Source organism: Canis lupus, chromosome 7 (assembly GCF_003254725.2).
Source record: "Canis lupus dingo isolate Sandy chromosome 7, ASM325472v2, whole genome shotgun sequence".
Taxonomy (NCBI): domain Eukaryota; kingdom Metazoa; phylum Chordata; class Mammalia; order Carnivora; family Canidae; genus Canis; species Canis lupus.
Window position 1 is genome coordinate 67,827,779 of NC_064249.1, and position 72,089 is coordinate 67,899,867.

Consider the following 72,089-nt stretch of genomic DNA (forward strand, 5'->3'; position numbering starts at 1 on the left):
ATAGAGTATCATGTAGTCTGTGAAAAGTGATAGTTTGATGTCTTCCTTGCTGATTTGGATGCTTTTTATTTCTTTTTGTTGTCTGATTTCTGAGGCTAGGACTTCCAGTACTATGTTGAACAACAGTGGTGAGAGTGGGCATCCTTGTCCTGTTTCTGACTGTAGAGGAAAAGCTCTCTGTTTTTCCCCAGTAAGGGTGATATTAGCTATGGATCTTTTTTTTAAGGCCTTTATAATGTTGCATATGTTCCTTCAATTCCTACTTTCTTGAGCGTTTTCATCAAGAATGGATGCAATTTTGTCAAATATTTTTCTGCATCTATTGAGAGGATCATGTAGATCTTATCCTTTCTTTTACTAATGTGGTGTATCATGTTGATTGGTTTTTGAATATTTTTTTTAATTTTTTATTTTTTTTTTATTTATGATAGTCACACAGAGAGAGAGAGAGGCAGAGACACAGGCAGAGGGAGAAGCAGGCTCCATGCACCGGGAGCCCGACGTGGGACTCGATCCGGGGTCTCCAGGATCACGCCCTGGGCCAAAGGCAGGCGCCAAACTGCTGTGCCACCCAGGGATCCCAGTTTTTGAATATTGAACCACTTTGTGGCCTGGGAATAATCCCTCTTGATCATGATGAATATTCCTTTTAATGTACTGTTGAATTCAATTTGCTGGTATCTTGTTGAGAATTTTTGCATCCATGTTCACCAGGAATACTGGTCTATAATTCTCCATTTTAGTGGGGTCTTTGTCTGGTTTTGGAATTGAGGTCATACCTGGCCTCATTGGGTGAGTTTGGAGGTTTTCCATCCATTTCTGTTTTTTGGAACAGTTTGAGAAGGATAGATAGTCACTCTTCTTTAAATATCTGGTAGAGAGACACCTGATGGCTCAGTGGTTGAGCATCTGCCTTTGGCTCAGGGCATGATCCCGGAGTTCCAGGATCGAGTCCCACATCGGGCTTCCTGTGTGGAGCCTGCTTCTCCCTCTGCCTATGTCTCTGTCTCTCTCTCTGTGTCTCATGAATAAATAAATAAAATCTTTAAAATAAATAAATAAACAAACAAACAAATAAATAAATAACTGACTGAGAATTCCTCTGGGAAATCATCTGGCCCTGGACTTTTGTTTGTTGGGAGATTTTTGATTACTAATTCAATTTCTGGTTTTGAGTCTGTTCAAACTTTTTATTTCTTCCTGTTTCAATTTTGGTAGTTCATATGTTTCTAGGAATTTATCCATTTATTCCAGATTGCCCAATTTGTTGGCATATAATTGCTCATAATATTCTTCTCTAATTATTTATATTTTTGCGGTGTTGGCTGTGATCTCTCTTCTTTCGTTAGTGATTTTATTTATTTGGGTCCTTTCTCTTTTCTTTTTGATAAGTCTGGGCAGGGGTTTATCAATTTTACTAATTCTTTCAAAGAACCAGCTTCTAATTTCATTGGTATGTTCACCTGGTTTTTTGTTTGTTGGTTTCTATATCATTGATTTCTGCTCTACTCTTTAGTATTTCCCTTCTTCCGCTGGATTTAGGCTTTATTTGCTGTTATTTTTTCAGCTCCTTCAGGTGTAAAGTTAGGTTGTATATTTGAGACTTATCTTGCTTCTTAAGATACACCTGTATCACTATGTACTTTCTTATAAATGCTTTTGCTGCATCCCAAAAGTTTTGGACTGTTGTGTTTTCATTTTCATTTGTTTCCATGCATTATTTTTATTTCTTCTTTAATTTCCTGGTTAACCCTGTCACTCTCTCTTTTTAAAAAAATTATTTATTTATTTGAGAGAGAGAGATAGAGAGAGAGCATGAGTGGGGGAGCGGGCAGAGTGAGAGGGACAAACAGACTGAGCCTAATGGAGGGCTTGGTCCCAGGACCAACTGAAGTCAGACACTCAACCAACTGAGCATCCCTGGTGCCCCTAACTCATTCATTTTTAGTGGGATATTCTTTAACCTCCATGTATTTGTGGTGTTTTCAAAATTTTCTTGTGGTTGAGTTCAAGTTTCATAGGATTGTGGTCTGAAATACGATCACCATATTTTTCTATTGATTGAGGCCTGATTTATGACTCATTATGTGATCTGTTCTGGAGAATGTTCCATGTGAACTAGAAAAGAATGTGTATTTTGCTGCTTTAGGATGAAATGTTTTAAATATATCTGTGAAGTCCATCTGGTCCAGTGTGTCATTCAAGCTATTGTTTCCTTGTTGATTTTCTGCTTAGATGATCTATTTCTATGAGAGGGGTTGTAAAGTCTCCTATCATCGTATTATTGTCAATGAGTGTCTTTATGTCTGTTATTAACTGATTTATATATTTGAGTGGTCCCAAGATGGGGACACAATTATTTACCATTGTTAGGTCTAATGAGAATGTCTTGGACATTGCTTATAGGCAAACTCCTACCTCCTTCCCAGAAAAGTAAATGAAATCCAACGAATGATTGTATCAAAATTGTCTGGTTCATTCATTTTATTAGTCATGGTTGAGAAAACTTTACTGAATCTTTCTACCCTTAACAAAGTAAACTTTCCCCCTCAAGATGGCTCCATTTTGTAAATCCATGTAGGTTGTATTTTTTCCCTTCTAAAATTTTAACCTTTTGATATTTTTGTTGTTGCTCATTTATGCATATTAAGAAAGAATCTCAGATTCTGTGTTTCCATGACAAGGGCAACATAGAACCTTACCAAAACCAACTAAATTAATGTTTCATATGATTTTTATATTTTTATATTTTACATACATAAAATGATTGATTCATTAGCACTTGTTCTTAATGCATCAATTCAATGAAACTTATCTTAAAAGGATTTTATTTTTCTTCTTCATAGCTTCCTTTCCTGAAAGGGAATATAAATGTTTGAGCCAGACACCAGCTCCAAAAATGCTTCTGAAAATTTACTTTTAATACCCATTAGTATATCAACTAATTTTAACTCAGAGATGATATTAGAGGAAAGCAATATGGATTCATTTATAATAATTCCCTTGCTTTAGGATATAATTAATTTTAGAAACTATACAATTATTGTGGATACATTTCTTTTTAAAATAGCACAAGTTAGGGAGACTTATGGGCTGGTTAAAAGTACTAGTTCTAAAGTGTAGAGGACACAAGTGGTTTAATATATTCATGATTAGACCATAAACCAGGAAGGGACTAAAATCTAGTCATTTGCGGCTTTTCTGAGGTACCACACTATATTTTACTTGCACAAACACACAAACCTAAAAATCTTGAGTTCTCACACTTTCTTCTGGTTCTCTTGATTATGACATATTTGTAGTTTTTTCATTGGCTTTTTGCTGTGCTTTGTTTACCACATCACCTTCGTAGGAGATATCACCTATGAGTTGTCCTGGCCACCTGCTTATTATATAAGCAGGAATTCTTTTCTAAATTCTAGTTGTCTTGTAAGCCTTGATGAGTTGGGCTGGATAAAATATAAAGCTTTAAGGTGGCACCTCCACTCAGCTCCTTTAATGAGAGGAAGTCTAAGTAAGTTGTCTGGCTTCTCTGTGCCAATTCTGGCTTCTGCAGCCACACTTGACCCTGGTCACTTAACATTAGTCACCCAGGGGATCAAAAGGCTCCCAAATACTTGAAGCACTTCATAGGATATTCCCCTACAATAAAGGGTTGTTTCCCCTTGAATTATGGAGCCACCCTGAACTCTGAGAAATAATGTTTTTTGGGCAGTGCAGGCAGGAGAGTCCATTGTTTGCCAATTCTGTTCTATCTTTTTCCTACCTTCCAATGTCAGTTGTGACTAAACTGTATGTTTTTTATTATTTCTCTTGTTCTTTCATGAGTAGTCTGAGATGAGAGTAAGTGCATTTATTTGTTAGGTGCCCATGTCAGAAGGGGGACAGCAGAACTTGAGATTTTCTGAGTAGCCATACAGAACTGATGCAGAAGATCATTATAATAAGGACTCCTGAACATGTGGCTTTGCAATGTGAAATTGTTGCTTTTCTGAGCTAGAGGTAGAGTTTGTCTACTACTTTGAATCTGGCCAACTTTAGTACTTGGTTTAGACAATAGAAAGTAGTAGAAATGACATCGTATAAGATCTAAAGCTTAGGCTGTAAGAAGCCTTACAGCTTCTGCTCTCATTCCCTCTTGGAACTTCACCATTATTGGAAAGTGTGGGTACACTACTGAATGATGGGACTTGTGGAGAGAGGTCCCTAACCAAGACCCCAAGGTCCCAGATGTGAAAGTGAGGGTATTTTAGAACCTCTAGTCTCAGTCAAGTAAGCAATAATTAATGATGCTTAAGTAACCAGGTGAGACCAACAGAAGAACAAGCCACCTGAGGCCAACCAACCCATAGACTCAAGAGCCATAATACATTGTTGTTGTAAGCCCTTGGCTATGAGGGTTATGTGTGCTAAACATCAATAGATAGCTGACACACCAGACCAGAGGTGACTGGGCTTAAAACAGAAGTGGCAGACAATGCCTTGAAAGCCTGGATATATTTAGCAGGGACCTCATTTAGACATGAAGATTTTGGAGCAGGAATTTAGTTCCAGGAGTGAGTTGGAGGCTGAATAGGGCAGATATGGAAACAGAAAAGGTGGTTAAATACTGTGGCGGTAATAAAGACCTGGCTTTTTAAATTGATGTATAAGGTGAGGATAAGAACATTACTAGTGTGAATTACTATTGATTTGCAGACATGCTGCATACTGGACTGGGCTCTTAATTTTCCAGGCCAATATTACAACTGGTTCCAGACTAAGGTAACAGGCAGAGTGGCAAAAATATCCAGTTACTCTAAGACAGTGAACTCTTTTTTTTTTTTTTTTTTTTTTTTTAGTGAACTCTTTTTTTTTTTTTTTTTTAGTGAACTCTTTTTAAAATACTATTTTAGGGGATCCCTGGATGGCTCAGTAGTTTAGCGCTGCCTTCAGCCCAGGGCATGATTCTGGAGTCCTGGGATCAAGTTTCCCATCAGGCTCCCTGCATGGAGCCTGCTTCTTTCTCTGCCTTTGTCTCTGCCTCTCCCTCTCTCTCTGTGTCTCTCATGAATAAATAAATAAATAAATAAATAAATAAATAAATAAATAAATAAAATCTTTAAAAAATAAAATACTATTTTAGGCAAGATTTAATCACATCATTTTTTAAAGAAAAATAAGGTTAGGTAGTCATAATTTTCTGGCAGCTTGTCTTCATGTATTAATTTATCAAATGGTCACCCAGAACAGACACAGGAGAAGTCCCCTGCTCTCCAGTAGCTTATGGTGTGGTTGCAGGGATAACAGGTAGTTATGGGGTAGGAAAGGTGAGATGCAGTTAAGAGATAAATGTGTGACAGGATAGGAGCTGAGTAGATTTGTGCATCTGGAACTTAGTGAGAGGGACTTAGAAGAGAAGCAGTAATGTGGGGAAGACTATCTGATGAGCAAGTCTGGGAGACTGGGGACAAGCCTTGGTTGGTCCAGGGCAAGAGAAGATCCTGGCTGGAAGCATGGGGTTAGTGTGGGGAGGAGGAAGTAATTAGATCAGGTTATGTAAGTCCAATTCTCACTCTAAACCAACCCATAGTATGTCCCAGGGTGACAATGCTAGCACTAAGTAAAATAAAGTTAGTTGCAAGCCACAGTCGGCCAGGGGGAGGAAGTGGATGCTAGCTATCTCAGGTGGTATGTGCCCTCTGACATTCTGGGAGGACATATTTGTGATTATGGTTCTATGAAGTTTCAATCACTTTGGTGGGTTTTAAATTGTGCCATGACACAATTCCCTGTTGCATATCTGAGTTTAGCGAAATGCCACAGGGAGGTGAGTTGTCTGACATGTAAGGGCATATTCAATAGATTTTCAGTTATGGTTAAGAAGATAGTGTTAAGAATATGCCTGATGGGTGGACTCCCATTTTCATTGGCTACTCTAAGCAGAGACTTGGAACATTTGACATTAAAAGCCATTGAAGTTTTTTTTTTTAAAAGCATGTTCAAAGATCATATGTATGTTTGCTGCACACCATTTTATTTTGCTTCCTCTGTCAGTGCTAAAGTTTTTACTGACTTTGCTCTGGCCCCTTTGGAAGCTGCTAAGGTGAGATCTCAAACCAAGCAAGGATACGCTAATGTTCTAAGAGATGCTGCTTCCAAAAGGCACAAAGCAGGAGTAAGGTGATTCCTCATGAGTGACACAGATAAAGAGACCATGATAAAATTGCCTGCTTAGGATATGCTGTCCATGTACACACTTGCTGACCCCACAGATTCTGTAGCATCTTCGGTGAATGAAGACAGCACCATCCAAGTGCTCCACCATCCAAGATGTAAAAGATGGACAGGGCTTATGAGGTACCATCATAATTGGGAATCTGACTAAGCTATAGCAGTTTTTCCAGAAATTCAGCTCTCCAGCTTCTTTGTATTCTACCACTTGAGATTAAAGCCTTTAAAGAGAAGCATGCTTTCCCTCAGGAAATAAAATTAAGACAAATATGGGCTGAGTTGCTTGCTGGCTTGTGTTGGCAAAATACAAAAATAATATTTATGCATTTGACAGTGTTGGACTGTTCCTATTAATGGTATCATCTTTGCCTGAGGTGAGGGCTCTACATTATTTGTTGAAAGACACCAGCTATCTGTGACTTATCTGTAATATGAAAATTATTTTAAGTTCACTATATAAAGATGATATATTGAGTCTGAAAATATTTGTAAAGAACCAAGTTTGCTATTTAAAACCTGCTAAAGAGACAATGAAAGGGAACCACTTTTAGAGTTGAACATTGAGATTTCTACTCATTAATTGTCAGATGTGCAAGTATTGCCACTTAACTAACTTTTTATGCCCTTTTAAAGGTTGCTAAAACTTACCAGTTACTTTATGAAATTTTTTTAATAGGAGTGTTTGGTATAAGGTTTTTTACAAGAAGAGTAAAATATAAATAAACCTGGCCTTTGGTAGAATAAAACAATTAATAAAATGGGGGTATTTTAAAGTGTTTTAATGAGTTAGTAAGAATCACCAGATACTTACCGGTAGGTAGAGTCAACTAAAAAGTTTCAGATGAATGATTAGTAGTCCTAAACATAAAATGCAATGGGAGCCATGTGCAAACCATACAAAAGAATCTGGCCCACATCAAATAAGTCTTCTGGTGTGTCTGTGAAAGGGTATTTTCAATATTACGAACATAATAAAGAATTCACCTCTGAGAAACCAAAAGAAAACAATATATCTAAACCTATTTAACAAGTGGGACCAAATATTATTTGGAACATATAGGTAATTAAGTTGGCACCAAATCAAAAGGCATTTTATTTTCAAATAGTTGATGGAGAATTAAAATGATTTAACCTATATTGTAACTTTATCAGTTATAAATGTTTAGAAACAATAATTAGGAGATAATACAAAAGTAATAAGAAAGGATAAAGATTATTGCACTAATTTCTTCTGCTTCAAAGAAAGTCATGGGTGAGAGCTTTTATATCAGTTTAAAATAAAATATGAAAGAGTAGTATAAGACAGAAACTAATGCTATGTTGTACATCGTGGTTAAAATATAGCCTAAGGGTTTGTAGGGAGATAATGGGGGGAATGATGGTGCTGAGAGAATTATGATTAATCGTACTGCAGCAGCTTACTGGCTACATCATTTCAGGCTAATCTATTGATTTTTTTTTTTTTGAGCCCCATATGTTCATCTTCTAGATGATAAAAGTAACGACACCTATCTGGGTGTTTTATGAGTGTTACGGAGGATGGAATATCTAAAATTCACTGCACAAGAAATGGCAGTGAATACTCAAAATTATTGAAGAAAAATACAGTATGATTCTGAAAACATGGCCTGTGGAGGCTAGCCTAATTTCCATACAAGATAAACCCACAATTTTGATGAATTTGAACAAATGTATACACATTGACCACAAATCCAATCAAGATAAACATTTCAATCACCACCCAATTTCTTTCGTGCTCTTTTGCATTTAATTTAGTTCCCCAACCCTTTCCTTGCCCATGGCACCTGCTGATTTATTTCCTGACAGTGTAGTTTCAATTTGCCTTTTTAAAAGCATTTCATATAAGTGGAATCATACACTGTAGACTCTTGTCTGGTTTCTTTCAACTCCCCATATCTTTGTGATCCATGTATTTTGTGTATCGGTTTTGTTGCCTTTATTGCCAAATTGTATTCTCATTTATGAATATACCACCGTTTTTCTCTTTCCAATTAAATGTCAGTGGGCATTTTAGTTGTTTCTATATGTTTTGTAAACATATGTTTTCCCTTCCCTTGGTAAAGGTTAAAAAAGATCAAGTGGCAGGATCACTGGATTTCACTTTATGAGAGTGCTTCACTTGATAAGACAAGTTTCATTTTTGACCAAATTCTCTTTTTCCCTTAGTGTTTAATACCATTTTTCACTGCCACTATCAGTGTACGGAAGCCCCAGCAGCTCACATCCAGTCTTTGGTATGGTTTGTTATTTTGATTCTAGTCATTTAACTAGGTGTAGAGTGGTATCTCATTATGATCTTAATTTTATTTCCCCGATGACTAATGATATTTAGTATATTTTACATGTACTGATTAACCAGTCATATCTCTTTTTTAGTACAGTGTATATTTAAATATTTTGTGCAGGATCCAAACCATATAACCTAGGGTCTGTAGGTTGGCTTGATAGTTTGGCTTCATTTGGCTCCCAGGTGAAACCATCTGTAGTGTTCCAAGATGGGGGGAATTTCTATAAAGAGTGACATGGAGCAAAGATAAATCTAAAGTTCCATCAATCAAGTGAGAGCTTATCAAATTTTACTGATGCTGATAACAATGATTAAAAACTTTATAATAGTATCTGGGAAAGATTTGACATGGATTCTTTTATGATATCATGTTTGACTAATCTACACAAAATACATACTTGGTGACTGCTTCATAAACACATTCTGTTATAAATTTTTGTGATTTTCTATATGAGACCCATGTGAAATCTAGTTCATAGGAAGTGTCAGGATCAAATAGAACAAAGCTTATGAGGAAAAGGAATCCATGGTGTAATTCTCTCCTCCCTCCATTCCTTCCATCTCCTTCCATGTCCTTGGCAGCTCCTCCCCTTCAACCTCCTCCCTCTTCAGGCTGTGGTTGGGGAAAAATCTATTAGAGCAACTGCAGTTAATAATTGACCTTACTGCTTTTCTCAACTGTGATTAACATAATCATTTTTGTTTTTGTTTTTGTTTGATTTTTGGTTAGCTTTACATCTAAAGAGAATATTTTTCAGTAGACAGTACTGTTTCCCGTGTGTGATAAAATTGACAAATTACACCTGTGCAAGCACGATATTGGCTGTTCTATTTCTGTGAAGGCACTAAAGCAAGTTCACGTATTTTCCTGGGAATGTTAAAATGTCAGTGCTGAGTGCTTTCTGCAGTATTTATGCTTACCCAGGTGTATCTGTGCCACAAAAAATGTGAGAAGAGATGCATGCATTGTTTTTAGTTTGATCATTATGACTGCTTTTTTGCATCTGAGGGAAAATATATTCTTTAAGTAGAAACTGCTACTTCTCACCCATGATGGGCTGAATTGTGATAAAGCGTAAAGTTAGAGCTAAAGGAGAACTAATTCTCATTATGCTACAGCTGTGCAGCCAAGTCAGAGACTGCTGATGAGATTGTATACCACAGGGGGCTTTGTTACTTCTGCTCGGGCTGGGGGAGTTTGAGAACCACTGACCCATTTGGAAACTTTAATTATGCAGCAGTTACCTGGCCTAAAAATTATATCAACTAATTCTATCCCCAGAGCAAAATATTCTGTATAAACCACTTTTAACTGAGTCAAACCCTATTCTCATCCTCCTCCCTAACAAATTATAGTGGCTCACTCCTGTGTTTGTTTTACTTGATATAAAAAAATATACTTATACAGGTAAATGAGTTAAAGCATTTGGCTCTTAACTCTGACACAGTATTAGTCTAAGATCCCACTTGAAGGCTGATTTATAACATTTATATTCAAGGATATAAAGAGAACACAAAGAGAATAACTACACAATCTTCCATGTCATTTTCCATTTTCATGTCTTATTTTTTTCAGAAAAATTGTTTCCCAGTTGAAATTACCAATGCACAAACTGATTTTTAAAAATGGCTTTGGATGCACATTGGTTATATTTTAAATAGTTACAAAATATGAATAGAGGAATTATAATACTTTATGAAAATAGAACCACAAAATATTCTAGGTTGAGTATGACTTAAAAACAAAGGGTCTTAAATTTTTTTATTGCCAATTTTATTTTGAATTCTTTTCCCTAAGAATTCAAGGTTCATTCTACTTGAGAGAGAAAGATCTGAGGCATGCCAGAGAGCACATATTGACAGCTCTCCTGAAATATTTTGCTATTAAAGATTTATAGGTGAGAAAAAAACCCTCACTCTGCCAGAAATTGGTGTTATAATGTTGGAGAAGTAGGGGCTCATCTCCTTGTGAACTGCATGTCCTAGATTTTCAGGTTTTCTGGGTTTGCAGTTAGAAAGAGGAAAGCTTCTTATTCATCTTACTCAGTATGTCACTCATGTGTCTAAGTGTGGGTTTCCTTTATTTTGACCCCTGATTCCTGACTCTTATCTGTCTTTTTTTTTTAGATTTTATTTAAGTTCAAGTTAGTTCCCATATAGTTATTATTAGTTTCAGGGGTAGAATTTAGTGATTTATCAGTTGCATATAATACCCAGTGCTCATTACACCACTTGCCTTCCTTAATGACCATCACCCAATTGCCCCTCTCACCCCTACCACATCTTGCCTCTAGCAACGCTCAGTTTGTTTCCTATAGTTAAGAATTCCTTATGGCTTGTATTACTTTCTGATTATGTCTTATTTTATTTTTCCTTCCCTTCCCCTATGTTCATCTGTTTTTGATCTGTGTCTTATAATCTCAATCAAGATATGGACAGGACAGTGGCTGGCTCTTTACTCATTCATACCAATAATTGGAGTTATGTGACATGAATTATATTTTGGGAATTAATAATTTCAAATGCTAGCCATTCCTACAGTTCTGGCAAATGTCAAACTTTTAGACAATTGATGCTATTTGTCGTTTTATGTAGGCTTTCATTTTTGAGCACACTTTAAAATTTTCAAGAGCAGTACTTATAGGCAAAATGTTAGATGTCTGGGATTTACTTCAGAATACTTCCATGTGCCAGCAAATACTTGTTTGATTCATATCTATTTTCCTACCTTCTCCTGATTTTCTCTCTATTAAGAAAGCACATTTCCCTGGCTCTCTTTCACCCTGGCTTCCAGGGAGGTTTGTTCAATGTGGGGTACTGGTGGAAGATTGGAAGGTGAAAGGATGGGATAAGCCAGGTTATTCTGCTCCAAATCACTCTGCCTCTTCTTGCAACATCTCTGGCTGTGAATAATCTTGTCTGTAGCTCCAAGCCTGGTGGAACTACTCCCACCTTAGTCCCAGTGGTGCATCTTCTGATGTTCTAGCTCTTACCAGAGAGCCCTGACATCTGGGATCTGGTAACATTTCTTTCTATCATCTTTCCAGTCCCAGGGTTGGCATCAGTTTTTAGCTGTTGTCAATATCTTTATTTTCTCAGATCTTCCATCACCTGTGGAGCCAATCCACTTATACTTAAAGTCCTTGTGTTTGAAAAAACAAAAGTGGTTCTCGTTTCTTGGCCAGGCCTTTCTGACATTTCCACAAAGAAACAGAAAGGTGGGAGGAGCATCCTATTCTGGTATGGTGGTGGTATCCCACTACAGCCTGATGACACTTAGAAACTTAGAACAAAATAAACAAATGACAACATGAAAACTGAAAAATAAACTAAAGCACAGGATTGTGGAAGGGGATCACGACTTGGAGAAGTCAAATGCTTGGGAGAGGGGCTTTACTACTTTTTTTCCCTCTCACAGTTTTATCTCAAGGGCAGGCCCCATCTGTGCAGTTGTGCAGTGGCATACACTGCTAAAACTGATAGAAATTTCATCTTTCTAGACAGAGAAATCAGAAAAGGGAGCCTCATTTGGTCAGGAAGTTTGAGGAAAATATTGTAAGAGAAAGAAAGCCAGAAGAGGGTTCTTCTAATTCTACGTATTAACTTGAACTGGTTTCTGACTAACCGCTGAAAAATCCATGCATGAGACACAACAAAAAAACTAAAACCAAGGTTTAAGGAGCTTAGCTGAAATTTGAACACCTCAACAAGTCTCCTGACTAACACATCCATGGAATGGATTGAAAACAATGTAGCAAAGGTCTAAAGAGCTAAATGGAAATTTGAACTACCCCAACAGAGGGTAAAACATACTTTAAGTTATGAGCCGTATCAGGTTAAATGTCTTCTAAAATAAAAATTTTATTTTTTATATAATAAAAACTGATGTTTCAGTCAGTTCAGTCAGTCAGTTAAGCATCTGACTCTCGATCTCAGCTCAGGTGTTGATCTCAGGGTTGTGAGTTCAAGCCCTGCATTGGGTTCCATGTTGGGTGTGGAGCCTACTTAAAAACAAACAAATAAATAAAAATAAGATAGAAATATCACCATTCTCTAGAATATTATAATTGGACCTAGAACCTATGGAGGATAAAATTCATAAAATATAGAATGCAATCCAAAATACTCAAAATACAAAGAATTAGAGAAAAATATGACCAATTCCCAGGGGAAAAGCAAGCTTTGCACACACATACACACACACACCAACCATGAGAGGACTCAATGTTGCAAGTATCAGATAATGAACATAAAGGTAAAGGAAAGTACACTTGGTACCACATAGTTGTTGCACGTAATTGGTATGGGAGCAGGATAATTATGAGGATTATAGTTTTGGATTGTTGCTTTTTTATTGTGATAAAATATACATCATGGGAAATTTATCATTTTAAATATGTTTAAATGTATACAACTGTGTCATTAAGTACCTTTACACTGCTGTGCAACAATTACCACTATCCATCTCCCAAACATTTTCATCAACCCAAACTGAAACTGTATATATTAAACAATTACTCCCCATTTCCATCTTCCTCTGTCTTATGAAATTGTAGAAGCCAGGTGGGGGTACATAACTATAAAAGGAAAGGTAAACATAACAGCCATAATAGGTGATAAGGCTGGAAAGAAGAAAAAGGTGCCTTGAACTACAGAGAGCTATGATACTAGCTAATCAATCATGGAGTTTTTAGCAAGAAAGCTGACAAGTGGGAAGTTGGTGTCAACTACTGCAATGGAAAATTCATTCAATTTTCAAATCTAAGTTCATGGACCTCAAGCCCATTCCTTTCAGGTGAGCTCTGGAAAAATAATCCTTAATGTTGTTAGAAATATCTCTAATAAATACTCTTTTGATCCTTTATTAAAAGACCTGATGCCATTTGCCAAGATGATTTTGCAATGAATAAACAGGATTGCCGGTAATGAAGTATGAACTGACATTGATACTTAGGGCACCTAAAACACAATTTCACATTTTCACATTTCAAAAGCATACTCTACTGGTCTCTGGATCCATTTGCAGTTGTTTCTTTGGATCTTGAATGTGTAATGAGATAGATATAATTAGCAACTGGCAAGAACTTCTGACTTGTACATGTTTGTTTGTGGAGTAATGATGGGTTAGTCGAAGCCCCTGAAAATGTTCTCCCCTGTCTGACCATGATGGATAATGTGAAGGGCTTTGGGAAAGGATTAGTCCTCTAAGCAGAGTAAACAGCCAATCCGAAGGCTCTGAGATGGGAATAAGGTCAATATCTTTAGGAGAAAGAAAGGAGGACATTGTGCCTGAAGGGTAAGGAGAGAAGAAAGTAGTAGAAAAAAGGTAAAGTTGTAAAAGAATAAATGATGCAAGGGGCTCTTAGGCCCTAATAGATAATGTGTGTTTTATTTTCAGTATTATTTATTAGTAGAGGAAGAAGTGCTAGGTACAGGTAGCTAATAGGTGCAGCAGGGTAGTGACACAGTCAAGAAATATGTAAGGAGCTGGTAAAATGCAAAAGCCTTGGATATTCATTGAATCTGGTCATGAAGGGGGAGGATTCTGGGATAATTATTGGATTTCTGATTTGGACTACTATGCTTTCATTATGCTAATATTATCTTAAAAGAAAAAATAGGAGTAAGAACAAGTTTGAGGGGACAGAGTAATAGCAAGATTTGAACATGCTGCATTTGAAGTAATGTACAGGTGATATATGTCTATATTAGAATATTTGTAAATATGAATATGTAAATATTTAGCTAAGTATTTGACTGAAAATAATAGTGATTTAAATAGAATAGGGGTTATGTCTTCTTTTCTAAAACGTTTTTATTTAAATTCCAGTTAGTTAACATACAATATTAGTTAGTAATATTAGTTTCAGGTGTACAATATAGTGATTCAACACTTCCATAAAAATACCTGATGCTCATCAGGACAAGTTCACTCCTTAGTCCACATCACCAATTTAACCCCCACCCTCACCCACCTCCCTTCTGGTAAGCATCAGTTTATTGTCTAGAGTTAAGAGTCTGTTTCTTGGTTTCTCTCTCTCTCTCTCTCTCTTATTTTTTTCCCTTTGCTCATTTATTTTGTTTCTTAATTTTCACATGTGAGTAAAATCATATGGTATTTTCCTTTCTCTGACTTATTTCACTTAGTATAGTACTCTTTAGCTCCATCCATGTTGTTGCAAATGGCAAGATTTCATTCTTTTTATGGCTGAGTAATATTCCACCGTGTGTGTGTGTGTGTGTGTGTGTGTGTGTGTATAATTATAATAATATAATGCACTTAGAAATAATAGAGACTTATTGGTAAATAAAAGCAGAAACATTTAAACATTAAACATTTATACACACACACACACCACATCTTCCTTATCTATTCGTCACTTGATGGACATTTGGGTTGTTTTCATAATTTGCTATTGTAGTTAGTGGTGCTATATACATCAGGGTGTATGTATCCTTTTGAGTTACTATTTTTGTATTCTTTGGATAAATACCTGGTAGTGCCCTTACATGTCTTCTTATATTAATAAAGTTCAGAGATAAGAGTACAGGGCTGATTTGTATGGGGGTCTTAATTTACAAAGGTGATTTAATGATGACAGGGAGAGGTCAATGCCATTGAAAGAAAAGTTTATTGTTACTTGCAGTTCCAATAGAGGTGAGAGGCTTGGCATGATGTTCAGGGCCACATGGAAGCACCAGAGTTGGTCAGGAGGTGGGAGCAGAAGTGAGAGGAAAGCATAGGTCACAGCCTTTTTGGGGTTTCTGTGGAGAAGGCAAAGCAGGGCTGGGTTAACAGTTTAGAATCAGCTAATTTGAATTATCTGGTACCTGGTCCTGGGTTGATTTAGGGCAGGAGAAAAATTGGCTTGGTGTGTAGTTGGGGATGTGGGCTCTGCATTGGTTGGTTTTCATATGAAATGCATATTAGCATGTTGTTTATTTTCTCTAGGAATTAGTTAGCCTTGGGAGGTGTGGTCTCCTCAGCCATCCAGTACCCTGGATCATAAGATATCATAAGAAGTCAAAATATCATAAGATAATGTGATTAATACAAGGACCGGCAAGAAGCTACATTATTGTTAACATCCCCTTCTATCTTATTTATCCTCTTTCCTCAACAGATGGACCAAGATGGCTTATTCATCTCCAGAAATCACACCTAGCTGGTGGCAAGGAGGTGGTGATGAGCACATTCCAATCCTTTTAGGATGGTCTTGGAAGTATCATAAACCAATTCTTTATATCCTATTGATGAACATCTGAGAGTGTGAAAGAAAGTGGAAGAACTAAGGAATAAAAGCACAAGAGCAGGGGCATGGAAGCCAAGCAAGTGGATACTTTAAGAAAGGAACAAGGGGGATGCCTTGTGGCTCAGCGGTTGAGTGTCTGCCTTTGGCTCAGGGCATGATCCCAGGTCCGGGAATCAAGTCCTGCGTTGGGCTTCCTGTGAGGAGCTTACTTCGCTCTGTCGATGTCTCTGCTTCTCTGTCTGTATCTCTCATGAATAAATTAATAAAATCTTTAAAAAAAAGAAAGGAACAAGGGGTCAATGGTGCATAATGTAGCAGAGAGTGCAAAGTGTTCTTTGGGTAGTCCAAGTGAGGAGTGACCACTATGATTACAGCAGTTTTAAGGGAAGTGTAAGAAGTGAATAAAAGAGAAGTGAGGAAATACACAAGGTAGCAAGTGTGGATTGCTCTTTCCAGAGGGTTGGCTGACACAGAAAAGTAGGAAATTGGAGTACACATAGGATTTAAGGGATTTGTGTTGTAGATATTAGGTTGACAGTTGTGAATGTGATATACCTAAGTGCAAAGGTAATGCATTTATTGGTAGACTTATTGGGAGACTTATTGGTAAATAAGACTTAAAGAGACTTATTGGTAAATAAAAGCAGAAACATTTAAATAATAGGTGAAAGCTATTCTCATGGAGATGTATTGAAATGTATAGTAACTTATAACGTACTAGAATTAGCTAAAATAGTGAATGGTTTAGGTGCAAGTAATTGAAGACTAACTTTTATTTCTGCAGGCTCGGCTGGCTGGGTTGATATAAACAGAAAAGGAAGGCTATGTGATTTGCCTCTAATTTGGTCATATAAACAAGTACTTTTCTTTCGTAATGAGGTGGCTTTATAAATATCAATTTAGTGGGATGTTTCCTGTACTTTGTATATTCTCCCAGAGGAAATACTTAACATGAGATTTTATTTAGAAAGATAGTGAAAAATCAGAGTGATATATTATGGAAGAGAATGTGAGTGCCATATCTAAATAAAAAGTTTTTAAGGGAGGGTTCTTTGGGACTACTTTACTATGTAAGCTGTCAGAGAGTCTCAGTGCCAAAAAGGCAGAGTTTAAAGACCGTTAAGAGACTTAAATATTAATGTGACTTGTACTTTCATGGATGACCAAATTATTGGTATTCAACTAGCATTTCTTACTCCTTATCAGGTAAAAAAAAAAAAAACAAACCCTTTAGTTTTCATCCTAATACTCAGCAGTTTTCTTAATTATGTCACTGATCTTGCTACAACTGCTACACTTGACATCTAATAAATCTGATTTTAAATAGGTTTGTAGTAGAATTATGAAAAGGATCAATAGATTCATTTATGCTGCTTCTTGCTGTGTTACCAAACGTGCCTGTACATGCAAAGAATGAGATTATCAGATCTAATTCACAACCTCTTGGCTCTCTCAGAAACAGAAGTACACCTGGAATACTGTATAGCAAATGAAGAATTAAATTAGGAGTACTGGTTGATCCTGACACTGTCATTTGTGCCTAATCTACAGCAGCAAGTAGATAAGATGTTGATTTATCCTAGCAATAGAAAATGTCTTGTTTGGATATTTAAGCTGCAAAAATAAGCCGTTAACCACCACCATTGTCAATAATGGTAATAATGATGATCATGATAGAATCAAATGCCATGTTATTTACAATTATAACTTCAAATAGGAAAACCTATATCAGAAGATTATCCTTTTAAATTTAACTTGAAGAATTTAAGGAAGGGATGTCTCAGTGGCTCCTTCAGCTCTGGTCTTGATCAAGCCTGCTTGATCAGGTACTGGGATCAAGCCCTGAGTTGGGCTCCCTGCTCCATGGGGAATCTGCTTCTCCCTCTCCCTCTGCCCTTCCCCCTGCTTGTGCCCTCTCTCTCAAATAAATAATAAAATCTTAAAAAAAGAATTAGAGAGAAACTGATTAAGATAATTACATGTCTATGAAACCCATTAAAGATTTATTTGCTATTTATTTGAGTAAATTACTAGATTCAATGAAAAGATTATTAAAAGGATATACTGGGCAGCCTGGGTGGCTCAGCGGTTTGGCGCTGTCTTCAGCCCAGGGTGTGTTCCTGGAGACCCGGGATCGAGTCCCACATCGGGCTCCCTGTGTGGAGTCTGCTTCTCCCTCTGCCTGTGTCTCTGCCTCTCTCCCTCTCTCTCTCTCTCATGAATAAATAAATAAAATCTTAAAAAAATGGATATACTATGCCATTGTGTATTTTCTGGTGGTGAATAAAAATACATGTAGGATAGACTCTGTCTTCTCAAGTAACTTTTAATTTAGTATATAGAGAAGAGGTATAGTACAGGACAGATTAAAAGAATTTCTCTAATAAAAGTCTCAATACTCTACAATGGTTTCACCAAGAAGAGGATTTTGGAGATGGCTTATGTGCAAGTAAGAGATATTTAAGCTGCTTTTGAGGGTAGGAAAATATTCAATAAGCAGAAAAGGCTGGATGGTGTCTTGAGATAAAGATATGATCATAATAAAGGTAGTATAATATCAAATGACATATCATGCTTGGAAAGTGCTCAGCATATTGGAGTAAAATGTAGAAGATAAGGTGGGGAAGGTTGTAGGCAGCATGAAGGCTCTTAAATACTAAAGCTGAAAGCCTGAATTTTTTTTTAACTTTTTCTTTCTTTCTTTCTTTCTTTCTTTCTTTCTTTCTTTCTTTCTTTCTTTCTTTCTTTCTTTCTTTTTTCTTTCTTTCTTCTTTCTTTTTTTTTTTAATGATAGTCACACAGAGAGAAGAGAGAGGCAGAGACATAAGCAGAGGGAGAAGCAGGCTTCATGCACCGGGAGCCTGACATGGGATTCGATCCCAGGTCTCCAGGATCTCGCCCTGGGCCAAAGGCAGGCGCTAAACCGCTGCGCCACCCAGGGATCCCTGAAAGCCTGAATTTAACTTCAAGTCAACAGAATGTGAGGGCCAGCATTTTATGTAAAAGAATCAGAATCAACCTGATTAATTAATGACAAATTAATATCAAATTGCTCTGGACATTCTCAAAGTTACTAAATAAACCTTATATTCTATGTGAACCCAATGTTAATATCACTGTACTTTTTGGTCCAAACTTCTGAAATCAGAAGACCCAAGTCCTATTCCTGGATCTCCCAATGATTAGTCTTGTGGCTTAAGGAGTCATTTCCCTTCTGAGTTCCAGCTTCCTTAACTGCAGAGTGGGAATAGGAGGTTTTGAATGTCATATGAGGTTACAGAAGTGCCAGTTGTATATATAAGATATAAATTCACTCCCTAAAATTATGTGTATAAATTAAATTTTTATAATGAAATATTTTATATTCATAAAATATAAAAATATGTAAATATTATAGGATTGTATTTATGTATAAATAAAAATATAAATGTTTATGCATAGCTTAAAGAATAATAATAAAATGACTACTTATATCCTCACAACCAGACTTCAGAAACAAACAGTAAGCTGAGGTCCCCAATTATACCTCTTTGCCCACTTGTAGATAAAGGTCATTCCTTTTGAAAAAGGGTCTATATTTCAAAATTTTTGTTTCTGATCTTTATATAATTTAAATAATGTGGGTATTATTCTGTTTTTTTCTCTAGTATATATATTGACTTCTTAAGATTCAGCCACATAATTTTATTTTAATTAAGTCACTTATAAAATAGCTATTGAGCCCATTGTGTGCCAGGCTTATTTGTAGGTGATGGAAATCAATAGTGGATGAGAAAGAGAAAAGTTAGCCTTATTGAGCTTATATTCAAGTGGGACAATATAGTAAATTAAAAACAAACAAAAAACAAATTAAGAAAAATTGATATGGTAAAAATATAGCAGGATAAGGGAATAAAAGAATGCTTAAAGGGGAGTGCTATAATTTAACAGAGTAGTCAGAGTGGGTGACTCTGATAAAGAGCTTTTCAAGCAAAAACTGAATTGGAAGGCTTAACCACATGGGTAAGTGGAAAGGAGTATTTGGGGAAGAGAGAACTGCAAGAGCAAAAGCCCTCAGGTTCCCACATGTCTGACATGTTTGAGGAACAGCATGGAGGCCAGTGTACTGGAAGTGGAGTAAGTGAAGGTTGAAACTGGTAGAAGATGAAGTCAGAGAAGTAATAAGGCCAAATATGTAGGATCTTCTAGACAGTTTTAAGGATTGTAGCTTTTATTTTTTAATGAGAAAACACTATAGGGTGTTGATTAAAGAAGGGATATGATAAGACATGACATTTAAAAAGAATCCATCTGGTTGCTGTGGTGCCATGAGAAGACAACTGTGGAAGCAAAGCGAAATGAAACATAACCCTAGTTTGGGAGTTATTGCAGTAAAATTTCACAAAAATAATGGCGATCAGTCCAAGGTGATAGTACTGGAGGTGATGAGAAGGGATAGGTTTGTATATATATTCAACCCAAATTGAATTGGATGAGAGAGAAGAACAAAAGCCAAAGATGAATCTAAGAATTTTGGCCGAATGATGATAAGAAGAAAGATCCTCAGCTGAATTGGGGAAGATTGGGAAGGGTGCAGATTTTTGTAGAATATCAGAAATTTAGTTCTGGACATTTAAATTTGAGATATCTCTTAGACACCCGTGTGGAAATATCAAATGAGAAGCTGGAAATGATATAAGAGTCTAGAGTTCAGGATGGAGGTCTCAGCTAAAGATATAGATTTGGATAGGTTGACATATTGATGGCATCTAAAGTTTGAGATTGGATGACATCAACAATGAAGAGAAGTAATGGTATCCAAACACTGTCTTGGGATATCTTAACATTAAGATTTCAGAAGGAAGAGGAGAAACTCCAAAGGAGATGGAGGAAAAGTAGTGAGTTAAGAAGAAAACCAGGAGTAGTATCTTTGGGCCAAACAATGAGAGTATAAAGGAAGACAAAATAATCAATTGAGTAGCTCCTTGGCCAAATAAGACATTAATTGAGAACTAACACTGGATTTAGAAATGTAGACATCATAGATTATCTTGAAAGGGTAGTTTCAAAGTAGTGATGGTGGGGAAGTGAGTATCTGATTAGAATGGATATATGAGGGACTAGGAGAAAAATTGGAGGAAGCCAGTACTGGCAAATCTTTTGGGGGATTTTGCTGTAAAGGGAAGCAGAGCAGCAGGGTGGTAGATGGTAGAGAAAGTGGAGTCAAGAGAGTTTCTAAGATGGGAGAGTTAACAGTATGTTCATAAGCTAATGGAAATATTCCATCAGAGAAAGGAAAAATCAAGAATGTAAAAGATGCAAACTTGCTTATATGACATCCAGGAGCAGATGAGAGGAAATGGAATTTAGCATATAAAGAGTTAGTTTTATGAAGCTGTATGGCAGTGTCTCTAAAGCAGAAAGAAGATAGTGGAGAGAGCACTGATGCTTGTAGCTGAAAGATGGGGTTGAGAAAATCTTTGGAAACATTTCTCTGATGGCTTCAAATTTTTTGGTGAGATAGATTGGTCATCAACTGAGTGGGAATGAGGCAGGATTATTGATTTGATGATACAGGAGGAAGTTGTCTAAAAGAGTTAGAGAGATAATGGATCGAGGAAATATATAATTTGTGGGCAACATTAAATTTATGGCTGTGAATTTAAAATCAAAGCTCAGTGTGGTTGTATGCATTCTCCTAGTCCTGTTCAGTTAGAAGAATATTAAAAGACATGTTTTTAAAGAATAATTCTGATTATTCTGATTCTGTACTACCTCTTAAAATCCTTCGGTGGTTTTCCCACATGCTTAGAATAAAATTAAAATTCTTCACCAGGGCCTATAACTCTGATATCACACTCTCCTTTTTCACAGTACTCTAGCCTTATTGGCCTTTTCCTAAACTGTTGCAGTCCCATGTCTTCACTCCATCGATGGGGCTTTTGAGAAAATGTCAATTCCCAGAGAGGCCCTCAATGATCATTCTAGCCACAGTAGTCTTTTCCTTACCATTTGCTCTCTATATAGTTTCCTTTTCTTTCTTTCTTTTTTTTTTAAAGATTTTATTTATTTATTCATTAGACCTGGACAGAGGCAGAGAGAGAAGCAGGCTCCCTGCAGGGAGCCTGATGTAGGACTCAATCCCAGAACCCCAGGATCAGGACCTGAGCAAGGCAGATGCTCAACCACTGAGCCACCCAGGTGCCCCCTATATTGTTTTATTTTCTTCATAACATTTATCACTGTTTGAAATGAACATAAAGAAGTAATTCTTTAAAAATCTCCTTTCTCTAGTTCAAATATAATGAAAGCATGGGTTGGATCTATATTTTTCTCTGCTGAATCTCCAGTAACTCTATGAAGGAACTCAGTAACTGTTGATCGAAGGCATGATTTTACCTAGATATAATCTGGCAAAATGCTAGAAGAGTAAGGATAGAAAAAGAAATGCTTAACATTAACAGAAAATAAAAAATAAAAATGAATTTTTACAAAGGAATGAAATAATATGACTTCAAGGTAAGACCTGAAACTCTAGAAACTCCTGGAAGAGGGGCAAAGCTCCTTGATAATTGTATTTGGCAATAAATCTTTGGATATGAAAACAAAAGCACAGAAAACAAAACTAAACAAATGGGGCTACATCAAAGTATAAAGATTCTGCATAGCAAAGGAAACCATCAACAAAATGAAAAAGCAACCAATGGAATGGAGAAAATATTTGCAAATCATATATCTTACAAGGGGTTAATATCCAAAATACATCACAGATTTAAACAATTTAGCAAAACCAAACCAAACAAAACACCTCCTTAAAAGATGGTTAAAGGACCTGAGGAGACTTTTTTAAAGATGATAAACAAATGGCCAATAGGTATATGAAAAGATACTCAGCTTCACTAATCAACAGGGAAATGCCAATCGCAACCACAATGAGATAACACCTCAAATCTGTTAGAATGGTTATTATAAAAAAAAACAACAACAATAACAAATATCGGTGAGGATATGAAGAAAAGGGAACCTAAAAAATTAAAAATAGAACTACTGTGTAATCCAGCAATCTCACTTCTGGGTATATATCCAAAGGAAAAAAAAATCAGTATCTTGAAGAGATATCTGGACTTCCACATTTCATAGTAGCCAAGATATGGAATCAACCTAAGAGTCCACCAATAGATAAGTGGATATAGAAAATATGGAATATTTTTCAGGCATGGAAAAGAAGGAAATCCTGACATTTGTGACAGCATGGATAGACCTGGAGGACATTATATTAAGTGAAATAAGCCAGATAGAAGAATTTTTAATGTTGACTCTAGACAGTAGAGATGATAGTACTTTTCTTGTCAAAATTAATATATATTGAGGTTCACTTGGGAGCTTATCCATCTTTGTTCATTTACCAAAATGTTTAATAATGACATGCCACTGTGCTTGGTATAGGGGATAGATACAGCAGAGACAATAGCTTGTTTCTGCCATCCTAGAGTACAGAGACAATCTTAAATGTTTAATTTAAATTGTCTTCTTCTAACTGTCCAGCAAGATTGCACTATTTTGTTAGTTCTATGCCCGGAAATAGCAAATATTTGTGGAAAGCAAAACATAATTTGGAAAGTAAATGTTTCTTCCCAAATCTGAAAATGAATTCCAGAAAGTAAAGAGAATTTCTGTTTTTCTATAGGGATATCTAAATGTTTTCCATTGTCATTAAATGAGGTCGACTCTATGTGTACATGTGTGTCTGTGAGCATGTGTGTACATATGCTCACCCCATCTGTGTGCATTTGTATATGAATTTCAGATATATAAAATTTTGATATAAGCACAACTGTTCAAGATGAGTCAGTAAATAAGCTTAATCAAACTGAGCACTTTCCCATCTTGGCTTGTCTTTCTAGCTGTGGGGTACATGACAATCTGCTTCCAGGCTTGCAGGGGGGAAGAAAATGCTCTTTCCAAGGTTCTTCTTCATTGAACTAAACAGAGAGGTGATTCATTCATTTGGAGCTGATGACCTCTGGAATGGATGACTGATGAAGACTCCCTATAAAGGTCCCTAAGGCTTGTCTTTGGAACACACACCTGGGTGAGGGGATTCCTTAATTGTTTCCATATATGACCTTTTTACAAATTATTATTCTCTATGGAGATATTCAGATTTGGACTTCTTTTTTTAAAGATTTTATTTATTTATTCATGAAAGACACACACACAGAGGCAGAGACATAGGCAGAGGGAGAAGCAGACTCCTTGTGGGGAACCCAATGCAGAACTCAGTCCCAGGACCCCTGGATCATGTCCTGAGCCAAAGGCAGATGCTCTACTACTGAGCCACCCAGGCATCCCCACATTTGGTCAACTTTTGTTGAATGTTTATTAAGTTCCAGGTATTGTAGGAAGTATTGTATACTTTTTCTCACTTAATACTCACAACAACACTCTGAGATGGGTACTATTATTGTCCTAGTTAGATGTGAGGAACTGAGGTTCCAAGATGTGCAGTAATTAAACTAAGTTGGTATAACCAGTAAATGGGGGAACTAGGACTAAAATACAGATGTGATTTGACCTATGATTTATGATTTTGATGAATGATACTATCATATGATGTCCCCAATTATCCTCAACTCTTTATCTTTTGCTCCTCGTTTTATTTTTCTTTTCTATTGCTATCATTTGTGTATAGATACTAGAGTAATGATGAGGATTGCTTGGTCACGGGATACCTGGGTGGCTCAGCAGTTTGGCCCCTGCCTTCCGCCCAGGGTGTGATCCTGGAGACCTGAGATCGAGTCCTGCATTGGGCTCCTTGCGGGGAGCCTGCTTCTTTTTCTGCCTGTGTCTCTGCCTCTCTCTTTGTGTCTCTCATGAATAAAAAAATAAAATCTTAAAAAAATTGCTTGGTCAGAAGACAGGTGAGTTCAGTGATAGCTCTAAATATGACACAGATCATTTTAAGTTACTATCTAATAAGGAAATTTATTAATATTAATAATGATTTATTAAAACTAAACATCTGTCTTATGTTGAGTTCAATAAAATCAACAGGCAGTAATGATTCATATTTCAAGCAGTTTGCCTTCTAGATGGTAGAAAAAGGCCGTGTGGTAGAATGGAAAGGCATAAGAATCAGAAAATCATTTTAGCTAATTGCTAATCTGACAAGTTTTCTTTTGAAACATGATTTTCAAAACTTGTAAATCACTATAATCTTCTAAAATTCTATGACTTGGAAATACTTTTAGTTCATTTAGAGCTTCTCAGAAAGACCAGTGTGATTTCATATATAATGAGATATAACAATGATTATCTATAATGATATATATGTATGATGATATATAATATATACAATGATACTTAAAAATCAAATTAGACTATCCATGACATTGATTCAAGTTTTTAAAAGGCAGACTATGCAGTGAAGAGATTAAAAATGAGAGATTTCATGTTGTTGCTGACTAAATTCATCCACAGGCTTCAATCTTTAGAAGTTTTCAAGATAGGTAATGGGTGAAAAATAAGAGGCAGTGGAGGTAATGCTACTTGTTAATTCCAAAGATAATTTAGTTTCTGTGATCTGAAACAGAGCAATTGCTCATGCACCATATTGCAGTGGATGAATGGAGAAGACTCTGGGCCAAACTGCTGTCAGGGCATCTGTGTCTCTTTCTGGAGTTAGTAGTAGAAGAGCACACTGATACAAGAATGTCATTTGGTTTTCCTGCATTCTCCCTTCCAATTAAGTGGAACATGAGGGCTAGAGGATGTGTGTGGGATATGGAAATGCGTAGGGGAGGAAATAATTCAGTTGCCAGAACCCAGAATAGGAAATATATTCAAATCCTACACTTTAGGAAAGATAAAAATATATTAATACATAAATGCTGCTTCTATTCTTGATACTATCATTTTAATTCATTTTTACACAAATAGAAGAGGAAAACTTTGTTTCTGTAATCTTGGCTCAGAATGGTATTTCTGCCAGGCTTAAAAAAAGTTTCCTTAAATCATATGACTTAATGTGATGAATATATTCTGAAATAAAAATGAGTTATTGGATGAAGTCTGAATAGGACACACTGTGCTCAGATTTTATCATCTCACCAGTGGTGTAAATATTGTGAACTAAAGCCAGGAACATATGGCTTAAAACTCAGTAATGCAGGCAATGAGGCAAAATATCCCTGTATCTATGTGCTACCCAAAATTAGAAATTAGTTTCCTATCCTTCCCTGAAGAGAACACATTTCTGATACCTTTTATGAAATAAATGAATATATAAGGCTTATATTTGATGGTTTTTATTTACTTATACATATACCAACTTTATGAATTGAACACACCTAGACAGTGCAAAGGCAACATGGATGTGCCTTACTACATTTGTCTTCTTAATAAAAGATACGTGCTGGAGCAAAAGCAAATCCTGTATGATAATTCTAAAAGGCAAAGATCACCTATGTTTCTTATGAGTTATTTAAACATTTACTCTCATGTCAGAAACATACATTCTTCTCTTCTATCCTTGGATAAAACATGCCGAGGTGATTCAATAGGTGATTCACAGAAGAAAAAAAAGCAGGTTTTTATTTTATGTATATCAGTGCAGTAGACAAGCTAAACAAAATGATGTGCTTTTAAATTTAAAAGTACATATTTTTAAGAGATAGACATTTGCTCTGTAGTGCTCAGGACTTAAGGGGAGTCAAAAATTCCTTTTAGCATAAAATAGTGTTTCTATGGTCAAGCAAAACCAAAAGAAATCAGGATTTATTTGCTCTAATACAAAATTACTTTATAAGGATGATTTTGTAGCATTCTTTCCTTAAAGATACTGCCTGTGGGTGCTCTGTTAATGGAGTGGTTGGCATGTTTATCATGTTGCAGTACATTTATTTGTGACCAAAGGTGAAACCCACAGACCAAAGGGAATTAGACAAATGTGCTGTAAATCTGTGTCCTTTGCAACGCCAGTCCCTACACGCACTCTGTCTTTCTCCACTTTCAGCTTTGTTATGCTCTTATCCATACTGTTTTTTCTTCCAATTCTTTTTTCCTTTCTCTCCTAATTCCTTTTGTCTTTTTCTAGCTTTGACTTTTAAAAAAATTTTTAGGCTTTCAACACACCTCTTAACTCTTTTTCCCTTTTTATTCCTCAAGTATCTTCTGCTTAGTTTTTCTTGTCTTAAAATATCCCCACCTAATTTTGTCTTATATTTTATTTCATTTCTTATCTAGTCTCACCAGTTATTCCTCCATTAAGTTTTTCACTGTTCTCTTTCCTTAGTGCCCTTCCTTCTATAACCTTCTGGGCTGAATAGTAGGAAATACATTTCCTTCCATGAGTTAATAAGCCTCTGCTCCAGTGTGTTACAAACTGTCAACATATCTTCTCCTGGGTCTAACATTTCACTAGTTCTACATAACTTGCCCCACCATACCCATTCCTCCCCCTCCTCCTCCTCCTCAAAGAAAGAAACACAAAACCAGAATGTGTCTGGGTATACTAAGCATTCTGAATTTACTAGTAGACTCATTAAACCAAAAATGAGAACTATAACAGGGCTAGATATACTATTCATTTAAAATTTAAGTTTGTATGCCACTTCTGAAAAATCAAAGCATAGTCAAATGGTAAAGTCCCTACCTGGGCTGGAGTAGGTAACACTCTTGGCTTCAAGAGATGTAAAGAAATGCTTAAAAGAAGTAATTTTGGAAATAATCACCTTCAAATAAAAAACTAGAAACTAAGACACACATTTTCTCATAAGTCATTGCTTAGTTGATATAGTTTAGTGATGAGCTTTTAATATTTTTATTACTTTGTTCTCTTTTTTTGCCTTTTTCTATAATTTGATAAAAATAAGTTTTCAGTTAAGAAATAAAGTAGCAGTTAATTAAAATAAGATATGATGTCAAACTTTATGAATGTATATTGAAAGAAACGCTTCCACACGTGGATCTCAAATTAGAATTAAAATAATCTATTCCTCACAAAAGTGCTAAGAGAAACAGAACCCACTCTAACCTCTTCTATGGTTTGATAGCTGATAATATAGAAGAGGCAATTCTTTAATTTGGAGTTAATTCAATAATTTGTGTTAAGTGAGACTGTTCATTCTGATGCCTTTGACTTAAAAATCTGGTTTGTCACTACATAGAATGTTTTGGACTGCTGAGCAAAAAGAAATAATCCTAAAAATGTAAGTGTATAAAAATGAAATCATAAAAAATTAGAAGCAGCAAATTTGGGTGGGTTTATAAATAATCTTTGAATAGCTCTTCATTAGCATGGCATGAAAAATAAAAAGAAGAAGCCATAGAGTAAATGATTGGCAAATCTAGTTGCAGAGATATAGAAAATTTTTATAATAAGGACAATAAGGGATCCCTGGGTGGCGCAGCGGTTTGGCGCCTGCCTTTGGCCCAGGGCGCGATCCTGGAGACCCCGGATCGAATCCCACGTTGGGCTCCCGGTGCATGGAGCCTGCTTCTCCCTCTGCCTGTGTCTCTGCCTCTCTCTCTCTCTCTCTATCATAAATAAATAAAAAATTAAAAAAAAATAAGGACAATAAGCTAAAAACCAAATCTTCTACATGATGAACTGGAGAAAATAACAAAATGTGAAACAGCCAAACTTATGAGGGTAATGGAAATATTCATTATCTTGAATGTGGTAGTGGCCTCATGGGGTATACATATGTTAAAACTTATTAAACTGTACACTTTTGAAATGAGAAGTATATCATATGTCAATTTATTTCCACTAGAGGACCATAATTAGGAGCATCCACTTGGAAAACAATTTATTTATCATCCCCCAAATCTAAAATTTATATGTACACACCTATTTATCAATATGACATATTAGATATCCTGAAAACTGTCCCACTGCAAAGTATTTAGACCTGCTGGATAAACTATAACATATGTCCTTTAAAATGAACAGTTGGAATAAGAAGAGTGAAATGGAAATGCTCAGGGACCATATGTGAAGAGAGAACAGAAAATCAGAATGGTAAGCAAGTGTTGATGTCAAAGCTGTCCTGAGGGTATCTGCCAATTTTAGTATCCTAGAGCTTTGGCTTTGATGACCATGCAGGGGTTGTTATGAGGAGGTGAATGGAAATTGAGGCTTCTGCTTAAACTAGAGCTCTTAAAAATCAATGTTGGTGAAAAGGCAGACTAGAAAAAATTCCATGTATCCGCAAAAAAAGAAGACAAGGGAACTTGACTGTCTTATCCTGGGCTTTCAGTGAAAACCAACCAACCAAACAAAAACAGCAAAAATTCTCTTCTAAGAATTTGTATGATAAGCCTGTGCTCATAGTTTTGGGATCTAAATGTATTGGGTGATCCAGAAAATCCTAACTTGAGAATTTACCTTAAAGTGACCTTTGCTTGGTAGTATCTTTGTGTGCCTGACTATAGCAAAAGCAAATCTCTCTCAAACAGAGGCACAAAGAAACGTCCCATCTAAATTCCACATGAAGTTGATATTATAATCTAAAATTATAAGACACAAACTACCATCAGTGACAACAGAAATAAAAAGGTAGAATTAGACCCCCAAAAGCACCAGATAAAAGAATTATTCAATAAAGACATAAAACAAATTTGCTTAATATGTTTTAAAACAGAAAGGAATAAAAAAAAAAACACAAGCACAAGATAAGATAGCATTTATAAAGAAAGACTTGAAGAAAACTTAGTATAATTTCTAGATATAAAAATAAATATTGCTGTAAATGCTAAAAGAATGCTAAATATCAGAATAGACAAAATTGAAGACAATTTGTAAACTGAAGCATGGATTTGTAAACTGAAGCAAAATATAATACAGAGAGTTAAGGAATAGATAATAGGAGAAGCAAGGCAGCCTGGAATTAAAATGAGAATATATAACCTACTTTCCTTGATAATTCAGAGGAATAGGATAAAAATTAAGGAAGAAAGACTATTTGAAGAAGTAATTCTACGGAATTTTCAGGAACTGATGAAAGACACAAATCTTCAGATTCAGCAAACACAATAAAACCCAAGCAGAAAAATAAATGAATTCATTTAAAAATACATTGCAGTATTTATTTGTTTGTCTGTTTTTACTTTTTATTTTTCCAAACAAAAGATTTATTCTGAGGTGTGAGAATAATAGGCAGGCTAAGTGGTGGCGATCGGAGCCTCATCGAGGTCTTCTGGGAAATCAGAAGCATCACCCTCTTCTGCAGCTCGATGCTTCTCCAATTTTGCAATCAATTCTTTGGCTGGATTGAAGACGCCGTTGGTCTGCTGGTCACAGACATAGCAGTGAGGGGTGGTGCGGAAGTGCCGCAGTGCACAGCTCTCGCAGAAATAATGCCTGCACCTGGTGACAACCGGATTCTCGAAGGTCTGGCGACAGATGAGACACCTGAGTGGTATTTCCTCATCATCGCTTCCCACGTCATAGTTTTCGTCCCCATAGACACCATAGCGACCGTCCTCAAGCTCACGTTCAACCTGCCACCCGTGCTTGTAATCTGAACGGTCGTGGAGGAACTTGCAGCTGTCTCCGAAGCCGCAGAAGCCAGTCTCCTTGAAGTCCTTACAGGTGTCGGGCTGGTAGTCCCAGCGCACGGTGGCACAGGGATGCTCGGGCGCCCGGATGGGGCCCTTCCTCACCATCCCGGAGGACGCACGGCCCAGAGACGTATCCTTGGGCTTCATGTATTTCTGATAATTATTGCTTCCCCGATAGATCTTGTCATCCTCCTTGGGCCTCAGCTCCTCCTGGATCTTCCGGCTGCGCTCGAAGATGGCTTGTGCGTCGCGCTCCTCCTCGGGGTCCGGCTCGGAGCGGGCAGTCGCCCCCACGTCCCCTGGCCCCGCGGGGGTTGCCGAGCGGGTGGACCTGTAGGCCACGCCCAGACTCTGGGCCTCGGGCTCCTCCGCCCCCTCCTCCTCGCTGCTCGGGTGGCCGCAAGCCGCCTTCTGGGTCCCACGGCCCCGGCCCCGGCCCCGGGTCGTCTGTATCATCGGGTCGCCCGCCGCCCGCTGCTTTTCGGGGCGAACCACAGCGCTGCCTTGGTCGCTGCCGCTGCCGCCGTCTCCAGGCTCCTGGTCGCAGCGCCCGCGCCTCCTGCGGCCTGCAGCCCCTCTTCCTCCACCGGGCTTTTTAAAGAGGAAGGTGCACACCTGGTCTGTGGTCTTTCCGGGAGAAAGCGGCTCTGCCATTTTAGAGTCTGGAGCTCCAGAAGGCCGTGGCGTGCTCGGCCACGCGGGCCCCTTCACGTCACTGCACGAGGTGCAGTATTTAAATGTAAACTGCATTTACCTTGTAGGTATTTGGAACCTCAGAGCGAATGAGAAGACTTAAAAGCACCCAGAGAGAAGAGACCATTAGAAAGAGCCCAGACTTCTGAAGAACAATGGTCGGAGCCCTGAGGAGTGGTGCAACGTCTTCAAAGTCTTGGGAATAAAAAAATAACCATCAAAGAGATGGAAAGTCGTTCAATGCTCATGGATTGAAACTATCAAAGCAGTCTATATGTTTAATGCAATCCCTAGAAGATACCAATGGTGTTTTTCACAGAGCTAGAACAAATAATCCTAAGACTTGTAGAGAATCACAGAAAACCCCAGAACAACCAAATCACAGGAAAAGAAAAGTGAAGCTGGAGTCATCACAATTCCAAGTTACTTTCAAAGCTGTAGTAATCCAATGGTATGGTACTGACACCAAAGTAGACACATAGATCAATAGAACAGAATAGAAAAAAAAAAAAACAGAAATAAACTGACAATAATATGGGCAATTAATCTTTGGCAAAGCAGGAAAAAATATCCAAAGGGAAAAAAGCAGTCTCTTCAACAAATGGTGTTGGGAAAGAAAGCTGGACAGCAACGTGGAGAAGAATGAAACTGAACCACATTCTTACAGCATACACAAAAATAAATTCAAAATGGATGAAAGACCCAAATGTGAGACAGGAGACGATAAAAATCCTAGAGATTTTACATAGGCAGTAACTTCTTAGACATCAGCCATAGTGCTTCTTTTAAGATATGTCTCTTGAGGCAAGGGAAACAAAAGCAAAAATAAGCTATTGGGACTACATCAAAATAATAAGTTTCTGAACAGCGAAGGAAACAATCAACAAAACTAAAAGGCAATCTATAGAATGGGAGAAGATATTTGCAAATGACTTATTAGATAAGGGGCTAGTATCCAAAATATATAAAGACCTTATCAAACTCAATACTCCAAAACCAAATAATCCAGTTAAGAAATGGACAGAAGACATGAACAGACATTTCTCCAAAGAAGAAATACAGATGGCCAACAGAAACATGAAAAGATGCTCATCATCACTGATCATCAGGGAAATGAAAATCAAAACCACCATGAGCTATATCACCTCACACCTGTCATTATGGCTAAAATCAACAACACAAGAAACAACAGGTGTTGTTGAGGATGTGGAAAGAAAGGAAACCTCATGCACTGTTGGTGGGAATGCAAACTGGTGCAGACACTGGAAAACAGCACGCAGTTTCCTTAAAAATTTAAAAATAGAGCTACCCTATAATCACTAATTGCACTACTGAGTATTTACCCCAAAAATACAAAAACACTAATTCAAAAGGATACATGCACTGCTATGTTTATAGGAGCATTATTTACAATAGCCAAGATATGGAAGCAGCTCAAGTGTCCATTAATTGATGAATGGATAAAGATATATATATATATATATATATATATATATATATATATATATCACCTCTTCTTTATCCATTCATACACACACACACAATGGAATACTATTCAGCCATAAAAAGAATGAAATCTTGACATTTGCAATATGGATGGAGCTAGAGAGTATAATGCAAAGTCAGAGAATAAATGAGTCAGAGAAAGACAAATACTATATTGATTTCACTCATGTGGAATTTAAGAAACAAAACAAACAAGCAAAGGGAAAATAAGAGAGAGACAAAGCAAGAAACAGACTCTTAAATATAGAGAATAATCTGGTGGTTACAAGAGGGGAGAGGGCCTGGGGGGCTGGTTTAAATAGGTGGTGAGAATTAAGGAGTGCACTTGTTATCATGAGCACCAGATGATATATGGAAGTGTTGAATCACTATATTGTACACCTGAAACTAATATAACACTGTATGTTAACCAACTGGAATTAAAATAAAAACTAAGAAAAAAAAACCCATTAACCTAGAATTGTATTCCCAACATTTGGTAAGAGCATGATTTGTCTGACTTTGGAGGCCAATGTAATATTGCCTAGAAAATATGAAAATAAGCACACATTAAGAATCTTAATAAAAGCATCTTATGCAATAGAAAAAAAGGTACACAATTCATATTTCCATCAATAGGAGAATGGATAAATAAATAATGACATTTTTAGTACAATGGAATATTACAAAGTGGTAAAAATGAAAAAGCTGGGACTATAGGTCAACATGGTTGAATCTTCTACACATCATCTTGTGCAAAAACAGAAGTTGAAGTCAGTAGCAGCCTATATCATTTATATAAAATGTAAAAGCACAAAAAATAGTATTTATTTTTAGTGATACATAATGAAAGTATGAAGAAATGCACTGAAATAACATAAAAGATACTGGTTTTCTCTACTAAGTAGAGAGAGCATGCATTCAGAGAGTTATTCAGGGAGCTTAATAGGCAGGGGTCAGTTTCATTTTATTATGCTTTATAATCTTGTATTATTAAATAAATACCTTATAGTTGATATAAATATGATAAGTGTGTGCACATTGACTTACTAACTCCTTTACTATGAATCTATGCTTCAGGTATACTAGGAATATATTTTTTTGTATACTGTGATGCATTGCCTGGGACTTACCATAGTCTTTATCTTCCTCTATTATATTGACCTCTGATACCATTAGGTCTATTGGATTACATCACCTAAGAGGCATGATTGCTTCCACTGCATTTAGGACCTGCTTAGTGGTCTTTTGTGCTCTTGGACTCATTTAAACCTGGCCTCCTTCCCTGACACTCTTGAATGAGAACAGCACTCCGAAGTGTGGGAAATACTGCTTACAAAACCCATAGAGGCCTGTTGGTCTTCTTGCTTCAGTTTTAGTGACAGGCAGTGCAAGATGCAGTAATTTGTTAGAGGGGAGGTCCCAGCATAATCCAAGACACTACACTCCTAAAATTTCATAGATGTGTTGAACAGCACAAATGGTTTATGCTACAGTGTTTAACTTGCCTTTTTTATTCAGTTGGTCTAGTAACATGATGCCATTGCTATAGTGGACCAATGAGATCTTCTCCAGAATGTCCAGACCACCCAGGTTTCAACCAGGGCTCTTGTTTTAGAGTAGCAGACTTGTAGATGTTGAGAAGTCAATCTTCTCTTTCATCCTTATAATTATGTAATTCTTCTGATCCCCAGCCTTTCCTGCCCTTTGCCTACAGGATAAGAGAGCCTTTAGATGTTGCCTAGAAAGCCCTCTGGCTTTCATACTTTGCCTAAATTTGATGACTAATCTTATGTTTCAGTAGCTCCCAACAAGAAGCTCCCAATCCCATAGTCCGTATAATTAGACCTCTCTGCCTCCCGGCACCTCATATGCCCCCCAGATACACCTCTATTAGTGCCCTATCTTAGTTCACCACTGGTTGAACTGACTCACTACATATTATCTCAGTTTATTGACTTCAGGAAGCCAGAAGCTGTCAGGGCTTCACTTTTCACCAATGATGGTGTCCTTATCACTATCACTATCCAGAATTCCATCTTAGAGGATCCTGTCTCCTGTCGTTCATGTCAGGTCCTTATAATTTGGTTTCCCTAGGGAACAGATTACAAAATGAAAATTTACATGCTGGTGATTTGTTGGGGGTGTTCTTTCAGAAACAAGAGTGGTAAAGGAATGAGTGAAGCAGGCTTAGGCAAAGGGCAAAATTGAACTGTGATCCAATTGCAACAGACTTCAGATGGTCTCCCTGAAAGCTCTGAGGGTGGGATGGCCATTCAGAGATACTGAATTGAGGAAGGACTCCTGGGCCTTGGACTGCCCTTGGGTAGGCATCAACATTTGGCAAGAAAGTTCTCTTTGTCCAAGTGCAGTTCCTGGCGGAGGACTCAGTTGTGAGCTCTCAGCATCCAACACTCTAGCTACTGGAGAAATTATTGTTTGCCTCAGTCTTGAAAAGCATTTGGTAGACATCTAATAGTCCCCACTAGAGGGAGAAAAGCAAAGAAGAATGGAAAGAGTTAAAAATTTTTCTATCTATGTATCATCTATCTATCTATCTATCATCTATCTATCTATCTATCATCTATCATCTATCTATCTATCTATCATCTATCTATCATCTATCTATCATCTATCATCGTTTATCTATCATCTAATGTATCAATCCATTTATCTACTATCTATCCATTCATCTATCTATCTGGTAAAGGCAAGGTTTAAATTGTTTGCAATGTGAAAATTTTTCACTTATTTAGAAATTATATTGCAAAGCAAATGAAGAGAAAGGAAGAAAGGGAGAAGGGTGGGTAAAGAGGAAGCAATCTTGATTTTACTTAAATTGTAGTCTCAGGTTCAAATTAAAGATGCCAGGGTACCTGACAGGCTCAGTCAGTTAAATGGCTGCCTTTGGTTCAGGTCATGATCCTGGGGTTCTGGGATTGAGCCCCACACTGGGCTTCTTGCTCCATAGGGACCATGCTTCTCCCTCTCTGTCTCTCCCTCTGCTAGTGCTCTATTTCTAAAATAAACAAATAAAATCTTAAAAAAAAATTAAAGATGCCTTTGGCAAATAAGGCAGGCTATGCTAGATAAAGTGACAGTCACTACTGCTGAAACCTTGCATTTAATTGTATGTCTATAAATCTGCATGTTTGTTAGCTCATTTGATAATGAAGAAATCAGTGTAAAAATCAACATCCTTTGAAATCACATGAAAAACTGTGGCTTGTAAAGGCCAGTGGAATGAACATAGGACATCAAACAAAAGCCAGTGGGAAAGAATACAGAAGCCTCTTTCTATACCTAACATTTAAGATTGTTACAAGACACTCTCTCTACATGAAAAAAATCAAAGGTTTAAATGGCAAATAGAAATATCTCTGGGGGCAGCCCAGGTGGCTTAGTGGTTTAGCGCCACCTTCAGTCCAGGGCCTGATGCTGGAGATCCGGGATCGAGTCCCATGTCAAGCTCTCTGTATGGAGCCTGCTTCTGTCTCTGCCTCTCTCTCTCTCTCTCTCTCATAAATAAATAAAATCTTAAAAAAAGAGAGAAATATCTCTGATGTAATTTTTGATGCATGTGGTATTTTGTGCATATTAGTCACTGGAGATAACTTTGAAATGCAGTGAAATAATTGGTGGATGCAAACAGAAATATATATTATTATCATGGAGGTTCTAAAATATATCAGCAGATTAACTAAGATATCATTTTGATTTCATTTATGAAATTTCAATTTTTCTTGACTAGTTGATTGTTAGGAAGTTACCAAATCCAAAAACAGCCCCCTTTTTATTTTTTTAAAGATTTTATTTATTTATTCATTAGAGACACTGAGAGAGGGGCAGAGACAGAGACACAGGCAAAGGGAGAAGTAGGCTCCATGCAGGGAGCCCAAAGTGGGACTCGATGGGTCTCCAGGATCACACCCTGGGCGGAAGGTGGCACTAAACCTCTGAGCCACCTGGGATACCCCCCTGCTCCCCCCTTTTTAAACTGACAGGCTTAACATAGAAGAGAAAAATCCATACTATTATAGAATTGCCAATACTTTGTCATGACAGCCCATACCAAAATAAACATTATCAGAAAAGATACTTGAAAAATACTTTGAATATCAATGATATGAGACAAATTCTTTCATCTTATTTTTTCAATTTCCCATGTTTTCTCTCCTTCCATTCTCTCCTCTCCCCTTCTCATGATTTATCTATTTATTTCTCAATTCATCATATATTAATGCTATAACAGGCAGAATTCAGTAGTAAACAGAAACCACTATAGGTGTTTTGATAAGAGAAATATTTAATATAGATTGTGAGGCTGGAAATTTGTTAGAAATATTAGAGGAATAAGTGGGAGGAAAATGTCATCCCTGAAAGATCAGAAACTGAAATGAAGCTCTTGTGCCCACTGGAGCCTGTTTTCATATGTCTCTTATTGCTGCACAGCTATAGAAAAGCCCATGATTGCCTGGCCATGCTTCCCTTCTCCTACATTGCCACATGTGTGATGCATGCACATTAGATTACTGCTAGAGTCAGAGGCAAAATAATGACTTTTAGCTTCCATCTCCCTTCTAACCTCATGAAAGTGCCACCTTGGCTGACCAGTACGATGGAACATTGTTAACAATAGCATCTTTAGTCTACTAGGACACGAAATATAGGGAAAAGATTAGAAAGGAAGGGTGGTGCTAGGTATGAAAACTGGCAATATTTAGCACCATTCATCCCTCATTATTTAGCATTATTAAAAATCCAGAGATAGCAATATTAAAATCACCAGGTAGGTAAAATAGTAATTAGTGAGAGTTTATTGTGTATATAAGAACAGTTGCAAACTGGGAGTTTTTGGATCCAAAACTGATATGAAGCTCAGGGTCTTGACATTACAAGATGAGTTAGAAAGTGAAAATGAAGAAGTTGCTTAATCCTTACAGTGGTTGGTGAATACAGTGGAGGTTTCCAGGTAGCAGGGTTGTTGCTTAAAAGTGTTCATCTTATACCATTTTTAGGAAGATGATTATGATTGTCAGAGACATTTATAAGAAATAACCTAAGTTAAGTTTCACTTATGTTCATGAAGTGACCTATATTTAATTTTTCTTACATGGCTTCTATGGTTTTGTTTGCTCAGAGTGCTGTCTTTCTTTTCTTTTTGCTCAGGGCTTTTTCAAGTTTGGTCTCTATTTTCCGTTTAATATTAACAGTATGTATAGCTCTTCTTTAGGTGTTAATTACTCCTTACATCTGCAGGTTAGTTGCAACCATTCTTCTTTTTGAAAAACAGTAGTCGCAGTGTCTACAAAAGTTGGGTAGTCACAATGTCCCATCAGTCAGGATGGTAACTCTGATTTTGTTAAGTCCTCTTACTTTTAGTAATAATTTTATTTGTAACTAAATTATATAACCTAAAAACATACTTCTAGGAAAGATAGAATAACAGGGAATGGATTTACCTCTTGCCTAAAAAAAAACTAGAGAATAAACCAAATATAGGAAACTGTCCTTCACGATATTGGAGACCTAACAACAACATTAAATGATCCTGGAGATAAAGGAATCAAATGAAGTAAGACATAGAGTTGCTTGAACTACTGGCTGAAGAAACTTTTAAGTCCATTTCATGAACAGGAAGAAATCAAGTAGAGCCCAAGTTGAAAAGAGCCAAGAGTTTGGAAATTTCCTGGCAGAGCAATGGAGAGGCAAGAGATGCACACAGAACTTTGCAGATATTCAGAGAGTGCCTTCAAAGATTCAGTTTAGTACTGATGGGCGCATGTGCTGAGGAAACTATGCAAGCTTGGGAAAAGAGGAAACAGTGCTTAAAGCTGACATAAGGCCTGGAGTAGTGTGCTTGCTCCAAATAGTAAAAGTGGAAAACCTCAAAATTCAGTGAGCATTGGTAGAGTATAAAGTAAATGCTTCAGTAGTGAGAAAAAAAAAAACAAACAAACAACTAATCCTCGACTAAATGCTGCTATGGTTTGCCTAACAAAGCTTAAAAGCAAGACCCAAAGCATCCTGTGGTTTCTAGATAACTTTTACTCATCCCAGAACAAAGTTTAAGAGTACAAGATATAGGCATACAAAAATATACAGTAACCGACAAGTTAGCATTTGTTATATTTAGCACCTAGTCAAAAGTTACGAGTCAGGCAAAAAGGCAGGAAGATACAACTCATAATTAGAAAAAAAATTACTCAGTTGAAACTAACCTAGAAATGACAAAGATATTACAACAGTTATTATAATTGTGTTTCATATATTTAAAAAGCTAGAGAAAAGAATGAGTATTAAGCAGAGACATGGAAGATATAAAATAGACCAAATTGTTAGCTGTATATGAAAATTACAATTCCAAGATATACTCAACTATATGTTGTCTACAAGAAACAAGGTACATATGTAGTAAAAGTAAATAGATAAATATATACCATGCTAACCCTGACCAAGAGAAGTAGCTATATTAATTTTAGACACAGATGACATCAGACCACGGAAAGTTATCAGGGATAACTATATATGTCCAAATATTTGATGTAAAAACTGATAGAACTACTAGGAAAAATAGCTTAATTCACTACAATAGCTGGCAAATTTAATACCCATGGATCAGAAATGGACAGATACAGCCCACAGTAAAATGATAAGGGCATAGTTCAACTCACTAACACCATCAGTCAACTGGATATGACTGATATCTATGGACTACTTCACCCAACCACAGCAGAATACACATTCTTCTCAAGCTCCCATGAAACATTCAACAACATAGACCACAATCTGGGCCATAAAATACACATTAACATTACAAGAAGAGAAATCATACAATTTTTGCTCTAAGACTACTATGGAACTCAACTAGAAATTGATAACAGAAAAAAATAGCTGGAAAATTCCCAAAGACATGGAGATCACACAAGATATTTTTAAATAACAGAGGTCAAATAAAAATCTCAAAATATATTTAAAATCTTTTGAACTAAATGAAAATTAAAACTTAAGTTATCACAATTTGTGGGATGCAGCAAAAGCAGCACCTAGAGAAAAATTTCTAGCATTGAACAAATATATAAGAAAAGAAGAAAGATCTGAGATCAATAATCTAAGCTTCCACCTTAGGAAACTAGAAAAATCCAAATGGAGAAGATGAAAAGAGATCATAAAAATTAGAGCAGAAATCAGTGACAGTGGAAATAGGAAAATAATGGAAGAAATAAACAAAACCAGAAGCTGGTTCTTTGAAAAGATCAATACAACTGATAAGCCTCTAGCAAGGCTACTAAGAAGAGAGAAGGCACTAATTACTACTACTAGAAATAAAGGAGACATCACTACAGATCCCATAGATACTAAAAGGCTAATAAACAATTATGAACAATTATGAACAATTTAATGGCCACAAATTTCATAACCTAATGAAATGGATCAATTCTTTGAAAGACATAATGTGCCAGAACTCATAAAAGCTTAAATAAACAATCTGAACAGCCAAATATCTATTAAATAAGTTGAATAACTAATCAATAACCTTTGAAAAAAGAAAGCATTAGGTCCAGATAAGTTCATTGGTGAATTTTACCAAACAGTTAAGGAAGTAATTATACCAATTCTCTACAATCTCTTACAGAAAATAGAATCAAAATGAATACTTCCTAATTAATTTTATGAGGCCAATATTACCCTAACACCAAAAGCAGACAAATAAATTACAATAAAACTACAGACAAATATCTCCTATAAACATAGATGCAAAAATTCTCAACACAATAGTAGTAAATTGATTCTAACAATGTACATAAAAGAATTATATGCCAGAGCAAAGTGGGATTTATCTTAAGTAGGCAAGGCTAATCAACATTCAAAAATCAACTAATGTAGTCCATTACATCAACAGGCTAAAAGAAAAATCACATGAACCTATCAATAGATGCAGAAAAAGCATTTAACAAAATTCAACACTCATCTACACACTCTTAGTAATGCAGGAATGGAAAGGAACTATCTCAACTTGGTAAAATGAAATTTCAAACACTACAGCTAATATTGTATTTATAGTGAAAAACTTGAAGCTTTCCCACTAAGATCAGGAACGTAGCAGGGATATCCCTTCTTAACACTCCTTTTCAACATCATATTGGAAGTCCTAGCTAATGCAATAAAACAAGAAAAGGAAATTAGAAGTTTATACATTGGGAAGGAAAGAAATAAAATTGTCTTTGTTCACAGAGGATATATGTAGAAAAAAACAAAAATAGACAAAAAGAAATCTTGGATTTAATAAATGACCACAGCAGTATTACAGGATACAAGGTTAATACACAAAAATCAGTCACTATCCTATATACCAGCAATGAACAACTGGAATTTGAAATTAAAAACATAATACCATTTATATTAGCACACCCCAAATTGAAATACTTGGGTATAAATCTCAAAAAAGTAAGTGCAAAATCTTCATGAGGAAAACTATAAAACTCTGATAAAAGAAATCAAAGAACTAAAGAAATGGAGATCTGTTGCATATTCATGGAGGAGAAGACTCAATATTGTCAAGATGTCATTTCTTCTCAAGTTGTTCTATACATTCAACACAGTCCCACTAAAAATCCCGGTGAGTTGTCCTGTGGATACTGACAAACCAATTCTAAAGTGTATATATAGAGAGGTAAAATACCCAGAATAGCCAACAAAATATTGAAGGAGAAAGATAAAGTTGGAAGATTTATACTATTGAACTTCAAAATTCACTTATAAAGCTACACTAATCTAGACAGTGTGATATTGGAAAGAAAGATGAGATTGAAGGAGAAAGAAAATTGGAGGACTGACATTCCAACTGAAGTGGTAATTACATGAGTAAATGTATATACCTTTTTCTTTTTTATTATAAATCTCTGTAAAAGATAATTAACAAATGTGTACTCTTGACCAACTGGAGTAACTGGAACCAAATTTACTCAACTACTAGAAACAATTAAAAAAATTGAAAAGAGGATGCCTGGGTGGCTCAGCAGTTGAGCGTCTGCCTTTGGCTCAGGGCATGATCCCGGAGTCCCAGGATCAAGTCTCACATCCCGGAGTCTCGGGATCAAATCTCACATCAGGCTTCCTGAATGGAGCCTGCTTCTCTCTGTGCCTGTGTCTCTGCCTTCTCTCTCTCTGTGTCTCTCATGAATAATGGATAAAATCTGGAAAAAAATTGAAAAAGCATGAAGGAAGAAAAGAAAGAAAAAAGAAAGAAAGAAGAAAGAAAAACATTGGCTTTCAAGGTACTGGACATCAAGCAATACAGGATACAGGACAGTGGTAAATTGACTAAGTACTTCAAGTAAAAAGATCATGTTCACTAGACTTTATAAACAGTGAAAGTAAAAGAAAAGAAAAGAAATGCTATGCAAATACTTACAAATACCTTTGGGGTGGCCATTCTAGTATCAGAAACAATATAATGGAAAGTAAGATGAATTACTACACATAAAGAAAGACATTTTTGTAATAATAAAGGGGTATCTGTACTTGGAAGATAGATCACAATCCTATTTCTGTGTACTCAATAACTGTAACTTCAAATTATGTCCTACAAAGACTGAAAGAACTAAAAGAGTAAGTAGATGAGTTCAATGTCATAGAAAACTTTAACATTACTATCTAAATAGCTAATAGAAAAAACACAAAAATTCTATAATGGTAGAGAAGACATATAAAACACTTAACAAAATTGACCTAATTAACAAATAAATAATGGAATATAAAAGATATTAATTAAATATTTGCAAATGAAATACTTACCAAAATTCACCATGCACTGGTACATAAATAAAACCTCCACATATATTAAAGAATTTGATGAAATGCATTCTACCATCACAGTGGAATGTAGTTAGGTATCAGTAGTAAAAAAAGTTAAGTTCACAAGTAGTTGAACATTTACAAAATAATGTCTAGATAGTCCATGGGTTAAATAAGAAATCATAGTGCAATAAGGAAACATTAATACTGGATGATAATGAAGATACATTTTCAAACTTGTCAAATGCAAGGCAAAGTAGTGATTAGAGTGATATTTGCAGCCTTATATACATGCATTAGAAAGGAGGAAGGTGGAAAATCAATGATCTTATCCTTATCAAAAACCTAGAACAAGAAAAGCAAGACAAGATGACAGAAAGGAGAGAGGAAGTGATAAGACTAAAAGTAGAAATTGATAGAAATTTTTTTTCTAGATTTATTTATTTATTTTAGAGAGAAGGGAGAGAACAAGAGCATGCCTGAGTGGGAGAAAGGACAGAGGGAGGGGGAGAAAGAGGCAGAGAAGCAGAGAAGCAGACTCCTCACTGGGCACAGAGCTTATAGGGGCTCCATCCCAGGATCCCCAAAACATGAACTGAGCTGAAACCAAGAGTTGGAAGCTTAACCAACCGATACACCTAGGTGTCCTGAAAAATCTTGTAACAGAAAATTTGAAATCACCATGTGACACTATAAAGAGTTAACTAAATTTATAAATTCATCATAACTTCATCAAGAAATAAGAGAAAGGGGCACCTGGGCAGCTCAGCAGTTGAGCTTCTGTCTTCAGCCCAGGGCATGATCCTGGGGACCTGGGATCAAGTCCCACATCGGGCTCCCTGCATGGAGCCTGCTTTTCCCTCTGCCTGTGTCTCTGTCTCTCTCATGAATAAATATATAAATAAAATCTTTACAAAAAAGAAATAAGAGAAAAACACAGGTTATTAATACCAGAAATTAAAAAGTAAGAACATCATTACAGATTTTATAGAAATAAAAAAGTAACAAGAAGATATCCTAAGCAGGTAAGGCCAATAATTTAGAAAATTTAAATGAAATAGAAATTTTGAAAATACAATTTACACAAATTGATATAAAAATACGTAATTTAAGTCGTCTAGTAACTATTAAAAATTATTACTTTATTACAAATTTTTATTTCAGAAAACCACAGGCCCAAGGGCTTCAACAGGAAATTCCTTTAAACCTTTAAGGAAATAATGACAGCAATATTGTATAAACTCTTCTGAAGATTAGAAAAAGATAGGCTAGTATAACTTTGATACCAAAACCTAACAAAAACATTACATTAATAAGAACTTGTAGACCAGTCTTTTTCATTAACAAAGGTATAAAAATCATCAGAAAAAAATAGCAAACAGAATTTAACAATATTTAAAAAGAAAATATACCATATCAAAGTGGAATGTATTTTAAGCCTGCCAGAATGATTTACTATTTGTAAAATAGTCTAATTCATCATGTTAACATGAAAGGAAGAAAAATTATATGATTATGTTGATAGGTTTAGTTACTGCACTTGATAAATTCAGACAGAATTTATAAAAAATGAAAACAAGATAGAATGGAGAGAATTTTCTTAGCCTAATAACTATCAGGGATCTTTTATTTAATAGTGAAATACTGAAAGATTTCTCTCTGATATTGGGAATGTGACAAAAATGCCCTTTCCACTAGTTCTTTTCAACATTTTTCTTGATACTATACATAGTGCAAGAAGGCAAGGAACAGAAGAAAAAAGATTAAAGGTTGGAAAGGTAGGGACTAAATTCAGAAAATAGGATTATGAATTTAAAAATTTCAACAACTTCACAGATAAATTATTAAAATTAATAAAGTGGAGTTAACATAGCTTATTCTATGCAAAGACAAATTTTAAAATTTAAATTAAAAACAAATAACTAGAAAATTAATTTTAAAAATAATATAATTATCAGTTATATTAAAAATCACCAAATAGGAAGTCAAAGAACCTCTACACTAAACATTAGAAAACTATTGACAGAAATTTAAGATGATAACATAAATTAAGCTATACATTTGTTCATGGATTGAAATACACAGGATTTTATATATATATATAAATACATATATATATATAAAATTTATATATATATAAATTTTTTTTAGTTAGGAATTATTGTGTGAGAATTGTCCTGCATTTAGTGACTTAAAATAGCAATCACTTATTATTACCAGTGAATTCACTATTCATAGGAAAAGGTCTCTTTATCTAGGTCATGGTCAGTGGATCTAGACCTGTCTCACAATGCATCTTTGATCACCTGGCAGATAAATTTGAGGCAGAGGTGGTCCTGAATAACTTCAGCCACATACTGGAAGATGTCTGGCTTTAACATGGGCAACAGATGTTATAGAGACATTTGTCTCCTATGGTTAAGCAGACTATCCTAAGTTTGTTGATATTGGCAGAGCTCCAAAAGAAAGAGTATAAACACAAGGCTTCTTAAACCCCAACCATGACACTACACAATGTCGTTTCTATTGTGTTTTTCTTCCAAAACAAGTCCTATGCCTTGCCCAGATTCGGGGGTTGGGCAAACAAACTTTATAACTTGATAGGATGAATTGCACATTTTCATCGGAAAAGAATGACTACAGATAAGGATAGAAAATTGTGTGCATTTTTTTCCTATAACAGATGTTTGTTCTTTCTAAATTTGTTTATAACTTCAGTGCATCCTAATAAAAATCTTGTGGAGTGTGTGTGTGTGTGTGTGTGTGTAAATTGATCAGCTGAATCTAAAATTCATTTAGAAATGTAAACGGCTAACAATAGCCAAGGTGATTTTTTTATTTTTAAGGATTTTATTTATTTACTTGAGAGAGAGGGAGAGAGAAAGAGAGAGAGAGAGAACAAGCAAGGGGAGAGAGAGGGAGAAGCAGACTCTGCACTGAATGTGGAGCCCAACAAGGGGTTCTGTTTCACCACCCTGAGATCACAACCTGAGCTGAAATAAAGAGTCAGATGCTTAACTGATTGAGCCACCCGGGTGCCCCAATAGCCAAGGTGATCTTAAAAGAAAGGAACCAAGCTAGAGACCTACACTAATAAATAAAAGGACCTAGTATAAAACTGTGGTAATTAAGATAGTATGTCATTGGTACAAGGATATGCATCATCTCATTTCTAACAAAGTGAATGTACAAGGCAGCATGGAAATAGTCTTTTCAATACATTGTTCTGAGTCATTTAAAGATTTATGTTAAAAATAAAAAACACTGATTCTACTTAATACCACACACATGCGTGCATGCACACACACACACACACACACAGTCAAGCAAACTGCAGGAATAAGTGACAAAGATAAAGAATAAACCTCTTTTATTTTTTTTTATTTTTTTTTATTGGTGTTCAATTTACTAACATACAGAATAACCCCCAGTGCCCGTCACACAATCACTCCCACCCCCCGCCCTCCTCCCCTTCCAACACCCCTAGTTCGTTTCCCAGAGTTAGCAGTCTTTACGTTCTGTCTCCCTTTCTGATATTTCTCACACATTTCTTCCCCCTTCCCTTATATTCCCTTTCACTATTATTTATATTCCCCAAATGAATGAGAACATATAATGTTTGTCCTTCTCCGACTGGCTTACTTCACTCAGCATAATACCCTCCAGTTCCATCCACGTTGAAGCAAATGGTGGGTATTTGTCATTTCTAATAGCTGAGTAATATTCCATTGTATACATAAACCACATCTTCTTTATCCATTCATCTTTCGTTGGACACCGAGGCTCCTTCCACAGTTTGGCTATCGTGGCCATTGCTGCTATAAACATCGGGGTGCAGGTGTCCCGGCGTTTCACTGCATCTGTATCTTTGGGGTAAATCCCCAGCAGTGCAATTGCTGGGTCGTAGGGCAGGTCTGTTTTTAACTGTTTGAGGAACCTCCACACAGTTTTCCAGAGTGGCTGCACCAGTTCACATTCCCACCAACAGTGTATGAGGGTTCCCTTTTCTCCACATCCTCTCCAACATTTGTTGTTTCCTGCCTTGTTAATTTTCCCCATTCTCACTGGTGTGAGGTGGTATCTCATTGTGGTTTTGATTTGTATTTCCCTGATGGCAAGTGATGCAGAGCATTTTCTCATGTGCATGTTGGCCATGTCTATGTCTTCCTCTGTGAGATTTCTGTTCATGTCTTTTGCCCATTTCATGATTGGATTGTTTGTTTCTTTGGTGTTGAGTTTAAGAAGTTCTTTATAGATCTTGGAAACTAGCCCTTTATCTGATATGTCATTTGCAAATATCTTCTCCCATTCTGTAGGTTGTCTTTGAGTTTTGTTGACTGTATCCTTTGCTGTGCAAAAGCTTCTTATCTTGATGAAGTCCCAATAGTTCATTTTTGCTTTTGTTTCTTTTGCCTTCGTGGATGTATCTTGTAAGAAGTTACTATGGCCGAGTTCAAAAAGGGTGTTGCCTGTGTTCTTCTCTAGGATTTTGATGGAATCTTGTCTCACATTTAGATCTTTCATCCATTTTGAGTTTATCTTTGTGTATGGTGAAAGAGAGTGGTCTAGTTTCATTCTTCTGCATGTGGATGTCCAATTTTCCCAGCACCATTTATTGAAGAGACTGTCTTTCTTCCAATGGATAGTCTTTCCTCCTCTATCGAATATTAGTTGCCCATAAAGTTCAGGGTCCACTTCTGGATTCTCTATTCTGTTCCATTGATCTATGTGTCTGTTTTTGTGCCAGTACCACACTGTCTTGATGACCACAGCTTTGTAGTACAACCTGAAATCTGGCATTGTGATGCCCCCAGATATGGTTTTCTTTTTTAAAATTCCCCTGGCTATTCGGGGTCTTTTCTGATTTCACACAAATCTTAAAATAATTTGTTCTAATTCTCTGAAGAAAGTCCATGGTATTTTGATAGGGATTGCATTAAACGTGTATATTGCCCTGGGTAACATTGACATTTTCACAATATTAATTCTGCCAATCCATGAGCATGGAATATTTTTCCATCTCTTTGTGTCTTCCTCAATTTCTTTCAGAAGTGTTCTATAGTTTTGAGGGTATAGATCCTTTACATCTTTGGTTAGGTTTATTCCTAGGTATCTTATGCTTTTGGGTGCAATTGTAAATGGGATTGACTCCTTAATTTCTCTTTCTTCAGTCTCATTGTTAGTAATAAACCTCTTTTATTTGAAAACATCTTTACACTTTAGGAGTGGACAAGTAATTCTCAGTAGGGCAATAAATGTGCTAATCATAATTGAAAATGAGAACTTAAATTCTTTTGAGATTAAGAACTTTTATTCATCACATACAGCGTTAGGAATGTGAAACTATAAACCACAAAAAAGGCAAAGAACTGCTGCAACTTAGTAATAGTAGACAAACAACCAAAAAATATTTACAAAAGACTCAAAGAAGGGCTTAACAAAAAGTAGGTACCCAAATGGTTGATACACATATAAAAGGTACACAAAACCTTATTAGTTATCAGGGAAATTAAAATTAAAACCACAATGGCCTACACAGACACCCGAATGACTAAGATGAAAAAGGGAGAGAATATCAAATGTTGGAGATGATGTAGAACATCCAGAACTCTTTTAAAATGCCAAATGGGAAGGTAAATTGTAAGATCACTTTGGGAAACTATTTATTGATACATACTGAAGAATTCCATTCCAGGTAGCACTCAACAGAACTACTTACATAATAATCACCAAAATGCACATAAGAATGTAGATAAGAGCCTTATTCATAATAGTCCCAAACTGATAACAACACAAGTGTACAACTATTAGGGTGGATAACTAATATTTGTATATTCACATATTGGTATGCTATGCAGAAATAAGAATGACAAACTATAATTACATCCAACGACACAAATGAAACTCAGAAACACAATGCTGAATCATAAAAGCCAGAAACAAAAGAGTACATACTGCGATTCCACTTAGAGATCAATAAAAGGCACAATTAGAGTATGCTGCTAAAAGTCAAAATAAAAAAAATAAATAAATAAAAGTCAAAATAGTGGTTATCTTTGGGAGGACTGTGATGTGAAAAGGCTGTCTGCAGTGATGGTAATGCTCTGCTCACTGACATGGGCTAGAGTTCTAGAGGAGAAAGAGAAAGAAAAAAGCCAATAATATTTAATCATACAGAGAATGTTTCGCAACAGGTGATAAAATAGTATAGACTGAAAATATGATGCGGTTCCTTTTTCATATATAGTTTCCTACACTATAAAACTTTACATTATCACTGCATGCTCTAAATTATCTGCTTATTTTAGCTTTTGTTGTTCACTAGTCATTCAATAACATCATATACTCATCTGGTCTTTAATCTTAGTTTATTATCCAAGTTGTGTCTCTGCTGGGTTTGGCATTATCATTTTGTGTAATTATTTCAAAATAAACCTCATTAGATGATATAAAGCCCTAATTCCCAACTGGAGAAATTTCATTTTTTAATAATAAATTTATTTCACAATTTAATAGGAAAGTTTTGAATATTCTTCCCCTTGGGAAAATATGCAGATGGATTTGTGTCAAAAATCATTTTTTGTACGGGAATACGAAGACTCAAGTCCTTAAATGAAACCTCAGAGCACCTGGCTCAAGGACACTATCTTTCCCAGATCATCAAACTAGCAGTACATTTATAGGAGTTGAGATGGTAGCTGCAGAAGTGATTGATGGCATTGTGTTTTATGGCTCCTTTGATAAAATCATGACCCCATAATTTGGAGACCAGTTAGTTGCATCAAACATTGAAATAATTGTTATTTTATTTTCCTTGTAAATTTATCATTAAGGAATAAAGATCTATCTGAATTGAAGCAGAGCTGATTTTGAGGCAGTGGGCAGAAGAAAGTGCACTTGCAACTCTATAAGCAAAGCATATATGAATAAATATGAATACGTATAACATTCATAACATAAATATATATATGAATAAATCCATCCATCCATCCATCCATCTGAATCTCCCATCTGTCTATGACAAAGAATGACCCGTGTGTATTAGAGAATTACTACTCCTGGTATTGTGAGATTTTGAATAAATGACACATGCTCCTAGTTATGAATTTGTTCACCCATTGATTAGAATAGCACATAGTAGGTGCTCAATAAAAGTTGGTGAGCAAATAGTTTATACTTCAGTCTCTTCCATGAAACAGTTCTAGTTCTCAGACAGTTCCCAAATTATGGGAACTGTTCCCAGGTTATGAATTCCAAAGCTGCACTGACAGTAGCTTCCTTTCATAAGCTCCACTTCTTACTATCACTGGGGAGACAAGATTTGGAAGTTCTCTTTGTATGGTCAGTCAGGTTAATTTTATATATTGAGCAATTAAACACCAAATGTACTACCTGAATGCTAAACATCACTGTGGCTTCTTTTGTCTTTTTCATGGGGATCATGAATAATAACAGTATTTGTCATGAAATCTCCAATGCACATACTTATCCCTGCTTTACTTTTCCTGACTCTATCAGTGCACTGAATATGCCTTTTGAAGGTCTTTGTACTAGTGCAGGTAATCTAGTGGTTGTAATTTATGATGCCCAAATCTCAGTAGTTTAACAGAAATTAATTTTGTTCTCATAAAGTCTAATTGGAGGCTTGGGGGGAAAGAGAGAATATTGAAGGGGAATTAAACTCTGCAAAAGTGATTTAAGGACATGGACTCCTTACATCTCATTCTTCCTTCTTTCTCTAGGATCTTAGAGTTCTCTGCTAGATCTATTGAATGTCACTGGCAGGCAAGGGGAGTAAGGGTTATACATAATACTTTTTATAGGTCAGACAGGACATGGCATTTATCATATTTGCCCATCCTCTTGGCCAGAGTTCATTCAGATGACAACACCTAATGGCAAATGATGCAGAAAACTATCTGCCAGTGTGTCCAAGAGAAGGAAGGAGGTTCCTGAGCAGCTAACCAGTTCCTGTTACTGGAATTATTGGTCTCTAAAGTACCAAAGAAATGGAATTTTTATTTTATTATAACACCAAACACTCCAATGCACATTTCTTATTAACCGCTTCTTGAAACTGTCTCCTCTTTGATTTTCACAATCTAAATTTTCATTTTTCCCTCTTCTATTCTTTTTTTTAAAGTTTTAATTTAAATTCCAGTTAGTTAACATTCAGTATAATATTGTTTCAGTTGTACAGCTTAGTGATTCAAGACTTACATACAACACCCAGTGTGTATCACAACTATGCTCCTTAATCCCCATCACCTGTTTAACCCACCTTCCCACCTATCTCTCCTCCAGTAATCATCAGTTTGTCCTCTATAGTTAAGAGTCTGTTTCTTGGTTTGCCTTTTTTTCTCCTATGATTGTTTTGTTTTTTAACTTCCACAAATGAGTGAAATCATATGGTGTTTGTCTTTCTCTGACTGATTTCATTTAGCATAATACTCTCTAGTTCCATCCGTGTTGTTGCAAATGGCAAGATTTCATTGTTTTTTATGACTAATATTCCATTATATATATTGGAATATATATAATATATATATTTAATACATATATAATATATTGGAATATATAATATATATTAGAATATATATTGAAATATATAATATGTATATTTTATGTATATTGGAATATATATAATATGTATATTATATTTAATGGAATATATATATATATATATATACACCACATCTTCTTTATCCATTTATCAGACAGTGGATATTTGGGCTCTTTCCATAATGTGGCTGTTGTAGATAATGCTGCTAAGGGAAACAAAAACAAAACAAAACAAGTCTACTGCGACTTCATTAAAATAAAAAGCTTCTGCACAGCAAAGGAAACAATCAAGAAAACTAAAAGACAACCTACAAAATGGGAGAAGACATTTGCAAATGACTTACCTGATAGAGGGTTAGTACCCAAAATATATAAAGAACTTATAAAATTCAACAGCCAAAATACAAGTAGTGTCTTCTACTTTTATTAGCCACTATCCTCAGTCCTTTTTGAGGACTGTTATTTCTCTGATCAGTCTTTAAAAGTCAGTCATAATTACAAAAGACTCTCTTGTCTCTCTGAGCTTTCACTTCAAATATAATTTCTATAATAACTTTTAAAAAGTTTTTATTAATTTTTTAGTGTTGTTGACACAAAACATTATATTAGTTTCAGTTGCAAAATGTAGTGATTTAACAAGTTTTTACTTTATGCTATGCTTACTCAAGTGCAGCTACCATCTGTCAACATGCAATGCTTTTACAGTATTATTGACTATATTCTTTGTATGATTTCTATAATATCTTACAAAAAGCTTATCCTAATGTTTCCTTTACATTTGGGTGATTCTTAAATGTAATCAAGAATTCTTCTAAATTCCAGACCCATATTTCCAACAGCCTAATAAATATTTCAATTTGGAAGCCCACAGGCACCATGAATCAATCACATTGAAAAATTAATCATTAGTTTCTGCCAAACTCCTTCTGTATCATCTATCTTGGTGAATGGTAATACCCTTTGCCTTGTAATTTCATATTCTTTATTCTCACATACACACTCAGTGAATATCATCAATCCAGTCACCAAATTCTACACTTTCTAGCTTTTAATCTCTTTTGTATCTATCATCTATTTTTTACTGCCTGAATTCAGGCTGTCATCAGATTTTTGCCTAGCTTTTATTTATTTTATTTTTTTATTTTTATAAATTTATTTTTTATTGGTGTTCAGTTTGCCAACATATAGAATAACATCCAGTGCTCATCCTGTCAAGTGTCCACCTCAGTGCCCCTCACCCAGTCACCCCCACCCTCCGCCCACCTCCCCTTCCACCACCCCTAGTTCGTTTCCCAGAGTTAGGAGTCTTTCATGTTCTGTCTCCCTTTCTGATATTTCCCACTCATTTTTCTCATTTCCCCTTTATTCCCTTTCACTATTTTTTATATTCTCCAAATGAATGAGACCATATAATGTTTGTCCCTCTCCGATTGACTTATTTCGCTCAGCATAATATCCTCCACTTCCATCCTTTTAAACTTTTGCTTACTAACTGCTCTTCCGGAATTGGATAGTCTTCCTTCAACTCATTATCCACATTGAGAGTCAGGAGGAAGCAAGGGAGAGCTTTCATGATGGAGTAGTTAGGAAGAAATAATTGGAATGCACAATTGACAGGGTGGATTAGAGGACTCTGGAGAGAGGCTAGGAGTTGGGCAGGGCAGAGCCTAGGAAGAGAAGATGGATATCAGAGCCAAGTATTAAACCCCTGCACAGGGTTTATTATCTAAACAGAGATATGGTCAAGTTGATGGGCTGGCCGACCAAACTTGCTAGACAGAGACCTGTGGTCTAGCAAAGCAGAGTCAGGAACATGGCCAAGAATAGCAATTTTTGGGCCAGATGGATGCTGATCAGAGTCACGAACAAATCGGTATAATTCAAAGTGCAAGAATCAGAGTGGGCTGGGGTGTAAACTATGAAGCCAATTTCTCAGATAAGCTCTCAGCCAGTTCTGTTAAATGGCCAGAAGGAGAACTAGCAGGTGGAAGTTTTGGAGAGACAGATTTCTGCTCATTCCAAGAAAAATCTTTTAGTCATCACAAGGTTGATTGTTAAGAAGACGGACTATCTTGTGAGTTAGTGAGCTCCCAGTGACTGAGATGATTCAGAGCGACTTCAGGAAGGCCTGTGAAGCTATTGTTGAGGCTATTTCTGAACACTTGGATGAGGGTATAAGATAGTTGCTGAGCTCATTTATCATTCTCAAATATTATAAATTTTTATCTTAACCCTCAATTTGAAAGCTATGATTTGGTTCCAACTGGGCTTTGTGGCAATCTTTCACATTCCCCTCCTCTATAGCAGATAATCAAGTTACAGAAAATCTCCTGTGTTACTCTGCTTATGTTTCACTTCCTGTCCTTAGAAAAGTGGTTTTCACCTTAGTGAAAAGTGGTTTTCACCTTATTCATTTATTTTTATTCTTGACTATTTATTCCCATCAATAGTCAACAAATATACTGTTTAGTTTGCTCTCCCCCAACTCCTCCTGGTTGAATTGAGGTACCAGTGAACCAGTTAATACTTTGAGATTTGGGGTTTGGCTGGCTTTTTTTTGAACAGAAAAGATGAAGGCAATCCTGAGCACAGCTTCTAAATCATGGGATCCAGCTTTGGCAAACAGATGCCTAAAAATGATGGGCTCTTCATGTAGAGACCAAAGCCAAGTAGTGGTGACACAAGATCTAACTTGGGAAGCTTCTCACTGAGAAGGCTGAGTTTCTTAGATTTGTTGTCAAACGTAACATTTGGAAGTGGTAAATCATTGCAGGAGCCTGTGTGCTTGGCAACCATGTTCCTGCCTGGGTTGCTGGCAGTAGAAGCTGTGTATGGCTCCATAGTCTCATATAGTTCTGATGGGGACATGTGAGCCATCAGTGACTGATCATTTTGGGAAAACCTGACAGAGAACAGAAATTTTCCTTACTTTCTCTTGCCATAATGAAGTGAGCATAAGCTGAATGAAATAAAGTTGTCTCATTTATTATACAGATGACTCACATGCTTTCTGACTCATGCCAGTAAAATCACTCTGCCACTAGCAGAAATATGCCAGGGCCTAAGAAAAATTGTGCTCTGTATGCCCCCCTCACCCCTTCCTGAGGACTTGGGTATCATGATGCTGTTGAGATCTGCCCTCTGCTTGGACCTGGGGCAATAAGTCATTTGGTTGCAGGATGACTTTTCTGGCTATAGATATACCCTTCAGGATAGGAGCTGTTAATCAACACTGTCTATGACATCATTAAATTAACAGCTCCTGCAAATAAGTAACATATTACAGCTTTGTCATTCTCACAATTTAAAATGCTTCTGTTCTTTCATCTGCCAGGTAAAACAAAGATGCAGTGGAAACCTGTGCTTTCAGAACAGATGCTTTAATAATCGTGCTGTTCAAAAGAATGTACTGTCATGCTCTGTACTATGTCTCCTTTCCATCTGCTTTTTGTCTGGTTGTGTTTGAGCAGAAGACATTTTTCCCCCATCAACTTACTTTCAAAACTTGATGTGATAGAGATATTGCCAAGAGTCTGAATAAAAGCAGAATGTAGTTGTATGATGTCATTGTAATACTTTGGCCAGTTAAACATTCTGAGAATTTTCTATACTAGTCAAGAATAAAATGCATTTGGATTATCTTTCCAGAATATACATTACATGAGCTCTATCTCACACTAAAATCCTAAACTAATTTTTCAGTTTAATGATAAAAGTTAACTTTCTGGAAAAATGATATTTGATTTGAATCTATTGTGATTTCTTGAAGGGCAAAATTTTCCACTTATCTAGGAGCAGGTCATCTCTTTTACAGTTGGTTTTTAGTAAAAAATGTTATGGAAATAATAAAACCTAGGGCTTCAAACACTTCTACTTTGTCTTACCCATCCAACTCCTATGTGAGAAGGTCTATGCTTTTCTCTAGTGCAGAGATCTAGGCACAGGAAAATGAAATGACCTATCTGAGATTCTAGGGAAAAAAAAAAAAAAAAACCTGACACTGAAACTCCTGGGCCTTAGGGCCTCTATTCTTGTATTCTTTAAGCAGTGAATTCTGTGTCACTTTATTTTTACATATGACATTCATATATTTATTCTTATAAAATGGTTGTTCATTGAGAAGAATATTATAGCTCCTCCTGTGGGTTTTATAAGAAATTGAAATTGAAATAATTTCTGTATAAATATTTGACAAAACATTCCTCTTTCTTCATTCACTGACCTTTTATCTACACATAACATTTTATCCTCACTGGTAAAGAGCCTTGCACAGGAATTCTTAAAGGGAGAGAAGAGTAGGAAGACATTTATGTAAACTGATATATATTTTTAAAATTTAAACTGATATTGATTCTCTTATAAGCTCCAATTGTGTGTGAAGGGTCACTTTTAAATATAAATTGAGCTAAAAATTTCTAGGAAAAATTCTAAGACAGATTGAAAAATGTGGATTGGTCAATAGGGTAATTTAAATATGACTATTTCTTGACCCATTCTGAACTAATTAAATTGTATCTTATCTAGAATTTTAAAAATATGTTCTATTAGACTTGATTTTTGTGTTTTACTCATGAAATAAAATTTTACTATAAAATAAACTCAGGAAATGCCAGATGATATATTTTCCTGAGAAATTTAGAATGCATATTTGCATGATAGAACCAGGATGTCACATAATCAGTAAACTCTCTTGAATATGTTTAATTTTGTTAAATACAGCATTTTTCCCCCTTGCCATACCTGTTGGTATGCTGAAAAGTTGGTGTTTTATAACCTTTTTTTTTTTAAAGATTTTACTTATGTATTCATGAGAAACACACACACACACACACAGAGAGAGAGAGAGAGAAAGAGAGAGAGAGAGAGGCTCCACACAGGGAGCCCAATGTGGGACTCGATCCCGGGACTCCAGGATCATGCCTGAGCCAAAGGTAGGTGCTAAACCACTGAGCCCACCCAGGAATCCCCAAAAGTTGGTGTTTTATAGGATATTTACTAGGAATCTTTGAACTAAAATTTTCTTCTGGTAGATAATATAGAATCATTTTTAAAAACACTTACTACCATTCAAAGTATGGAAGTTTTGGTGAAACAAATTATATTTTCTGTTAGATGACATTATTTGAACAATTAATTGCCACCTTCAAGAAGAAACTGTGAGCTTAATAATAGTAGATACTATTCATTTATTTTTATTCTTGTTACCTAGAACAATGCCATTAGTCAAAGCTCAATCTTTGTTGAGTTAGTAACGGTAAATAAAAAGACCTCTTGGGGGGGAAAAAAGACATCTGAAGATTTTAGATTTCTTGCACACAAAAATGCACATTTGAATGTTAGAAAATTAAAATCTGTTTGAAGCATCCAAAATTGTACATTTTCCTAAAACAGCCTATGTTTTCCTTTATAAAACAGTTTTAGTCTCCAGTGGCTTTTCACTGAGAATGGATACATTCTATTTATATTTTTAAGCTAAATAAGAAATGCAGAACCAATGGGTAGATGTTATAGCTACCCATAAGAGACTAGTCAGTTTTTTTAAAAAAAATTTTAAACATGACTGTTTTTTAAGAGATAATAAGAAACAATATTCATTAAACCTGTATCATTTTCTTTTCTTTTCTTCTTTCCTTCTTCCTTTCTTCCTTTCTTTCTTTCTTTCTTTCTTTCTTTCTTTCTTTCTTTCTTTCTTTTCTTTTTCTTACTTTCTCTCTTTTTCTTTCTATCTCTTTTTAAAGATTATTTATTTTATTTTATTTTTATTTTTTTTTAAGATTATTTATTTTAAAGAAAGAAAAAGGGACAGAAGGAGAAAGAGAATCCCAAGCAGACTCCCCACTGAGCGTGGAGCCTGACACAGGGCTTGATCTGAGGACCCTGAGATTATGACCTGAGCTGAAATCAAGAGTTAGATGCTTAACTGACTAAGCCACCCAGGGACTCTACTTTTCTGGTACTTTCAATACAAGTCATAGGTTTATTGGAAGTTCTATTACTCAAATGGCAAGTATAAAATATTTTTCCATGGAGTTTTTGTTGTTTTATTTTTGTTTTTGTTTGAAGGCACTGGAAATACTGTGTAATTATTTTCATGGTGTTGGATATGTGGTCTAGCAAGACAGCAACATGAAGTGACAAGAGTCCAATGTAATAGTAGTTTGACATTAGTAATAATTTAGTGTTTGTAGTAATCCCAATCTAATTATCCCAATTCTTTCTGTGGTTTTCTTTCTTAAGACTTTTTGCTTATTTTTTTTTTTATGTTTTAACTTTAGGTAAATAAAATCACATCAAAAGAAGCATGGAGAAGGACTATGAACAGACTAGTGAGCACTGATATTGAAACTATATAGAAGTATGGTCTGACAACACTCTCACTAGATTTGTAGGTCTTATATATGTGTGTGTATATATCTATATATACCTATATATCTATATCTATCTCCTGGCATTATTCTGGTGGATTGGAGCCATGGTCCTGACATAAGGAATATCACTATGTCTCAATATCAGGGGGAGAGAGCTCCAGGATGATGCAAACTATTAAGTGTACTATAGATTATTGTGCCATGTAAATCAGAGAAGGATTTTGACCCCTTGGACCTATGCTCTTTACTTGGCCTCACTGAATTATTTACTCTTCAGTGCTGACCTACTTATTATTTTTTTTCGGTAGTCTATAATGTCTAACCGTCCCTCTGCTGAAGCCTTCTGGATTGTTTCATTCTATTCCTACAAAGTTTTATTCTTCTCACTAAAACTTACCTCTTTCATTATCATCTAGTATCTAGAAATTATCTTTCTTAAAAAGATTAGGAAAATTAACACTCTCATGGTCTCCTCATTCACTATTTCATTAAATATTTTAAATATCTTGGTTCTATTATTTGTTTTATATTCTGAATACACACACACACAATTTTATTTTAAACTCCTCAGAAGACAGACTCTTTATTTAGCCTGTATTTTGGAGAGTTTAATATGATGTCAGGTACACCAGATGATGCATAATTTTATGAAAAACACCTAAGTACTATCTTTATATTGTAGCTGTTTTTAATGATTGTTCATTCATTGTTAATTATCTATACGATATTAAGCCAGTTGATCTTGTTATCTTATTTTCCAAAAGCCACAGGGAAGTTAAATGTAGGGACCTATGATGATGTTGTATCTGTTTATCGTATGATTAAGTCACATTATCTAGTGAAGCTAAACTGATATGCTTTCCAGCATATGGCATATTAAATCAACAGTGTGAGAAGGAAAAAAGAATAATGGAAAGAGTGCATTCAACTTAGTATAAAATCTTAATGCTTTATGCTACATGATTTAAATTATTAAAGAATTAAGTGAGCATTGATTGTCTATGCTGTGCCAAGTATTAAAGACCTACTGTGAATATATCATGAGCACAAGATAGACATGATTACTTCCCTTATGGGACTTACGGTACATTTGCAATTTGTAAAGGATATGTGGTGAAATAACTATAATATATATCCTATAGAACAGTGGAGGATTGAGCATTCCAGGCAAAGATAGTATCAGCAGCAAAAGCCATGAGTTAGGAAAAATCATATTCTAGAAATCAGGAAAGAAGGCCAATACAGTTATAAGATAACAAGTGGGGGGGGGGAATGACTTGGGGTAAGGCAGGCATGCAAAATCTCAGTCAGTGATAAGGAGTTGGAATTTTATCCTAGGTGTATGGAAAACAAAAGTTTACACAGGAATGACATGATCAGGTTTATGATTTTAAGGTTTATATTTCTGTGCAGAAAAAAATAAGTTGAAGTGGGTAACTCAAGCTTCATTCATTTGTTTTTCCACTAAGTTCAAGCGAGACACATTGATCATTTAGTTAGGGTGGTAATAATGGAAAAAGAAGTGCATGAAGTAGAGAGTTATCTTTGGAGATGATATGATAGGATTCATTGTTGACAAGATAAAAAAAATAAGGGAAAGGAAATAAATAAAAATGACAGTTTTCTGGATTAAATGACTATATGATCAGCAGTGCTATTGAGAGAGAAACAGGTTTGGAGATTTGGATGGTGTGAGCAAATTCCATTTTGGACTTGCTACTTTGGACTTTCTAGATTTGATATGTCTGTTAGACATCTAAGTGGACATATGAATTCCTCTATCTCTATTATCTATCTATCATCTATCATCTATCTATCTATCTATCTATCTAATCATCTATCATCTGTCTATCACTTACCTACTTATATATCTATGTATGAGTCAGAGACTCCAGGATAAATGTAGAGTGGAGATATAATCTGGAGTCAGTGTATAGATGGTTCTGGAAGCAACCTGAATAGGCTTGTGAAAGACTGCCTAGACACTCCTCTCTATGGAATCGTGGTAAAGGATGAGAAGCCAACTAAGGAACCTGGGAAAGAGTGGCCAGAGGGATAGGATGAAAGCCAGGAAGTGTGATAGCACTGACTCCAAGAGCAGAGAATGTTCCAAGGAGGAATAAAGGTCCATCTTTGCCAAATGTTGCTAATGTCAAATAGTGTGAGGGCAGATGTATTCTCCAATTTAGCAAATGGGTCATCAGTAATCTTGGGAAAAACTGTTTCAGTGTAGTTGTGGGAATGCAGACAGGAAAGTATGTGCTGAAAAGTGAGAGCAAGATGAAGAGGAGACAGTGTGTGGACAGTTTTTTTTTTTTTTTTTTTTGTAGCGTGAAGTAGAGATATAAGATGGATATAAGATGGATATAAGATGTTTCATTACATGAAGCAATTCATAATTTCCAAATACTTCATAAGAACAAAGAATTTCAAGAAATAGCTAGAATTTAACTATTAGTTGAATACTAGTCAAATACCTTTATTGTTATAGGCCATCACCTATCTTCCTTTATCACTTCCATACCTGATTATGAAAGTACGTGACTGACAATAATGTTTCAGTGAACAACTAGTTTGAAATAGCTTCCTTATTTTATATAACTACAATGTCTGGAACAGTCGTGGAAAACAGAAACACATCCTTTTCCCTGAAGGTGACATTGTTGAATAGCAAATTTTTAAAAAAGACTGTAATGGCAGTTCAAGGGCTCTAGCTGCAGCAGAAATGGAATATATTTGCCATCTAAATTTCAACTTGTTTTTTCTTTTGCTAGTATTTATAGGGATGCTTCTGGAACCTTAATATCACTATTGCCTTTTCAAGTCATTCCAAGATTGCCTTGTTAAAGCAAGAGGCAAACTCAAATCTAAAATCAGTTTCTATCTTGGTGACAAACAGAGGTCTATAGTTTTCAAACATTTCAACATCAGGACAAAAGTGGTAAGAAGGATCTTTTTTCAGAGGCTCTCTTTTCTGTCCAAGCCAAGGGCACCACCAACCACCACACATGCATTCTGTGACCGTCTCAGAGCAGAGTTGCCGCTGGTGTGGTTGGGCTCTTCTGAAGAGGAGAAGACATCTAAGGCATCTGTTGTTCTAGTATTCAGCATATTATATTGCCTTTACCAGTGGACATGTCTACACAGAGTTTTGGGGTAGAACCTTTAAAAACATTTCTTGCCTTTTCAAATTCTCTGAACTCAGAACTAAAAGAATAAATTTGTCTTTTTTCTCTTAATAATTATTGTTTTGAGAGCTTCCACTTGGGAATAGTAGTTAAAGTAAGGTCAAAACTTGTGTATCAGGGTACAGAACTCAAAGAACTGTTAAACGCAGAGTGTCCTCTTGTGGATTGAGTTTTATCTAATGCTCAGGATATTTGGCTGGAAGAATTTTCAGGTGACACATAATTTGATATGCTTTGATAGATGAGGATGTAGTTCTTGGCCAGGACATCAGGTGCAGGAACCAACTCAGCCATGCCCAGTGGAGTTTCTTCTGTTGATGTTCTGAAGCACTGTCTCTTCAGCCAGAGAATTCCTGAGTGGCAGTAATATAAAAATTGCTACTTGAGCTTTGCTGGGAAGTGTCTACCCATTCCCCTTTGGCCCATTCAAATATGTTTGTCTATCTATACGGAAGCCCAAGAGAAGCAGGGATAACATGCTACATAGAGAATTGCTTCCTCCAGGTGGTTGCAGTAAAACCTTTAATGTAAAATTGTAGCATGTGCTTATTTGTCTCTGAACTCCAAGAAACTGTCAAATGGGCATTTGGGAATGACAGACATCTAATCAACATGTTTGGTGCTGTTTTAGGAATCACTGATTGTTAATACAACGGTGCCTCTGCTGTTTCATAAAGGTCATGCTGTCACATAAATCTTGTTTGCAGAGGCTCATTCACCTAAAGGTGAGTGCTTGAGAATAACAGGGTAATATGACAGTTTCTGGGAGATACATTTATATGTATGCATTTAATGGGGAGTTGGGAATGAAACTTGTAAAGCATCAATTCCATTGCTTTCCTTTTTCTTTCATACAGCTCTGTTTTATAAGCTGAACTTACAGAAATAGAAAACCAAAAAATATAATTAAGTGATGTAATTAAAAATTATGAATTTTAAGTTGATTCTTGCATTTACCCTGATGCAAAAATTCTAAGCTTTTGGAATGTTAGCCATCATTCATTCTGTGTGTATGTGTGTGTCTCTGTGTGTGTGTGTGTGTGTGTGTGTGTGTGAACTGATTAAAAACAAAAAGACAACACAATTTTAAAATGAAAGGTTTTTTTTTGTTGTTGTTGTTCTTTGATAGCCCTACATGTACATGCTTTAAAAGTGAAAAAATATTGTTATTTTTAATTGTAAGTGGCAAAATGATTTGGTCGAAGTAGGAAGTACTCATTGAATCAGGGCTCTTTGTTTTGTTTGTTTTTTGTTGTTTAAAAGCAAAATGAGACCTTAGCATTCACCTAAGCCAATCACTCACTTTGCACATCATGAAACAAACCTTGCCCTTTAAACCATGCATAGACCCATTAGCTAATAAAAGTCATCCAAGGATGCACTATAGTTATTTGTAGCCATCACTCTGGATCCTCCTCATTTTTCCTAGACCTACCTTTGCTGACCTTATTTCTGAATAATTTAAGCCCTTGCTTTCTGTTGTCAGGTCTAACGGTTACCTGAAGATCACCTCTTAGACTTGAAGAGACTAGGCACTTCAAGTCTGCCTCCATAGCATCTGGTTCTCAATCTTTTTGGTTAATTGTGGTTTGACTCTGGCTTTTGCCATCCCTGACTTCATTGATAGGATTCGGCATGAACACATCTTCTTTGGGGGCCTCTGAATCCAACCCGCTTCAAATATAAACCTGGTGTTTACAGAGGACATGCTGCGAGAGATCAGTATTGATTCCATTTCACCTGACTATTTCAATATGATCAATTAAACCCTTTTGTTAATAGTCACTTGAGTACAGCTGCAGGTGTCAGTGCACTCACTGTGGTTTGATGGTAAACTAATATATTTCATTCCGAACTAGCCACTATGGTCAGGCATTTGTATCTTGAAAGAATGACCAAAAGATATCAGAAGATCAACTTCAACTCCTTTACCCACATAATAATCTTGTAGAGTATCTTCCTTTTTTTGATCAGTAAGTTAAAAGCATTTATCAAGGCAAATAGCCAGGATAAGAACCATGCCTTTTTGATTAGCCATTCTCACATTGTCCTTTCAGAGGATTTAGGAGATCAAAATCTTTTCAGAATAATCCTAAAATGTTACTTTCCCTTGTTACTCTCATTCTCTCACAAGTACATGATGGAGTTTTCCAGTGGCTGCCTGATGTGATGATGTCATTGTTCTGCCGCTAATGGAATATATGCTTGTGTATTCTTGAGTTTTAAACTTCTCTCAGTTCTGATTTCTGATATGCTAAATAATATGGCTAGTGTAAATAAATGTCCTTTGGAATCTTCAATGATTTTTAAGAATGTAAAGGAATACTGAGACCAGAAATTTTGAGAACTTCAGATCTGGGTTATAGAAATTCATGCTTTGCAACTTTCATTGTTAACATCTACAAGATGAATTATTTCTCAATGTCTCTGCCCTCAAGGTTATGCTATTTGAATCAATTAAAAGCTGCTTTGTTGTTTAGGAATTTATCAAGGAAACAGTAAGAATTCTCAAGGAGGCAAAATTGGATGAATTCTCTGATTTTTTATACATATATAACTTAAAATAATTTGGTTGTAGCTTCAAAAGTCAGACTGCTCAAAAATAACCAATTGTGTAAGCCACTGGTATCTGACTTAATCTCTCTGTGCCTCAATATCCTCATCTGTAAGTGGAGATGATAACTACAGCTATATCACATGGCTGTTAAGGCTCTAAGACACTGGTTAGCATATGGCAGAACTCCACAAATATTAGCAACTAGCTATGTCTATTATTTCATCCTGCTTGACTGAAATTGAATGAGAACTTAAATTTAGAATTCGGGTCAACATTTCTTCTGAGGCTAATTATTTTAGAAATAACAATGGAAAATCAAGAAGTTTAATTTCATTTTTGTGTATTTTCTTTACACACCAATTTAGGGAATATTTTTTGTTTACTACATGGTTAGAATGAAACTCTGGGCCTCATCATTGTTCTCTAGTTATTTAGTTGGTGATAGTAGAGCATAGATTGGGGACAATATTCAAGAGAAGGGGCAGCAATAATAAAGACTTGATAGTCTTATTAGAATATGGACATAAGAATCTGACCTATAACTTTAGGTTCCTCACTGGTTGGAATGTTTATTATAACTCAAGTAAAAGAACTTGACACTGGAATTCTTACCATGTACCTTGTGTAATTATTTGGAGTTTTTTTTTAAGGCCAAAATGTGCTTCCAAATTCAGAACATTCACTTTTAGTCCAATTTATTATAGTCCTAGGGTGAGTGTTAAAATCAACAATGTGACATGTGACTTTCTGTTTTTAAGTCAAGGCTAGTTTGCTGAAGATAATGATTTATGACATGAACCTGAAGAAGCTGCTATAATTGACATAGTCCAAAGTAGCAATCTGATTATAGTACTCTCAATTGCAGCTTTGTTTTAAACTAATTCTATCTTGAACTTGGGAATGATGTAATGGTGTCTCACTATATACATCTTACATGTGTACAAATAAAAAGCAATATCCATTGAAATTTTACATGTAAAGATCTTGATGGACAATTTGGATGGTTTTCATGTTCAGATAATCCACAATTCCATTGGGGAAGGGTACATTAGGGTTATACTAGGTTGAAATTGGTTCACAGCCTTGGGACTATCTGAATTTCTTTTTCAATTGTTCCCATAGAAGAAAAACAGGTCAAAGTACATGGTATTATTTACTAGGCATTGTCCAATTCAAGGGAATTTGGCAGTACCTATGGATTACTTCTTTGCTTAGTCTATATAGGCTCCGCACCAGAATGAAAGTCAGGCACTAGAATGAAAGTCAGCAAAATAGGTATCTATTTTGCTTAATCCCAGCCTGATCTCAAACTAAAATCTTCAGTCTCATAGAATTTATGTAAGGAATTCCCAATCTAGATTGCAGTTATTATTTGCAAGCAGAAGGAAGTTTAGGAGGGAGAAAGGGAGTAGCTCTGACAACCATCCCATGCCATTTTCTTTGATACATCTTTCACAAGGCTCTGCCTTCAGCTCAGTCGGTTGGATGGGAGAATAGAGCACCACCCAAGGAGAAAAGAGCCATAGAAAACAAGATCTACTCTGTGTCCAGCCCTATTAGTGCTTTGAATGGTAGGAGGACCAGCCAACTACGTTTCTTGACTGGTACTTTAAAAACATTGGCTAATAAAATGTTCTCAAGGCAACAAATATACAGCAGCATTTCTCCTTGGGGATAGATGAGGGGTGGCATAGATGTGGGCAGGAAGGGGCTACAGGAAGTTGTGAGTAGACTTCTCTTTAGCCAACTAGTCAACCCATTTTGTTAAATAAGTGTTTCAAGTTTATAATACATCCAACTAAAATCATAGCATAAATTCAACATAATTAGGCATAAGGAGAATACTGTTTCACCTGTGGGAGTTGGAAAATACAGTTGACCTTTGAACAATGTGAGGGTTGGGCACTGACCCTCCACAGTCTAAAATCCATGTATAACTTTTGAATTCCTCAAAACCTAACTAGTAATAACCTATTATTGATCTAAAGCCTACTGATAACATAAGTGGCTGATTAACACATGTTTTGTATGACATATGTATTACCGACTCTATTCTTACAATACCGTAAGCTAGAGATAAGCAAATGTTATTTAAAAATTATAAGGAAGATAAAATACACTTGAGTACTCTACTATAAAAAAAATCCATGTAGAAGTGGACCCATGCACTTCAAATCCATGTTGTTCAAGGGTCAACTGTAATGAAAACATCCCCTAGATGATCCTATCTATCTATGCTTTAGACTCTTACTTTTACCTAATAATTGCAGATCTAAGTATCTTTTTTTTTTTTTGTCACTCTAGATATCTATTGGTCACATTTGTATTCAATCCATATGGATATCCCATGGACACGTGAAACTCAACTTTCCCAGGGTTGACCTCATATATCTGTCTTCAAATCCATTGTCCTTATTTTCTACCAACAATTCATTTTTCTAAGTATCCAGCTTTGATATTTCTCTGGATCCCATAGCTCTTTTATTTTCCCAAAGAAGTTGATTGTTATTTGGGATCCTGCCATTCTGCCTCTTGAATATCGGCAGGCTCCACATCTTCCTCACCATTTCTAGTTTGAGTTCAAATATTCATATTCTTTCATGCAAACAATCTCCTCCTAAATACTGCTTCCTACAAGATCCTCCTCAAAAATGCTACCTTCTAGTTGGATGCCATGTCATTATGATAAAAATCCTACAATGATTTCCTTAGGGTTAGGAAGGAAAGATAAATGAATTAACATTTACTGCACACTTACTATATTTTAGGTATTATGCTTGAAACTGGAAATATTGTGTTTTATTTAACATCACAACAATCATGTGAACTGGCATAATAATCGCAGCTTTGCAGGCGAAGAGGGTGAGTTTTAGAGAGGTAAAGTAACTTGGACAATTTGTAAATGCAAATGTCAGGGTTTGAGCCTGTTTGGCTGACTTTTCTTATCTGATTCTCTTTCATATTCCTTTTGCATTCACAAAGCCTGTCAAGTTCTCTAATGACTCCAGCTTTTAGTATCTGCCATTCCCTTTGTTTTCAGGCTCCCCACTCACTCCTCACCTCCATTTTCCTTGCATGTACTCTACAAATATTCCTTTAAAACAAACCTCTTCTTCAAATTTCACTTAACTTCTCATGTTTCTACAATACCTTATGTATAGCTTCATTATGGCAGATAAATGGGTTCTTGTAATCATTTTTGTTTCATGTACCATAACTGCTTTCCCAACAGCCTGTGACCTTTCTAAGCGTAGGGTCTGTCTCCTTTCAGCCAAGAAAGGCTGCATTGCACAGTGCCTGCAGCAGTGCACAGTGCCTAACACAAAGCAGTCACAGTGCATACTTGCCTGGATGAATACATAACTGGATGAATGACTGTTGAATGGAGAAAAGCAATCACAGTCATTCATGATCCTACCAATTCTGCTGAACTTTAACATGAACAAATATTTATCTTTTATCTCCCTCTCACTAAAATGTAAGCTTTAAATGGCAAGGGTTTACATAGAATTTGTTCATTGCTGTGTCCCCCTGTAGCTAGAACTATTCCAGACTCCTAAAAACCATTCAGTAATTATGCGTTGAATACTAATTCCTAGCATCTCATATAAGATGACAATATTTTCTCTAAAGTCCATTTGATCCCGTTAGGTCATTTTGTTTATTAACATTTTTGAGCATCAAATGTGTGCCCAGTACCATGCTAACTATTGGAAACATAAAGATGAATAAACCTTAGAGAGCTTACATTTTAATTGGTAATTTCTGAAAGTGCCAATATAGTTATTTTTCTGAGATCTACGGATGACTGAAATAAATAGTTTTCTGGTATCATGTAATATTTAGGCTTACCAAATTCCTTCCGGATTGTATTGATCAAAATGTGGTCCTCCTCAGGGGTTATTTATGTGACAGAATAATAATTAGACAGGAGGTTGCAATTGTATTGTGCCAATATTTGCCCCATAACTTTTGTCATATCTGAATTCTTAACTTCTGAAGACCTGAAGTTTTGAAAAAGAACTTCAAGGGGTTTTTCTGTTACATGTGGAATATTGGGATTCCCATTTCCTGGGAGATAACCATTATTATGGTGGTTATCTCTCACTATAAGATAAATTTTTAGAACAAAATTTTAAAATAAATAATCCATAAAAATCAATATTTTTCTTTAGTCTCTAACAGTCCTCTGTTGCAATTTATAAAAAACCTGAGCAAGGTGCCACTGTTAGCTTTAAGGTATTTTATCTTAAACATAACTTTTATAAATCAGGAAAAGAGAATTATGTGGCATTAGTTAAAAGCTTCGGTAACAAAGATATTATTAAGAATTATTTAGAAAATTCAGTGACTGAGATGCCTGGATGGTTCAATCGGTTAAGCATCTGACTTTTGGTTTCAATCGGTTAAGCATCTGACTTTTGGTTTCAGCTCAGGTCGTGATTTCAGGGTCAAGGGATCAAGCCCCACATTGAGCTCTGTGCTCAGTGCTGAGTCTGCTGGCGATTCCCCCTCTCTCTCTTTCTCCCTCTCTTTCTGCTCCTACCCCTGCTCTCTCTCTCTCTCAAATAAATAAAAAAAATCTTAAAAAAAAAAAAAAGAGAGAGAGAGAGAGAATATCCAGTGATTTTTCACAAAGGGACCAGCTTTAAGGGATTGAATAGTCCTTCCTAACCTCCCCCTGTCTCTTCTCTTTCTTCCTTTCTTCCTTTTCCTTCTTTCCTTCCTTCCTTCCTTCCTTCCTTCCTTCCTTCCTTCCTTCCTTCCTTCCTTCCTTTCTTCCTTTCTTTCTTGTCTTCTGAACTCTGGTACCTGGGGCAGTTGTTTGGCTCCACTATAACAGTGGTAAGTGTTGGATTTCAGAGAATTCTTCTGATTTTACAGCATTTTAGTCTTGATATTTGGGCTGTGTAAACTGGAACTAATGACCAATACTTGGGAATTTAATGTAAGGATCTCAATCTCATTGTTGTTTATGATTTAACTGGTAGTACTTGAGAATTTATTTTTTTAAAATCATATTTTATAATCAGCACTACTGAGTTGTAAACTACTTCTGGGCAAGAGATCTGGCAGTTTGTAGGTGCTCAGAAAATGTTGGTTGAATGCTGATTTAATATCAAGATTAAAGTCATATTTTCAAGCACTTTAAACAAAATAGCACATTTCCAGAGTGCCAACTTAATTTGCAAAGTATGAATCTTAAACTTTCTTTTGTTCATTTTTCTAGCCCTGGAATAGCCAGGATAAAAAGATTGGAATGTACATTCTCAACCATAAAGCTGACAGTGATACCAGTTAACATGTATTAGCCTTACTTGCGAAAGTTCCAAATTGCTGGCAGTATTATAGCGTTTACAATGAAAATCAATGAGTTAAATTGGCTAGAACAAATAAGGTGACAAAGGGTAATGATGAATGGCAGACAGAGAGAGAAACCCATAATTTAGCAACCAATAAAGTCATTGCTTAGCTCAGCACAGCGACTTGATAAGACATATTAGATAGTTAATTATATGTTTCAAAAGTGGTAGCCAATGATTTTATTGTTTTCTCTTGTGAAGTTAAAATGAGGGTTTCTTATTGATTATTTTGTATGGATGAAAAATCGGAATCTCATTCAAATGAGAATTATAGAGGAAGCCATTTGCCAAGGGCATCAGGAGATTGAGCTGGATAATTGGAGCACTTCCAGGAGTTAGTTTCATTTTCACCAGGTTGAAAAAACAAATCAATTGCTTATTAGCAGTGTAGCTCTGTGAACAAGGTGTTCTTGTTGATGCTTATATCAGGAGTGTTTATGGATCTGATTTGATAAATAAAACCAAATATGATTCTTCACCATTGAGCCCTTGCAGGAAGGAGCAAATTGTACCAGTCTTCACCTCTGAGTCAATCTTTTAGTTAGAAGATTATAAAAGAGTATAGGGGAATGGCAGTAAAGTTTGGGGAGATAGGATTTTTCAGGACTTCCACAAGAAGTCCCCCATCCCAAACCCCTGTGATAATGGAGATGTAAAACTTGATTGGACTTGAAGGGAGTGAAATTTAGTGATTGATATTTTCTGAGGCAAACCATCAGTTTCTCAGAGTTATGCTCACTGCTGCCTCTGAGTTTCAGTGTCAAATGTCAAAAAGTCCTATGACAAACAACTTCGTGGTAAGAAAAGCTTATACTAACTCTAATTCTGAAGGCCTGTGAAAATATTTCAGGCTGCAATATATGTAATCAATGACACCCAACCACATAGTTGCATTTCATCAACTGACCATAACATTAGCATCCAGTCAACTTCAATGATGGTTGGATGCAAATTAGATTTCCAGAGAGAATCTGGAAGTGATGAAATGGAGAAGCCTTCCTCAGAATGTTGACTTGATATCTCAGTTTTTCATCTAACTCCCAAAAGAAGAGTGAATAGAAACTTAACTTACTGGTTCATCAGGCAGCAACACAGAAAGAATAGTGGCCCCAAAATGGGCAGTAAGAAAACCCCTTCTGTTGTGGAAACACCCGTATTCATTGGAATCTTGATATGTGGCTATGCCCAAAGCTCACAATCAGATTAGATTTACAATAAAGTACAAGATTTTGCCTCAGTGTTCTTCACTTTTGAAACCCAGACTAAGCTGCGAGAGGCTCAAGAAATATCTTATATAATCATGTGTTCTGGTAAATTTGCAAATGTAAGGTGTTTATGCTGAATTTTAAACAGAATTTGCTTAAGACTCCTTTATCCCTCCATTCTAACTTTCCCTTCCTCACACTTTCCTTCATGTCAGGGTACACCAGAGTGACAGTGGGTATTTTAGGGATCTGGCTCCAGATACATTAACTTGAGGAGATATTTAGTTGCATTTAGGTGGGATATACTTATGTGGCTCAGAGTGTCTTTTCTGTGATATTGAACAACAGTCATGCAGGTGTAACACAATGTTGCTGTTATGAAAGGTAAGCATAAAATACTGCAAGCAGGACCAGCTTCATTGGTATGTGGTCAGTGGGATTAGAAGGGTCCTGCATTGGTTTAATAATCTGCCATCACTTTCTTAAATTCTTTACTTTTTAAATAAGAGGACCTGCAAATTACTTAGCCAGTTTTGGCAACAAGTACCCTGTACAAACACTAATAAGCATGCAGAACGTGTGGCACATTCAGCTCATCTTTAAAATCATTTGACACATTTTATCATTGAAGACAGAAGGTGACTTTACAAGTGGTTAATGAATTCAGCACTTTCCAATAGTTGCATGTTTTCTTTTCAAGTTTATCATGTAGATGGAATTCTTGGAATACTTGCTGTCCCTCTGCTTTTCCTTACAATTTCTACTCCACTTACAAGTCCACACACCTGCCTCCCACACCCTTAGTTTCTGGCACTGCATCCTTCTCATCATAGTGTGTCATCTATATGCAAGGCCTTCCCTAAAAAACTTACTTAAAATAGGTCCATGGTTATCACAGCCCCTTGTTTATTTCTTCCATAGCATTTGTAAAATATGTAATTTGAAATATATTTATTTGTACTCTTCTTTCATTTATTCATTTAATAAATATGTATTGAGTGCCCATTATGTGCCTGGTACTTCCCTAGATATTGTTGTCAAAATGAAAAAATTGGTAAAATTCCTCATGAAGCTTACATTCTATTGTGAGGAGATAATAAAACTAAAACTAAATGAGTAAGTTGTATTAGAATGTTATTAAATTTGGTTTAATTTTTTTATTTAAAAAAGAAATAAAATCAAGGTAAAAGAATTGAGAGTTCCAAGTGATATTTGAAGGAAAACTTGAAGGTGGTCAGAGATTGCCACTCTGTAGAAAAGTATTCCAGGCAGAGGAAATATCCAGTCAGTGGTTCTGATGCACGAGAGGGTCTGGTGGGTTTGAGGATGAACCAGGGGTCAGGATCTGGGGCAAAATGAATGATGGGGAGGGTAACGCATGAGATCAGAGATGATGTGGACTTTTATGAGATTTTAGCGTTTTGATGGTCTTCTGTGGACCTTGGCTTTTACTTTGAAGCAAATAGGGAACCACTATAAGGCGTTGAGCACAGAGGAGACATGATCAATCTTACTTACAGTGTAAGAGAGATACTATGGTGACTTTTTGAGAAAAAGAGGTGGGAGTTCCAGGGAGAAGTACTGAACCCAGGTAGAAGGCTGTTGTAATAATTGAAGTTGGATTGGATGAATACTTCGAACAGGTGGTTAGCAGTGAAAGTACTGAGAATTAGTGGTATTCTGGATACATTTTGAAGGTGCGGGCAGCAGAATTTCTCAATGATTGGAAGCAATGCATGAATTAAAGAAACAAGTAAAAAAATGTTTGTGGTCTGAGCAAAGATATTTTTGCCATCAACAGAAATGGAGAAGGTGATTTTAGGGGCATGTTTGAAGGGGAGGGTCAGCTCTTTGGTTTTGGACGTAATGGGTTTGAGTAGTTCTTTGACTATTCAAGTAGAGATGTCAAATTGACTTTGGAAATGAGTCTGGAATTTGGAGGAGTGATCTGGCCTGGAAGTAGGACTATGGGAGCCATAGTTCTACAAGTGGCATTTCAAGCTGTGAGACTTAATAACATCAAGAGAGTGATGGTACATGGAGGAAAGGAGAGGAAGGAAGAGCAAAACTTGGGGCTTTCCTCATACCAAGGGGATGGAGAGAAGAGCTGGGGACCAGCAAAGGGGACTGAAAAAGAGGCTGAGATAAGATGAAAACTTAAAGCTGGTGGCAAAGTGAAGAAACTGTATTGAGGAGGAAGAAGTGGTGATTTGTGTCAAAAGTGTCTATTTTATCTCCTTTTTTTCCTCATTAGACTATCAGTTACAAGAAGGTAAGTATCTTGTTTCTTTTATACTTATCAGATCCCTGATTTCCAGGAAGTCCCCAGAACATAGAAAGTAATAAATAAATATTTGGTGAATGAATTTAAAGATGGTTAAACAAGAATCAAGCACAGAACAATAAACAGAGACTCTCTGCTAAAAGCAAGTGCTACAAGTTGAAAGTAAAATAAAAAATACATACATAAAGAAAAATGCATAGATTTGGGATGTGAGTGTAGGGATGTTTGGTAAAAATAAGAAAATTAATATAGTGATGTTGTTTCCTAA

General features: G+C 36.0%; 1 protein-coding gene across 1 annotated transcript; it reads right to left on the minus strand.

Moving 5' to 3' along the window:
- Positions 1 to 29,818: 29,818 nt before the first annotated feature.
- LOC112648271 (E3 ubiquitin-protein ligase RNF113A-like) lies at positions 29,819 to 31,018 on the minus strand. The gene has a single exon (XM_025429693.3). It carries the CDS (start codon positions 30,970 to 30,972, stop codon positions 29,920 to 29,922), a length of 1,053 nt encoding a protein of 350 aa, XP_025285478.3. The 5' UTR covers positions 30,973 to 31,018; the 3' UTR covers positions 29,819 to 29,919.
- Between the last annotated feature and the right edge of the window lie 41,071 nt (positions 31,019 to 72,089).

What these genes read in the sequence shown, in the direction of transcription:
- LOC112648271 (XM_025429693.3), bottom strand. Translation starts at nt 30,972, where the DNA reads ATGGCAGAGCCGCTTTCTCCCGGAAAGACCACAGACCAGGTGTGCACC.